The sequence below is a fragment of the Psammomys obesus genome, unplaced genomic scaffold (genome assembly GCF_907164565.1).
Source record: "Psammomys obesus unplaced genomic scaffold, mPsaObe1.curated_primary_1811, whole genome shotgun sequence".
Classification (NCBI taxonomy): domain Eukaryota; kingdom Metazoa; phylum Chordata; class Mammalia; order Rodentia; family Muridae; genus Psammomys; species Psammomys obesus.
In genome coordinates, this window is record NW_026591086.1 from 41,156,255 (window position 1) to 41,228,343 (window position 72,089).

The following is a 72,089-nucleotide window of genomic DNA, read 5'->3' on the forward strand; positions in this document are numbered from 1 at the left end:
CCAGTAATTTTTATTGGAGTTACTTTCAGGAATATGGGTGAGTGGTTAGTTACAGGAGCAGAAATGACTCAAAGATGGCTGCATCACCAAATCCTCCTTCAGTATGAGGGACAGCTAACACACCTGGGGGCCTGAAGTACGTACACTGACTGCATAGCCTACAATCAGCTCCTCTGATTAAAGCATGTCCCTTCCAAGTAACTCAGTTGGTCTAAACCTCTTTAGGGCAGATTGGCTGGTTTCTGATGTTTCCTTTTGCCTGATCTGCTCGCAGCGTCTTTGTTGCTCTTTTATTCTAGGCAGCTGTGGCCAGTGTATCTGGTCAGTTTCAGGGACTTCCTGAAACTACTTTGAGTTGTTTACCTCCTACCTGTAAAATTAAATGATCAGTCTTGGAGGAAACTGTTCCACAACGATTATTGATGTCTCTCATTCAAACTTCTTTAAGGCTAGTGAAGTACCATTCTGTCAAAGTCTTAAGAATAGTTCAAATTCTAAGTCTCAGTTATTCATTTGTTATTATCCTAACCACTTTCTTGACACTGTCTATCAAGGGAGCAAAATAACCTATTAAAGTAAGGATATTTGACATCTGTGTGTATATACATGTGTAGAATGCTTATGAAATTTCTCTCATTTGCCTTTCTGAATGAAGATTGAACATCTTACCCAGGGTCCTCCTTCTTGATTAGCTACCTGAGGTGTACAGATTTTAGTATGATTATCCTATATTATATGTCTAATTTCCACTTATAAGTGAGTACATGCCATGTGTGTTTCTGCTTCTGGGATATCTCACTCAGAATGATCTTTTCTAGGTTCCACCATTTGCCTGAAAATTTCATGATTTCCTTGTTTTTAATTGCTGAGTAGTATTCCATTGTGTAAATGTACCACAATTTCTGTATCCATTCCTCAACTGAGGGACATCTGGGTTGTTTCCAGCTTCTGGCTATTACAAATAAAGCTGCTACGAACATGGTTGAGCAAATGTCCTTGTTGTATACTTGAGCATCTTTTGGAGAGATGTCTAGGGGTGGTATAGCTGGGTCTTGAGATAGCACTATTCCTAATTGTCTGAGAAAGCACCAGATTGATTTTTAAAGTGGTTGTACAAGTTTATATTCCCACCAGCAATGGAGGAGGACTTCCCTTTCTCCACAACCTCTTCAGCATGTGTTGTCACTTGAGTTTTTTATCTTAGCCATTCAGAAAGGCAAATGATATGGACATTGGAAGAGGGAGAAATCAGGGAACAGGAGAGGAGCCTATCACAGAGGGCCTCTGAAAGACTCCACCCAGCATGGTATCAAAACATATGCTGAGATTCATAGCCAAACTTTGGGCAGAGTGCAGGGCATCTTGTGAAAGAAGGTGGAGATAGAAAGACCTAGAGGGGACAGGAGCTCCACAAGGAGAACAACAGACCCCCCCCCAAAATAATCTGTGTACAGGGGTCTTTTTTGAGACTGATACTCCAACAAAGGACCATGCATGGAGATAACTTAGTACCCCTGCACAGAAGTAGCTCATGGCAGCTCAGTGTCCAAGAGAGTTCCCCAATAACAGGGACTGCCTCTGACATGAACTCATGGGCTGGCTCTTTGATAACCTCCATATGAGGTAGGAGTGGCCTTACCAGTCTTCAGAGGAAGACAAAAAAGCCAGTCCTGATGAGACCTGATAGACTGGGATCAGATGGAAGGGGAAGAGGACCTAACCTATCATTGGACTGAGGGAGGGGCATAAGAGAAAAAGAGGGATGGAGGGAGCTACAGCTGGGATACAAAGTGAATAAACTGTAATTAATAAAAATTTTTAAAAAATTAAAAAAAATTCTAAGCACATTAACACTTAGCAGGCTGAATTCAATAAAATGTGAATTTGGAATGAATTGAACAATGTCTACTCTAGCAGAGGCATAGAGAGGATCCTTATGTAAGAGACGTCAATAGATTAGAAAAGGCAGGGAATTCCTGAAAGATCATTCTCCTCTGTTCTTTCCATTCCTTGCTTTGTTCATTCAACAAGCTAGGGTTTATTTGAGGTAATGGGTTATAAAAATGTATCAGTCCATACACGTGACAGTCTTAAGAGAGTCATGGAAGCATCTGCTCATCTTGTGATTCCACTAGAAACCTCTTCAAAAGCCACTTTATAGAGCTTTCCCTGTGTTGTATTGGAATTTGGGGATAACAAAAAATCTTTAGGGCAAATCCCCAAAATGGTAAAAATGAAGTTCTGCTGTGAAAAAGAAGGTATTTTTCTCTAATTAAGATGAATATTTCCATAAGAGAGAGACCTTTGGTCTCTAATCTAGCCTTCCAGTATACTTTGGGACACAAACCCCGAGAATCAAGCACAGGACCTTTGTATTTTGTGAAGCACTAGGAGAATAAGTAGGTGGGGCTAGAACTGCTACCCATAGAGACTCGGTGTCCCTAGGCTAAGGTAAGCCATCCATCTCACTACTGGGGACCTCAGGATTGCTGCTGTGCTGTCACCATGGCAACACATTGGTCAACACTGGCTGGTCCCATCGGTAGTGCTTTGTAGAGAATGACCCAGCACTAGCAACCAAGCAGGTGTTGAGCAACAACCTCCCTCTCGTTTCTCCTTCAACTTCCCCTCAGAACATCCCCACCCAGATGCCTGCAGATGTTAGTATGGGGATGGCCCTGTAGATGGCTGCAGTGGGGCAAATTCGTCAACTCATGAGTTTCTCCTTGTCTCTTCCTGCCTTCTCCTCAGCAACTCAAGGTACTGAGCAAAAAGGGAAGTGTCCCGACAGTAAGGGCAAAATAACAAACAAGTCATGATTTAGTCATCTTTTGGGGAATAACTGCCACATCATTCGTTGCCCTTCATTACGATAATAGTGTCATATGACACATTGACTTCTGGCATCAGAAACACAATCCTGGAAATGTTAATAATCGATGGCTGATGTTCAGAAGAGTAGGTGGTATCGACCTAAACAAAATCAGGATCTAAGTCAAGAAAGTTTATGACTCCGCTATAAAGAAAGCATTCAAGAAACAGTATATAGATTTGTGTGTGAATGTGTGGTGAGTGTTTGTATGTGTGTAATTAGAGAACATAATCTTATTTGTAACCTAATTTGAATGTACCATTTTCAATAATTCTTTAAACTTCCATCTCAAATTTTGTCTGAAATGTGTTGTATACATAAATGCGGCTCAAAATTGTTTACAAAAGACTCCTTGGAAATGGCCTAAGAACCATAATTGTACTATTAATTAAGAGAATTATAAAATATTTCTTGATATAAAGACAATCCTCAAACGCAGTTTAGATGAAAAAAAAAAGGCAAGAAACAAAAACTATATGTACAGCCAGTAAACCAACCAACACACACACACACACACACACACACACACACACTCATTAAAATGTAACAATCTGTAAAGTTTTTCTCTATTGTCATGGAAAACGCCACTCAATAGTGTGAGTAGTTATCACTTCTTATAGAATTAGAGGTTTGTTTTTCTTCCTCATATGATGTGTTCATGAATATGCACTGTTGGTGCCATGATAACAAAGTAATGTGAGAATATAGATTTCAGGATGAACATCAGACCAAACCTGGAGCACAGAACTTCAGGCACCCAGTAAGTAATAAAGTATTTACAAAAACTTTGTAAATAAGTAACAGAGTAAAACTCATTCAACAGCCAAGAAAGAGATGGCAGGCAGCCACATGTCACAGAGTTCAGAATATGTCAGTGGTGTCAAGACCACATCTGGCTTAATCTGAACTGCTGCGTGTCTTGTCTTCCTTGTCTTCCAGTAGCATTCGCTGGAGGGAACAGTTGCTATCAACATTTTCAGTGTTCTCGTTAAGATCTTTTCCCTTCATCTCCAGGTTAGGAGGCAGCAAGTAAGCTGAAGTTGCACAGAGGACAAGGTTATCCCGGAAGAATGAGCGAGGAACACTGTAGGGACATGAGCAAATCCATCGGAATGGAACAAAAAGCCTCTGGAGAGGCTTGAGATTTTTCCAGGGCTTCCTGACCAGTTTTGGAAAAATCCAAAACTTCAATGGATTCGTTTGTAGTGATGATCTCTTTTTCCAACGAGGTGAAATGACACAGAGCATTAATGAAAATCTCAAAGGGTGAAGCAGAGCTGGTGACCGCCTGTGTAGAGTTCCCTGCTCACCCAGTGCTCGCTACTGTCTTCATGATATAAATAAAACAAAGGACGCCACCACCAAAACAACAACGGAAAAAAACAAAAATCGGGTAGATGTTCTGTTTAAGGCTGAACCTCCACAGCGACCTTTTCTGCACTTTGACCAGTGGCACATAGCGGTATTATTGCCATCCGCTACAAACACAGGCTCCTTCAGTGAGGGTTACACATCCCCTAATCGACAGGTACAGGGATAAGCATTTGGAAGGGGTTCTGTTGCTACATTTATTTGGCAACGTAACAGTGGGTTCTCCCTTAGGGCCCACAAAGCCTGCCCCAACCCAGCCATGGTTTCCTAGTTCAAATTAGATTTGATACGTGTATAAAAATTTAAATGAATAAATTAAAAATAGTATATTTTATATATCTAATATCCACTTATGAGTGAGTATATACCCTGTGTGTCTTTCTGCTTCTGGGATACCTCACTTGGGATGATCTTTTCCAGTTTCCACCATTTGCCTGCAGATTTTATGATTTGATTTCCTTGTTTTTTATTGCTGAGTAATATTCCATTGTGTAGATGTACCACACTTTCTGTATCCATTCCTCAAATGAGGGGCATCTGGGTTGTTTCCAGATTCTGTCTGTTACAAATAAAGCTGCTACAAACATGGTTGAGCAAATGTCCTTGTTGTATATTTGAGCATATTTTGGACATAAACATACTAAAAATCTGATCACCTAAAGAAATGTATCAAGAAGGAGGACTTTGGTTAAGATGCTCAATCCCCATTCAGAAAGGCAAAGAACATAGACATCAGAAGAGGGAGAAGACAGGAAACAGGACAGGACTCTACCACAGAGGGCCTCTGAAAGGCTCTACCACGCAGGGTATCAGAGCAGATGCCGAGACTTATAGTCAAACTTTGGGCAGAGTGCAGGGAATCTTATGAAAGAAGGGGGAGATAGTAAGATCTGGAGAGGACAGGACCTCCACAAGGAGAGCAACAGAACTAAAAAATCTGAGCACAGGGGTCTTTTCTGAGACTGATACTCTAGCCAAGGATCATTTGTGGAGATACCTAGAACCCCTGCACAGATGTAGCTCATGGCAGTTCAGTGTCCAAGTGGGTTCCCTAGTAATGGGAACAGGGACTGTCTCTGACATGAACTCAGTGGCCTGCTCTTGGATCACCTCCCCCTGAACAGGGAACAGGGAACAGCCTTACCAGGCCATAGAGGAAGACAATGCAGCCACTCCTGATGACTAGGATCAGAAGGAAGGAGAAAAAGTCCTCCCCTATCAGTGGACTTGGGGAAGGACATGGGTGGAGAAGGAGAAGGGAGGATGGGATTGGAAGGGGAGAAGGGAGGGAGCTACAGGGGGGATACAAAGTGAATAAACTGTAATTAATAAAAATAAAATATGAAAAAATACTATATTTAATAAAGACACAAAAGAGGATGAAATAACTCATTTCAGCCTCCAAGGTGGCCAGGTGACTGAGACAGTTCTAAACTAAGTAGGGTTGGTATAAAAATGAACATGTATCCTAGATTGTGGTGTTTAAGTCTTTTTATTTTTTGTTAATTCTTTAAAAAATTTTTTCCCTTTTTATTTTTTATTAATTATAAGTTATTCACTTTGTATCCCAGCTGTAGCCCCCTCCCTCATCCTCTCCCAATCCCACCCTCCTTCCCTCATCTCCTCCCATGCCCCTCTCCAAGTCCACTGATAGGGGAGGTCCTCCTCCTTTTCCATATGACCCTAGACTGTCAGGTCCCATTAGGACTGGATGCATTGTCTTCCTCTGTAGCCTGGTAAGGCTGTTACCTCCTCAGGAGATGGTGATCAAAGAGCCAGGCACTGAGTTCATGTAAAAAAACAGTCTCTGTTCCCATTACTAGGGAACCCACTTGGACACTGAGCTCCCAGGGGTTACATCTGTACAGGGGTTCTAGGTTATCTCCATATATGGTCCTTGGTTGGGGTATCAGTTTCAGAAAAGACCCCTGTGCACAGATTTTTTGGTTCTGTTGCTCTCCTTGTGGAGCTTCTGTCCCCTCCAGGTCTTTCTATCTATTCCTTCTTTCATAAGATTCCCTGCACTCTGCCCAAAGTTTGGTTATGAATCTCAGCATCTGTTTCTATGCCCTGCTTTGACTCTTTCAGAGGCCCTTTGTGGTTAGGCTCCTGTCCTGTTCCCTTTTTTTTTTCCTCTTCCAATGTCTGTCCCATTGGCCTTTCTGAGTAAGGAATGATCATCTTGCCCAGGGTCCTTCTTCTTCCTTAGCTTCTTTAGGTGTACAGATTTTAGTATGTATATCCTATATTACATGTCTAATATCCACTTATAAGTGAGTATATACCGTGTGTGTCTTCCTGCTTCTGAGATACTTCACAAACAGCATAATATTTTCTACTTACCACCATTTGTTAGTTCTTTTAACTTATTTTGATCACTACCCTTAGTCTGACCTGGCCTTGCCTGCTAACCAACTTTGTGTTCTCTCTCTCTGTCTCTCTGATTCTCTCTCTCTCTCAACTCATTACTTAGGTTGGTTTTTCCCATATCCCTGGGCATATGGCCTGTCTCTGGAATGTATTCAAATGCACACAGCCCTAAAGACAACTGACTCACCCTTTCCCAGGTGCACCTTCGCAGCCACCTCTGCTCTTTGTGTTTGGATTTTGTCTGGTTTCAGCTTCTTCAGGTATTGTGCATGGTGTCTATGAATTCCTATGGACAACTGTCCTGCTGTGCCAAGAAAACACTCTTTCCTTGGCATTATCCACAAACTCCGGCTCTTATAATCTTTCTGTCCAACGACCCAGAAGCCTTAGGAAGAGGTGGTGTGATACAAATATTTCCCATTTAGGGCTAACCATTCTAGAGTCTCCTGTTTTCTGCTCCTTGTCCAGTTGTTGGTCTCCATGTGAACTGCCATCTACTGCAAAAGGATGCTTTTCTGATGAGGGTTGAGAGGTATACTAACGTATGGATATAGCAATATGTCATCAGGAATCGATTTCATACCATGTGGATTTAACGGAATAGCAATAGTTGGTTCTCTTCTGTGGCCTAAGACTGCCCAGCCACAGATGCTTAGCCTTAATGTCTGTGCCAGATGTGAGTTTCAGCTTGTGCAGTGAAGTCTTAAGTCCAATCAGAAAATGCCACCAAAATAGGATATTGGTGGCACCAGTGGGCATGTCTTGCCAGAGCAGGTACTAATTGTAGCTTGCATGGCAAACTGGTTAAGAATGGTTACCTTTGCCCTCTGGAAGGGCCACTTTTAGCACTATGACATCTAGACTGTAGAGATGAAGCTTCTGGGTTAGTAAGAGCTTGATAGCTCCATGATTTATGACTCAAGAATGTGGAATTTGGGGCAACAGAGTCCTACCTCAAGTTCAGGAGGAAAACCAAGAGCATTGTGAATATTTTGTAATTTTTGGCGCTCTCTGTGACTTCCCTGGCCAAACATTATAAAAGAGGTAATATATTACTAAAAAAATAATAAATTTTATTTATTAACCCTTAGTGTCTAGTATGGTAATTGATGCCTTATTGTTACTTTTAAAAATAAGTGAATATCGTGCTTGTCCTTCTGAATGAAGATTGAGCAAATTTCCTAGGGTCTTCCTTGTTGTTTAGCTTATTTGGAGTATAGATTTTAGTATATTTATCCTATATTATATGTCTAATATCCACTATTAAGTGAGTATATACCATGTATGTCTTTCGGCTTCTAGGTTACCTCACTCAAGATGATCTTTTCTAGATTCATCCATTTGCCTGAAAATTTCATGATTTCCTTGTTTTAATAGCTGAGTAGTATTCTATTGTGTAAATGTATCACAATTTCTGTATCCATTCCTCCCTGGAGGGACATCTAGGTTCTTTCCAGCTTATGGCTATTATGAATAGGGATGCTACAAACATGGTTGAGCAAATGTCAACCATGTATATTTGAGCATATTTATATATGCTGTTGTATAATTGAGCATATTTTGGATACATGCCTAGTAGTGGTATAGCTGGATCTTGAGGTACACTATTCTTAATTTTCTGGGAAAGCGCTAGATTGATTTCCATAGTGGTTGTACAAGTTACATTCCCACCAGCAATGGAGGAGGGTTCCCCTTTCTCCACATCCTCTCTAGCATGTGTTGTCATTTGAGTTTTTGATCGTAGCCATTCTGATGGGTGTAAGGTGAAATCTCAGGGTTGTTTTGATTTGCGTCTCCCTGATGACTAAGGATGTTGAGCATTTTAAGTGTTTCTCTGCCATTTGATATTCCTCTGTCGAGAATTCTCTGCTTAGCTCTGTACCCTATTTTTTAATTGGACTACTTGGTTTTTATTGTCTTTAACTTCTTGAGTTCTTTATATATTCTGAATATTAGCCCCCTGTCAGATACAGGGTTGGAGCAAGTGAAGACAGGGAACAGGGAGGAGCCTACCACAGAGGGCCTCTGAAAGACTCTATTGATCCGGGTATCGAAGGAGAGGCTGAGACTCATAGCCAAACTTTGGGCAGAGTGAAGGGAATCTTATGAAAGAAGGGGGAGATAGAAAGACCTGGAGGGGACAGGAACTCCACAAGGAGAGCAACAGAACCAAAACGTCTGGGCACAGGGTTTTTTCTGAGACTGGACCATGCATGGCGATAACCTAGAACCCTGCACAGATGTAGCTCATGGGAGCTCAGTGTCCAAGTGGGTTTAGTAGTAAGTGGAACAGGAGCTGTCTCTGGTATGAACTCAGTGGCTAGCTCTCTATCACCAACTCCTGACAGAGGAACAGCCTTCCCAGGCTACAGAGGAAGACAATGCAGCCAGTTCTGATGAGACCTGATAGTCTAGGGTCAGATGGAAGGGGTGGAGGACCTCCCCTATCAGTGGAAATGGAGAGGGGCAGGGAGGAGATGAAGGAGGGAGGGTAATATTGGGAGGGAATGAGGAGGGGAGCTACAGCTGGGATACAAAGTGAATAAACTGTAATTAATATAAAAATAAAAATTTAATAAAAAGAAAATAAAATAGAAAAAAAAGAATTTTCTTTGTAATTATTCTTCATCTCTTTGTCTCTCTATAACACCTTATACGTATTCCTCCACCATGTTTAACCAACACTCTTTTCTGAACACGTCTGGAATCTTTCTACTTCTCTTTATCTCAGTTGATCATATCTAAGTCCAAGAACATCACCTCTTCCCATGAGTACAATGCCACAATCTGTGTCCCCACCTATGCCCAATCTTCCTCTACAGTCTACTCTCAGCGCAGTAGCTAAGTAAACACAAAATAGAAAATGATTTCATTCTGTTGAATTAAGTGACTTCCTTTGTCACTCATAATGAAATCCAAGTCTGTACGAGGCTAAAGTTTTCCGTGTGTATTATCTGACTTGCCCACTGCTTAACTTACGTGTTTCTTCTGGACACACTAGTGTGTTTGCTGCTTCTAAGACATTCTGAGCAAACACCACCTTTGTTCCAGCTATCAGCTATTCCACCTGCCTGCAATGATCTTGATCACAATATACTCAGAGCTGTGTGTGAAATCACTGAATCAGAAAGGTTTTTGCTGGCTACTCGCAAGACCAAACTATTTTCCAACTCCATCTTTCCTCATTTCTTTTCAAGAATTACACCATGATTGCAGCAGAGCTACTGCAACCAACAACAGATAATAGCGTGCTTTTCTTCTCAGAGTGGTGGAAAGCAATTTAAAAAGTGGAAGGCTACCAGGGACAAAGGCCTTGAGGACAGTTTAGTGTCAGAAAGGAAAGATTTTACACAGCACTCCTTGAAAGGGCATAAACCTGCTCTGTGACAGAAATGCCCCTTTCAAAACATAAACATAGGGAATGCTTACAAAAATGTGGGAACCAGCATCTCCCGCCTTGGCTGGAAGCTAGCTGAGCCCTCATGGTATCAGGCACATGATAGCGCTTTGGTGGAGTGACAGAGACTAGGTAACAGTTTAGCCTCATTTAGAGTTGTCAATGTTTGCATCAAGCCCAGATGACTATGCTTATTCTGCCAGAGATCTTAGGCTACCAAAGTTCATTGCGTGAGGAGCATTGTGTCTTGGAGGGAAGGAGTGCCCACTCTGTTCTCCATGGCATTTGGAAAATCTCATTTCTTCCCGTGGTTCCTTATTAAAGAGAGAACCAAGTTTAGAGGAGGAAGCTGGATCTTCAAATACAAGCAGACAAAGAAAGATGGGTCCTACTTGTCAGGTCTTAGGCAGCCTATGAATCTAGAAATGAGCTCAGGTTGGCCATGGGATTTCTAGTGGATACAGATAAGAGCCAGCATTCCTCAGGAATTTGTGAAATGAGTTTTCAGTGCCTAAAGGGAACCACTTCCCTTCTGGCAAGAAAGGACATATGGACCCATGGCTTCTATCTGCATATCAAAGCCCACTTTGGACTCCATGTCCCATCAGTCCCTACTCACAAGTACTTTTTATACATTTTAAAGCACCCTGGCCCTTCTCACCACCCCAGGCTTCCTCTTCTCAGATACCTGTTTCTTCTTAATACAACAGCAAGGTTTTTCTTCTGACCCCACCATCTCTTGCTATTTTGTTATCTCTATTTTGGGTCTCTTGGGCTTTCTCACTTCTCTCACAGGTAGCCGCGGCCACATCCAGTCTCCCCCTTTCTGCTCTGAACTCTCCCAGGCGCCTCTGGGTATTTTCTCTCTTATTCACAGTGAAAACCTTCTCCCTAAAAATGGAGCTGTCTTGATTGAGTTTCTTCAGCGCACCCCCTCACATACACTACTCCCCGATAGCTCACAGATAGACAGGGAGCGCTGAGCTGTGTGTCATCTTAGGAAGCTACTCGCGCAAGTTATATTGCCGAGATGACATTTCGAGGCCACCAGCAGCAGGGGGATCAAACAATACCAGAGGTGCAGCTAGATCACTGATGATGCAGGTTCCAACAGAAACTTTATCTTTGCATTTTAAAAAGTATTTATGTGTGCTGCATCCACATTGAAGACACTGTTTGCATCTAAGGAGAGCTATTTAGGTCTTCAAGAGATGTTGACCCAAGGTTTCTTTTAAACCTCCACAGGCCTATCATTAGAGCTTATTCCTAGCGCAAAGTATTTGAAACAATTTAAAGACAACGAATCGTGAGAAACTTCAATAGAAATACATATATATATTTAAAAAGCACTAGTAAACATTTCAACTAAAAGTTATATTTAAAAAAAAGTAAAAATTATCTGGATAATATTTTCATCAAGTTATATTTGAGAAGACATAATTATTTTGTAAGCAAAATTTTTAACAGTTTTTAAATAAACTATGTGATAAATATTCTTATTGTCTATTTGATTTATTAACCAGATAATCCCATAGTTGGCTACTGGAATTCAAGCGTTTTCAGTACAAGATAAAAGTGGCACTTTCTGTATTCTCATCCAGAAGTGTAGAGCATGCCAATGGAAAGACGCCTGACTATAGTCACAGTTTTTATTTTGGAAGATGAAAACAAAGCAGAAATCTCTTTAGGGACATTTTAAACCAGAAAAGGTTAAATATATTTTTTGCTTTAATGGGTATAATATCCCAATGCTCTCCTAGAAACTCACTGTTCCTTCTTAAGAAACGTTGTTGGTTTTGTGAACGTGATTAATTTAATCTGCAACTTTTTCCATTCCGGTTCAGATTTTCTCAGCGCCTTGGTGGAGGGAGGAGCTTTAGAGTTCTTGCACCTCCCCCTGCTGGTAGGGAGCAGGATGTGCAGCTTTTGTATGTAAAGCTTTTGGCTTGTTTATCCTGAGAACAGCTAAATATAACATCAGCTTGTTATTGTAAAAACAAGATTCCTTTCGTCGTTTCCGATCTCTAAAAAAGTTCAACCCGTAAAGTAAAAACACGAACAGTAATAGAATCTTCTAGAGAAACTATTTTTCGAAGTCGGAGCAACAATGGATTTTAGAGTAAAGGGTTTGATACCACAGTACAGCTTAAAAATTTCTAAGTTTCTGAGCTCCAGCCCCAGAAATGACTTTAGGATCTTTGAGCTTTCATTTAGATTTCACCTCCTTGCTGCTAGTTTCTGTGCAGATCTTCTCTTTAACCTTCGGCAGAGGTGAGGGGTTACTGCTCCCTTAAGCAGCTACAACATAGTGACAAACTCCCCATTTTCCTTGGGTCGGGTGGCTGCCACGTGTCAGGCCTGGAACCACTCAAGACAGCTTCTGTGGTGTACAGCTCGTGGAGCATTGCCTGCCTGTGTACCTGGACATCAGGCTGAGCTGAGATACTTTGTGCATTTCCATTTATTGCTTGGCCAATAAAAATCTCTAGAGTTTCTCTTTTCTTCATCATTCAGGGTGTGAAGATACACCTGGCTGTATTTCATTTTAGCCATTCGGTACTTTTAACAGTTGCAAAGTTCTGTTTCTTTATATGGCCTCCCTTGACTCTCTTCGTATTGGAGGAGGAAATGAATTTTCTGGCCCCGTTCTCAACAGTGTCTCTTTTCGTAATTGTAAAACCTGCACAACTCCTTCATGGCTGTTCTTGAGCTCCCTGGTTTTGCTGTAGAAGAAGAAGAAGAAGAAGAAGAAGAAGAAGAAGAAGAAGAAGAAGGTTCAGAATCTGATCACTATTTCAGGATGTGAATATTTTTAAGGCTGGGAAAGTAACACAGTCTCTCCATAAATCCTAATCGAGTCTTTCTTTCATGTTTTGACAGGTATGTGTGAGAAGATTTGAAAATCAATGTTTGAGATGCTCTCCTTGCACCTCTCTTATTCTGTTTGTTGGACCACATTGTCCATTCAGGTCACTTTTATTTCTCTAGGCTTCTTTTGCCTTCACTTCTTAGCTCCAAGAAAATACTTTTAAAGTCAACTCAACCCCTTCTTAAAATGCTTTACTAATTATAAAACTCATGATAGCTTTCATTTGAGTTTCAGCTAGACAGTGGTTTTCAGAACCAGGATTCTGTTTGTCCTCTTCGGGTGTGTAATTGCCTTTCTTTTTAACCTGTGCCAGGCGTATTTGTTACTACTTCTTTTCTCCTGTTCTTCCATGCATCTTGATCTCCCTGAAAAAGTTGCATTCCTTCTGGAGTCTGTGTTCTGGGTGTTCTCTTTTCTCCTGTTGATGGTTCTCATGGTATTCAGGGCTGTCACAGAGGAGACAGTGCCTTCCTTGCAGGCACTGTTTTGCCTTGGGGCTCTCAGCTGACATTTGCGGTTGCCTGTGCAGCCCCAAGTAAGTGTTCAACTCCTTGCATATCGATAATGCATTTTGCCCTTCCTTGCTTTCGAGGAAAGGACACAAACTACATTTAGGTTTTCTTCTTTCACCTGAGGAAGCTGCAGAGCTAAGAGATCACCTTGCAAGAAAGGGTACAGAACCTATATACCATATTCCAGGGTATGGAAGGTTTTCTTTATGTTGGTTTGTTTGTTTTGTTTTTCAGTTGGTTTCTCTAGGTAGCCTTGGCTGTCCTGGACTTGCTTTGTAGGCCAGGCTGGCCTCAAACTCACAGACCTGTCTGCCTCTGCCTCAAGAGTGCTGGCATTACAGGAGTGTGCCTGTACGAGGTGTTCAATGGCTAGGGAAGTAACGGAACATCCCTTCCTTAGAGACAATGCTAACTGTGTGGGCACAGTGCTGAAAGTGGGCACACAGATGGAGACCAAATTCTGCAGAAATGACTTTCCTCTTTCAGCTTCATTTCTTTTTCTACCTTGCCAATCCTTTAGTTCTGAACTCAGAGATATTCTTCACATCTTGGCAAAAAGTTCTAGGCTCACTTTATTCACTGTTGTATTTCAAGGAGTGGTTCACTGTGGGTCATGACCCCCTCTGGGATCCAGTGATCCTTTCACAGGGATCACCACCAGAAAACACAGAAATTTACATTAGGATTCGTAACAGTAGCAAAATTACAGTTATGAAGTAGCATCGAGAGTAATTTTATGGTTGGGGGTTACCACAATACCAGGGACTGTATTAAAGGATCACAGCATTAGGAAGGCTGAGAATCACTGATTTAGAGATTCATTTGTATCATCTCTGGATTCCCCCCCAAAATGTTGCCAGTGTTTGTACATTGATAATCATCCCCCTCCCCTCCCAGGGCTTCACCAGTTTGGGAGCGTGGAATTTGTCACTTTATACCTACCACGGGCTCCTTGGGCTCCTTCTGCTCTCAGTGACGTGTCCCAGAAGATGAGAGGCAAATCGAGAGGTCAATCGTACTACGTTTTGAATTTCTCGGGACGTTGCATAGTCAAGGGTCTCTAAGGTACTTTGTGATTTGATAGTAGCGTAAACGTGCAGGGAAAATGGCAGCTGCTCTGAGATGGAGAGTGCGAAGAGGTGAATGCACGCTGGTATTAGGGTCTGGGTCACATTTCTGAGCTTCATGTGAGGAAGTGAACTGACTTCAGAGTCAAGAAAATGCCTTTGTGGCATTTCAGAAGATCCTATCCCAGTCCTTCCCGCATCTGCCTCCGTGTGAGCTCAGTTTCAAACCTGCTTTTCTGATTTAGGCTTTAAGACTCCAAGTCTTCGAGAACACCCCCTTCCACACTTCCCCAAATAATACCTCCACAAAAGAATTGAGCTAGCCTTTCTGGCTTATCTCCACCGTTATCATCCTAGTTATTATTACTGAAAGGACTACACTTCAGTGATCCCCATTTCAAACCTCAAAAAAAAAATCCCTTTAGATTTTTAATCTGCAATTCCCAGTGTTTGCCAATTTAGGACCATCTGCAAATTAGTTAATGTGCAGTTTAGCCTTTCTTTGAAATCAGTAATTAAGATGTAAAGTGAGACTGAGACCAGGACTAATTCCCTGGGCTTCCCAGTGGGACCTCTCCTGAGCTCTATAACTCTTTCATCAGCACCTCTGGCTTATCAACTTCCAGCCAAATCTCCAGCTACTTCACTCGATATGTAATTAAGCTGATGTATGAGGATCACCAGATTAATTTCTGTTTTGTAAAACGCTATCTGGAATACATATTTATTTAACTTGGTTTTGTATTTACATGTGTGGAAATCTTATAACCAATATGAAAATAATATTTTCAGTTAGACTAACCCTGGCTTTTCTGAGTAGCTAATCTCTTACACCAAAGACAGACACAGATAGCCTCTCAATATTTATTTTATTATCTAACTGCAGCCAAAGTTCAGAATCTAAAGTATAACTGCAACTAAGGGATATTTTCCCCTTTCTTTTTATTTTAAATTTGTTCCAGCATCCTAGTATATTTCTACTTACTTAAGATAACAAAACAAAAAAACTGCCTTTATTTTAGTAAGTTTATCCACTTATTTCCCCATTAGCTATAGAAGAATCTTTTGTTTTCTGGTCTTAGGCATTTTCTATTAGCTGCCAATTATCTGTGTCTCAGACTGACATTCAAATAATTAAATATTCAGGTGCACTGGTCTTGCCACCAAGGGTTTTATGAGCATTTGAGAAATTTGTTTAAGTTTAATTGGGAAATTAAGCCATGGGGCAACGTTACCGCAGAGATACACTGCTGTGCTCTCAGTAACCACACTAATCTAGGTCAGAAAAAGACAATAGGACCCGCAAACACCCAAAGAACACAAAACCGTGCTCTTAATGACTGCCAAATTCTGAGGTGTTTTAATCTGTCCCTTTCTGGGACTCTTTTTTTCTCCTCTGGTCTGCAGACCAGCTTCTGGCTTATAACCTAAATCTTTTTAATGATTTCTAGCCCCTGCCTCTTTCCTCTGGCTTTTCTCCCTTCAGAACTTACTCAAGTATTTTATTACTTGTGTGTCTACAAGAACATATTGCTGTTTTCTCTGTCGTATCAGATAACATTCCGATCACTCTGTCTGAGATGCTGGTTTCTCTATTGCTGGGAAGTGCATCCAGACAGGCAGTAAACATTTTTATTCCGCTATAAATACACAAGAGTTTATGATGTATGTGGAACTGTAGCATGATGGATTTCTGCCCAGCTGAGACTTCCCAACACAGAATGAAGGGACCTGGCTCGCTTTACATTTTCTTTAAGAACGTATCCTTTTTGTTCAATTAATGTAACTTCAAACTAATAGAAGGTGAGGGAAAGACAGTAAAGAAGATAAATGGAAAGGAAACAGGCCAAGGAAGGGTTGCCTTGGGAGAGGAGAGGGAAGTGTGCATCTAAGCGTATTCCCGAACAAACTGTCCTGACTGTTTCTGTTGTGTGACATTTACTGTGCTTTGATACCCTCTCCCTCCCCAAAGGGTCCCGAGTTTTCTTTGGGGGAAGCAAAGTAAAGTTGTACAACCGTATGTCACCATTTTGACTTCTTACTGAGCATATGTGTTAGCTGAAAATATGTTTGTTCTCTGAGGTGATTTTATATGTTTAAACCTCTTGGAGCCACAACCTCATAAGATAGATGCAGAAATACTAAGTTCATTTTTTTTAAAGGAGTTTTTCACATAGGAATTTGAGGAAAATTAATTAATTTTCTCCAGGTTGCTCTGAGGCGGGCTCCTTGTTGTGCATCAGGAAGATGCCTGTGCCATCTCATGTAGCTTCTATGATCTTGATTTTGGTCTGTCACTCTATTCTTGCTTCTGACTATATACTATTATTGCATTTTTCTTTCTATTTTAAACTGAGAGCATCTTAGGGCCAACGACCACTAAATCTAAAACAGAAGAGACAAGAATAAATGTCAGGCACCATTGTTTCTCCAATCAAACAGAGATGATGTCTTGGTGTTTTAAAGAAATGTGTCATCTCAAGTGATACACCATGTCCATTTTTATTCTTTTACTTCTTGGGTAAAGATTTGCTAAACAGCTTATTTTATCCGATATTATAACAGTAAATTAGAAACAGGAGAATAGCAGTGTTCTTAAAAGCTGGACAGAATTGGTTTACACACATATTGACATAAGAATAAATAAATAAGAAGCCACTGTTTTCTGCCTCCAGAGTTTTCAAATTTTTTTGAGAAACCGAATTCATGATATCAAATTTAACTATCATCCGACATGAATTGTATGGGTCTGCTATTAAAATGGCACTCATTGGAAGTACTATAGAAACTTAAAAACAATATTCTGCCTATTATGTATTCAAACTTTAGTGTCTCCCAAAAGCTCATGCCTCTGGGTGACACTACAACTAGGAGCTGGTGAAACTTTAGGAGGTGAGAAGGTAATTTTGTTCTCAAAAATGTGTCACAGTAACTGAAAGGTGTCTAGTACGCTACCGGTTAGGCAGCTCTAAGGTAGATATAACTCAGAGGAGTAAAGACCTCACCCACAGGGATACCAATCACCAGTGGAAGATGATAGTCAGCATGTTCTACCCGGGCCAACCACAGAATGGTGACTTTCTACAAGGAAGACTGAAGTGAGGAAGCAAGAAAAAAACTGCTTTTGGGGAGAAAATATCTACAGCTCTGATTTCAACTTCAGCAAATAGTCCCAAATGAATGAATAAGACTGTTTTCTATTTATGAATGATCAAAAACAACAGGAAAGATTGGCAATTAGTCAAAGTGTTTAGCTAAAGCCCACAGAAAAGTCATCGCAATAAGAGGCCACAAATAGCTTGGGTTTGTTGTTTGAGTCAACTACATAGGGTCAAACATTTTAATATGCAAGCAATTTAAAACACCGGGACTCTTTGCAGACATGTTTACCAATATGAAGGTCCTAAAATCTCTGAGTTATGCATTATTCCTCACTCTCTTCTTCAGTGACCTGTGGAGGAGACGGCGCATCACAGACGCCATTAGATGGCAGTATCACACAAAACTATGGTTCAGCTTAAGAAAAGATGATGTTTCAAGTTGCCCCAAAGTTGGTTTGTACATAGGTAGTAAGGATGCAGCAAGTGTTGCGTTGGTGGCACGTTTCGAAATGTAAGACGAGCAAACTCGGATTAGGGATTTGATGCCAGCAAAGGCACAGCTCGGGGAGGAAGAGAACAGAAAATCCAAGAAGGACGTTAAAGTCATGACAATGCCTGACAGTTGGAAAACAGGTCCCGGGCACCAGAGGACCCTTACAGCATGCAGGGCACATGTTGGTGCGGGTAGCATTTCAGGGTTTGGTAAAATCTTTTGAACACCATTATTTTACTAGGAAAAATTACTAAAAGAAAAGTAGTTTAATGATTCCGTGATATTTTCTCTACATTTAAATTTAAACAAAAATTATTTCATCCGTCGTTAGATGGCTAAAGATAATTTTGAGTTTTTAAAAGCAGGATCTTCTCTAGGCGTATTCTGTAGCATAATGAGTTTGAATGTGAAAATACCTCTTAACATGTGAAATTTAATAACTCCATTTTAAGAATTATTCAGCTCAGTTTTAGAAACAAGTGTTATTATATTAAAAAAACTCTAATTAATAAATAGAATTGAGTTTGTTCTAAACATTTGGCTTTTACAGAATTCTGTGTGAAAGTATTAATAAAAAGAAAACATTGAAAAATACAATCAAAATTTCTCTCAAAATCATTTTCATATGGTCTAGTAGGTAGCATGTCTGGCATTATTTTATATGTCACACAGAAGGGTGGCATGTCTATGCAGAGACATAAAAGTACCAAACTCAAGAACGCTGCTTGAAGTGTTTAACTGCCCAATGTCGGATTTAAGTTTTTCAGAACACCATGTAACTATGCACTTTAACGCTGCTCCTCCAAGCCTCCTGTGACCAGCCAGTGACACAGTGACAGAGAAGCAGCTGATGGGGACCAGATCCATGACAACTTTAACAACATGAGATATTATTTGTTCCAGGGATATTTTAGGTGGTAGGCACGTTCCCTCGGGAAACTGGCCTGTTCAGTACCCAGAGCTGCAGAACCGGTGTCTCCTTTCTCAAGTGAGTGCCCTTCCGGAGGGCACTAGTCTAGTTTGTTGTAGCGAACATCCAAGGATATTCTCGTATTAAGCCTTACTTGTCTACGTGATGATTTTTTGAGCAGTATTTTATTTATTTGTTTGTTTTGCGTGCATGTGCATGAACACATGGAGGTCAGAGCTGGTTCTTTCTTCCACTGCACGGGTCCCAGGGACTGAACTCTGGGTGTGAGCCTTGGTGACAAGCACCTTTGCCTTCTGCGTCATCTCACTGGTCCAGTCTTCACAAGATGATTTTTGGAGCTAAATTTTTCCCCACCCTTCCAGAAGAACCACACCAAGAGGCTGCCCTGCATTCGGAGACTGATTCTTTGATGCTCCAGGCCATATTGCTATCACCAGCTGCGGTCAGGGAAAAAGATAAATAAAACCCTCACCCCTGTGATGTAGTACTGTACAATTAGGCGCACAATGTAGATTTTATGCTTTTCTCTGAAACATCTGGCATGTTGTACTTTCTAAAAGCAAAGCTTGAATAGCCAGACCTCCTGTAGCATTTTAATATCAGTATTCCCTTATATATATTAGTTATCATGTTTGTGCCAGTTTCTGAAATACCACATTCTAACTATCACCTCTTGAGTGAGTGTAAATTCAGAATGCCTGCCAGGAGGTGATGTGTTTGTGTCGGGAGCTAATATCTACCCTAATCTAAATACCAAATGAATTTTAGATTGACATTCTAGCCCAGCATTAGTCCCGGCCCTTGGGAAAATCATTGTTTATGAATTCTGTTCTGGTACTCAGAATTAGGAATCAATCTATTTAAACTTTGTTGCTTACATTGCATTTGCATTTCTGAGATATTAGGAAAATGGGCGTAGTTATTTATTACATGTGTCCACAGGAAAAAAAAAGTGGACAATAAAAAGTTTTAAACAAATTTTCTGAAGATCTCAAGAATAAAAGAGGAGCCATCTAGGGAAAAGCAAACCACTCTCTAGAAATTCTTGGGAGTCAAAATCTTTTTCACTGACAGTTTCTCTCTCGTGTGCAAGCTAGAGTGCTGTTGCTTGTCGAGACAGCTCTCTAGGGTTGCATTCTCTTAAAAAAAGACACGTGGGACCAAACAGGTGATGATAAAGGAAAAGACAAATGACATAAAGTTAAAACAGAAGAAAACAAGGGAAAAAATTAAACATGGCTCTTATAGTGGGAAGCTTCGCATAAAATGGTAAAACTGCTTTAACAGACGTGTATGAAAAATCACCTGTTCACTTATAGGCTGGTGCTGGGTGTTAGTGTAATTCTACTGATTATGTTGAAAATTTAAAAAGCAATTATGGAGCCATTTTAACCAATTGCAAAGTAAGAGAAGACTAATGTATGACAAAGTTAAAAGAAACAGCGTCACCTTATGTAGGCAACTGTCCACAACAACTTCTTTAGCTGGTGAGGTCTTTTTCTGGCATAATTTTAGCTGGTGTCTGAGTCTAAACATTAGACTCAGTGACCTGCAGCCACTTTGAGAGAGATAGAGATAGAGATAGAGATAGAGATAGAGATAGAGATAGAGATAGAGATAGAGATAGATAGATAGATAGATAGATAGATAGAGAGAGAGAGAGAGAGAGAGAGAGAGTCATCTCAGGACTCAGAGACCTTGGCTAGAGTCTTCTTTCTGAACTTTTAGGTGCTCTTATTATGTGGTTGACTACAACAAAATGGGTCCTGAGGTGGTTTCCACAGCTAAATACTGAGTTCGTGGATTTTATTTTCAAATCCTACCACTGCACAGTCAATGGCTCTCTTCATCAGAACACTAAGTTTGTGATTCATATATTTTGGTGCTGTCATAGAATAATGGTTCTTGGGAGATACCCAACAGCGGTGGCCACAGCCCCGCAACATCAGACATGTTGGAAACAGATGGCAGTGAGCTCCTCCTTAAGTACAAGGGGAGACGGAGCAGGGCTCGGGGGCTAACCAAAATGCTTTGAAGTGTTTCAATGACAACGCAGGGCTTTCTTCTTCTTCTTCTCTGATTTGTAGCATCATTTGGTCAAAGAAAGAAAGGAAGTGTAGGTCAACCATTTGACAGGACCTAGTCAAATTCCAGCAACATGGCGCCTGAACACTGTGAGAAGCTTTCCTACTGAAACACAGGAGACAAAATATAACAGCATTATTCTGTGTAAAATGTAACAGTATTATTCTAGGAAAAACCAGAAAGACAAATCAGAAATGGGAAAATTCCTAGGTACAGAGTTAAGGGCTGTGACCACAGGCAGAGCATATGGGCATACAAACTGGAGCTTTGATTGCAGAGAGATTGACAACCAAACACAGGCTCCGGAAGAAAGGGAGAGAGAACCTCATACATAGTCTGCCGTACAGTACAGTTGGGAATCGAGAGGGTCTGCTTCTCTCTTAAAGAAAAGCCCTGGGAAAAGGTAAGAGACCTTATCTCTAGAAGAATCAATAACCCTTTCAGGAGAAATCAAGACTTCAAATCTAAATTTATGCTGCTGTATTGTGTATGATTCGCAAATAGAAATGAATGAATGAATATTCGAATCCAAGCCAGTAAAATCTCTAGAGGGTTCTGTGAAGACAAATATAGGAACTCTTCAATCATATAGCATGTAGCATGCAAAAGACCTCTCCTAGAGGGTAAGTGTAATAAATAAAATATGGTCCCAGACAGCTTACAAGAGGTTGGCATGGGACTGGGAAGAGGTAAATAAAAACAACCACAACAACAAAAGACCTCAAATGTTTGATAGGCAAGGAAGAGTTCAGAAGGCCTAGTTGGAAACTGTAACTAATAGCTAAGAATTTCATGCTTGAAAGTTGAGATTACAGATATTCTCACCAAAAGCAAATGATAAGGATGCGAGACAAGGCATATGTAAATGAACTTATTTAGTCATTGCTCAATGTACACATACTTTGAAACAGTATGTTTTGAACAAATTAAAAAGTAGTAAAGGCTATACTCACAATAAAATTGCAAGCTATTCTAGGGAATGATAAACAAGGAAATAAAGTACAAAACCCAAACTGACTCCATAATGAGACAATCGAAAGGTTACAACGATGTAAAGATGTGAGCATGGGCAGGTCAGCAGGGTGAGAATACAAGTGATTATTTTCTACCTGATACTTTCTTCCTCCAGCTCCTTAAATGTTAAGACATAACTTAGCTTATAGAAAGCTATGTGTGAAGAATGTCCTTATTTTTCTGTGTTTTATATACTGATTCCTGGGGAAACTTTCAAGTTGTTCTCAGTCGAAAAGCAAAGCAATTGTGTAGTTATTCTAGAGAATTCTGAGTTTACCTAGAATGTTGTAGACAATTCTAATGTTTTGTTTGTAATAAGTTTTATCTTTATTGCCAACTAAGTCTTCCATCCCTCTCGCTCTCCTTTTTCTTCTTCCTGATCAGTACTCTAGACATATTTCGGTAATCATGGAAAGAAACACACACACACACACACACACAACACACACACACACACACACACAAAAAAAAAAAAAAAAAAACGGAAATAATCAATTTCTTCACTCAGTATTCCACTTCCAAACCCTATGTATCGTTTCTCAGAAAAAAAAAAAGTAGCAATCTGAATTCTAAGTTTATATATTTCCTACTTTAATACATTATCTTGATGTTATGGGTAAACACTACGGTGATTTATTACTATCAGAGTTTTCAAAAAGAGTGAAGTTACCTTAGAAGTCGTAGGTCCTCCCTGTATGTCTGCAGGAGCACAAACAACCTTTCTTTTTCTTAAAAAAAAAAAAAAAAATCAGCTTAGAGCCTGGGGGGTGCACTCAGCTCTCAGAAAAGGGAGGGGCAGAGCTAGCAAGGGGCTGCCTTCAAAGATGATTGAAACCCAGGGGGATTTTCATCACAGGATTTTGGCTCTGGAAGGTCTTTGAAGATTTTTGGATTTTCACTTAACAGGTGGTCCTGCGCCTGCTGCTGTCTCTGCTGATCTGAAGCCGCGCAGCCCTGCACGGCTCCCACTGCTTGAGGTTCTGGAGGTAAGGCCCCAGGAACTGCTCCTTTCCAACATTTTTTTAAATTTATATCCAATAATTACTTTTCTTATGAGAGGGTTACAATCTCCCTTCTTCTTTTCCCCACCCACTACCAATCAGCACTCCAGGGTTTGAGCATCAATACCTGCCCCTCAATTATATGTAAGAGAAAACCTGAAAGGACGAATAGCGGGAGTGAAAAGTGTCCACTAGATGGCAGAATTGATTAAGCTGACTAGGGAGTCGTGCCCTGAGCCCTTGAACCCCAGGTACACAATCCAGATGGCGATGGGCAGATAGCCCTCTAAGAACTGGCTCCTCCAGGTCTTCTCTAGTGTGACTCCCGAGCTGCCCACGGGTGCTCTGGACTGCTCCCGGCCTCGCTGTTGTTACAGACCGTAGAGGTGACACTTCACGGAGTGACATTATGGTGCCTGACAGCCTGTTACATGTTGTGATGCTGTCACTGGAGGCTAGAGATGCCGCTAAAGATCCGAGTTTGGGAAATGATGGTCTCCAAAGTTCTGGTTGTCCACCCGTATAAAATCAGACACCTTCTTTATGATGCCCCGCAAGGAATAGCAACAGCATCCCTCATTTTGAAAAATAATGTTATTTACCAACTCTGCATTCCCTGTTGTTGCGAACTGGCCTGGTTCTGGTCCAAGTAATGAGTTTACATAGTCTTCGTGCCATTCTTATTGTGTATTATGGAGTACTTCATGGTTGAAACAAACACTATGAAAAAAGAATAAGAAAACTCAGCATTCCAGATTAATGTACATCTTATTGTCTCATTTGTTCATTGAACATTTATCTGATTTTTTTTTTCACACAGTAGTTCAACTTTTCAACATTCTTAAGCTGTTTAGAAAACATATAGATCTCTGCTTGAGTGATAGTCTTTGTATGATCAAGTGGGTGCCCTATGGCCACTCAGCTACTGAATGCTTACTATCAGAAACATGCCTTAATCACTTTATTTCAACTCGGAAAAAACCCAGCCGGTAATACCAATTCCACTCTTTAGCAAAGAAACCCAAGCCAAAAACAGTTAGTGGATTTACCCAGATCGCATAGCTCATCACTGTAAAGCTTAATAGAAAGTTGGCGTTATTCAGGACAACTTTAATCTTTCACTTGAAGTTTTCTTATTGAACAATATGTTTTTATTTTCTTACTTGAATTTGAACATTATAACTGTTGTGCCTATATTTAATGGATGCATTGAAGGCCACGTTTATATACTCTTCTTGTATTTTGTGAGTAAATAACCTACGTATGCATTAAGAATGATAAGGCCATATGCACTGACTGAGGCAGTGGTTACTAGTGATTAGTACACAGAACTCATCTTTTCCAGAGAAGCACAAAATGATGGATAGACTGTATACAAACTCAAGGATGGGGCTGGAATGAATGGATATGTTGTCTGTTACTTTTACAGTTGTATCAGTTGTTGCTATTACTGTTTTTGTCTGTGGTGACAGAACCTGTGCTACTGAGTCATAACATCATTTTGGATCTTATGCGTCCCTCATAGTGATGACCCAACAGGCAAAAAGCTATTCCTGCTCTTTCCCTTTAAGTTATTATAAACTTAGAGAACAGTGTCAAAGAGAGATGAATAAGTCCCATAAATCCTTCTTCTAGCTTTCTTTAAAACTTTATACGACACATCGGTCAAAGGCTATTAACTATACTTTATACCATTTCTCTCACTGCTCATTTGCCTTGGCACCAATCACTTTAAAACTCAGGGGTCTCATGAAGATGCCATAAAATGTTGAGCCAGACAGCAGCTCAGTGTGGGCAGACCTTGGTCTGAGAGAGCTCTTTGGCCTGTGACATTCTAGTGGGGTGAACTGCCCTCACAGTTAAACCTCAGAACTTTTGGGTAAACTTGAATATCCACACTGGCCATCAGCATTGCACAGCTAGGAGCTTCCTAACTTACCATCCAATGTATTTGCAATTTAGAATTTCTGCTCAGCCCATAAATTGCTTTGGAAACATTTATTGTGGAAATCCCTGATTTAAAAAGAAAAATCCTCTTCTGCCTTTCTCTACAGGGGCAAGGTCCAGAGTTGCTCCAGCAATGAACCCATATTCCCTTTCAACCTCATGTCAGCCTTTTTATTTTAGCTACCAATCCCTCTCACTCATCTCCAATGTCCCTGCATCCCATCTTGCATAGCTATTAAAAAAAAGAGACCATTTTGTTCATTAAAAAAAAGAAGAAAAAACAGACAAATAAAAAAAAGCAACAAAACAAACAAAAACAAAACAAAAAAAACACCTCTCCAAGAGCATTGAGTAGACTTAAGTGGGTTTTTAAAGCACCCTTTTGGATACTGATGCTTTTCATTCCTTAGTCTACCCCATAGGTAAGTCAGCACTTCATTTTGAAGACTACTAAAGAGGTCTCCCTGACACATTGTCACTGTTATGTAAAATTGCAGTGTTCTTGATTTCATTATTGTATTTCATTTTGTCACAAAAATTTTTGCCTTCAGAGTTAGTCAGGATCAACACAAAAGAGCAATGTAGCTCTCTATAGCTCAGACAAAATAAAGGTTGGCTTACATGGAGCAAGAATTTTAATGTAGATTTCTAAACAAGTATTTTATTGTAAGTGCCCAAAAGGGATCACAACAACAAATTCACCTTTAATTTCATGTTTAACATGAGGGATTCCTACATGCTGACAACCGCTTATAAACAATATCCTCAAAACCGTCGCTTGGGTGAAATGAAGGGGATGCACTTCTATTATTGTAATTTTTGGTATAACTAATGAGGTTCCCTATCCGTGATTGAAAAATAACTTCCTGGTTTCTTAGCTGTCAGCTCTGTGCTCGGGTTATGCCCATGACAGTCACGCAGATAGGAAGCTTATATTAAAGCCAGAATCAAAGGCAGCAGGAGAGGGAATCAGACTACATTAATGAACCATTGAAGCCTCTCTCCAGCACGGATGAACACTAAATCACTGGTTAGATCTCTGGTGATTTCCCACTTGAGAGATGTGAGGAAAACAGTCATTCAGAGCACCAGTGAAGTCGTGGCAACTTGGCAGCCAAACACAGTGGCTGAAAAGTTATTTTAAAAATAATCTTGATGTAACTACTGGAAATGTTCTCTCCAAGCCTTTGATTCTGCTCTGACCCTTGAAAGGGCCAGTCCATCAGATTTGCCATCAATGGCATTATCAGCTGCTTTGGTTAGAATTAACAGGAGTTCCGTTATGGCTCCAGGTAGAGAAGAGAGCAAAGTGACATAAAATTATTGGTCTTTTCTCAAATTGACAAGGGAGTCACAGTGAGTACTCTGTTACTCACTTAGGCTACACTGCAGTTGAGGCCTACATTACATGATCATGAACTAAACTAGATGGTACTAACCACTCGATAAAATCTGTCACAAATTAGGCTTCATAATACAGAAATACATTTTCACTTTTTGTCTGTTATAAGGGAGTTGTGTTTTATTTTAAACTAAGTCGTTAGTGCATATTATAAACCTATTTGCTACTCCTTTAGATACATATGTTGTCATTTGCAATATAATTAGCATGTTTTCTTGATTTCATTCCATGTTGGGTACCAGGGGAGTTAAAGATTAGTGAAGCTCATACTCTTTGCCACTTTTAGTGTTTAGTTGAAGAAACGAAGAAGTGATGAGAATGAGAAACACAAGCAAGAATGAAAAGACATTTATCTTTATTTTACTAGAATAAAATTTGGCTTATAAGACGTGTTTCTATATTCATAGCTTTTTTCTGGACCACAGAAGGCACACTCACAGGACTTGATAACACTTAGTTACATCAGATGATAACTAGCTTCCTACTGGCCATATTTTTCCAACGTGGGATCTCAATAATGGTTCAGTACTTTAGTTAAGATCACAGAAAATCATGAAATCCATGCGGGGTTTTGAATAATAGCTTAGTATTAGAAAGTCTGACAGAAGCAGAAGAGTAATTCTAAGAGATAAATGGTGAGAATAAAACTCCAGAGTTACACAACTATAAGGCATGTCTTGGGAATTATATTAGATCATTTTATATGGGAACGTGGAAATAAAATTTCAAAAATGAGCATGAGTGTTTAGTGTTTAGCTAAAACACGGGAGGATCTAAGTACAGGTCTTCAGTTTAGGGATGAATTGTTTAGTACACTATTTTAGGAGCTTAATTTCAAAATAAGTGTGATTAGGTAGATACCAGGATTAAATATAGAGTGACAAACTAGATTATTATTTTTTTTTACAACACTTCAGTTGTGTACATAAAGGGCTTGGAATAGAGTGGAGATGTAAGGGATGAAAAGGAGGCTAGAGGTGACTCACAGGTGAAGTTGCATAGAGGCAACTTAGTAGCTGATAATCAGGTACATAGTGGGGTTGAAAACAACACATCTGCTCTCAGGACTCAGTCACTAGTGATGCCGTTCATTTAAATGAAGACAAGAACGTTCCTAGTAGGATGTCATTAGAATTAAATGGATGAATCCAGAAACTGCTCTTAAAGTTCACACATAAAGATGTGACCTGACAAGCAGGAAAGGAAGGCTGAAAAGCATCCAACAGGTATTATTTAGCACTCTGATAAATGAATGAATTACGTACAAAGGATATTAGTTCATAGGTATCTAATGGGGGTGGCTCAAAGTGCCATAGTCAGTTAATCTGTTATGGTTTGGGCCTCACGTATTCTCAGAAAGCTCCCTTTCGGGATGCTGTTACCCATTCACAGCAGTGTTCAGAGGTGGGGCCTTCGGGGAGAGTTGGACCATGAAAGCTCTAACCTCCATGAGCAGACCAGTCTGCTTAACAGATTTCTAGCTTAATGGTTAGCTATGGGATGACAGAAACTTCAGGAAGTGGCACCCTAAATGGAGTCAGTGATTCACTGGAGGTGTGACTTTGAGAAGAGGATTTTGTTCCTGGCCACCATGAATAATTTCCTCCCCCCTACTCCACAGTTATGATGATGCAATTCTTAGACAAGGGCATAGATGCAGCATGACCACAGAGTCGGTCTAATGCCTCAGAAACCATGAGTCAGAGTAAAGCTTTCCTCTTTTGGAAAAGCTGACTAATACAACTCCTTTGGCAAAACAGGAAACGGCTTTCTTGAGTAAAGGAAACAGAGGCCTGCACAGAATTAGCTGTGATTATTAGAGAAATCTGGTCCCAAGGGGGAAGTGAATTTTGCTGTATGTAAGTAAGTAATGGCAGGCACCTGGAATCGCACAAAGAAGTTATAAAAAGCATGTTGATAAAGGACATACGCAACACTCAGTTTCTTTTCACAATATCATTTAACACAAACATGCCGGTTGAGTGAATTCTTACCTGAGAATTGAGAACTAGGGCAATTATTAAAGAGGAAAGTTGGTTTTCAGATTCTGAGGCTGGCATCTTTTAACTATAGTATCTGCTCCTTGGTCTTAGCATGGTTGCATACTAGGAAAGACAACTTTGTGTATTGTGTCCTTTCCAGATCTCGGTTCCTATGACAGGAATGTACAGATGGTAATATTTAACTTAGACACAAGCTGCAAGGATAGAATAACTGCACAAAGTGAATGACAGCTGTAATTAATGGGAGATTATCAACGCATTAATATAAATATGAGGTGGCATAATTCTACTGGGACGTGAAGGACCTGAAGTGGGGCTGACATTCCCTAAGTATCTGACTTAGAGCTTCCAAAATATGTCCCAAATATGCCTTTCATTTGATTTATTATTGTTGTTGTTGTTATGAAAAACAGTCTTCAGCAGTATTGCTGTATATTTTGCTTAGACAAAAAGCTTTATTTATAATATTTTTTATTTCTGGCAATTTCATATTTGTGTACCTTGTATGGTAACTACAGTCTCCTCTTATTCTCCCTCACACTCTGGGGAGCCTTTTCTTCTGCCCAAACTGCCCCTCTTCTGTTGTAGGTGACTATTAATATTTACTATTGATATATCTTCTAGTAAAGCTGCTGTTAGTCCTAAATAGCTGTATAACCAAATCACCACACAGAGACTATAATTTATTTAATTAACTTAGAACACAATGCTGGGCAATAGTTACTCCATCCTAAACCTCCAAGCCCTCATAGTTTCCTAACATTTACATTTCCCACATTATACTTGCTTTTAGTGATCTATTAGGTCTAGTCCATCTCTCCACGTCTTCTAAGATCTCTCTCCCGCCTCTGTTCTCCTCTCTCTCCTTACCATTTCTCCTCCCACTCATTTCCTGCCCTCTGACTCCTCCGCTCTTTCCTGTCCTCTGGTTCCTCCCATTGCTCAACATTGTAGCTAGTTGCTTTATTTTGGCCTGTTTACACAAAGTTGGGACAGGATGCTTAGAATAAGTATCACAATCCAATAAACGAATTGAAACCAGAGGGGGGGTTCAGCATTTGAATGAACAAGAACATTATACCAACACTCTTCTTCTTTCACATCATTTATTTTTTCTTGTGCAGGTCCATGCATATGGTCACAGCTGCTGTAAGGATTGTGCTTGCAATGACTACATTCACTCAGATCACACTCAGAAGATGTTTCGCGGCATGATTTCCCATGCTACAACTCTTACAGTCTTTCCACTTCATTTCTCACAATGCTCCCCGGGACTCAGAGGAAGTGAGATAGACACTCTGTTTGGGCAAAGCTCTCAATGTTCATTTATTTCCAGAACTTTGACCAGTTCTGGACTTCTGTCTTAACTATCGCCTACTTCTAAAAGAGGATTCCTTGGCCAAGGATGAGAACTGTACTAATCTGTGGGCAGAAACATAAAAGTTTAGAAGGCAGTTTAACTACATGCATAGTTTACCAAAGTGTCAGTAGTAGATTCTCCCCTAGATCTGTGATCTTTCCAGCCATAAGCTTTTGATCAGGTTGCCTAATACAATCTTAGGCAAGTATTCCTTTCAATGGAGTGGCCTCAAATCCAAGTGGCTGGTTACTCCCAGAAAAGTTATGCCAGTATTTTACTAGTGCCCCAAGCAGGTTGGCATTGCAACACTCATGGTTTGCAGGGTGACATCATTGATGATTTCTCTCCCACAGCAACCTCTGTTAACACCTTCCATCACTATGCATGCCAGCTTTGTTTCTCTGTATTCTGTATCTAAAGCACGTTATCTTTACCAATGAGATCTAACCATCTAGTTGTAGTGAGCAACCAAGAAGAGTGGAAATATTGTGTATGATTTAGGGAGCTTATGGGAGATCCTTGGCTAACAACTTAGTGGGAACTACCCTACATCTGACATTGGGACTTTGGTTTAAAACCTATGACTTCTGAGACCAACACTGCACTTATTAAGAGTACCTATGTTCAGGCTTTTTTTTTTTTAAATCATGTATTTCGAATTAGTTTTCAATTGTTGAACTTCTGTATCATTTTTTTCGTGTGTTTTTTCTTACTTTTGGTTGACCCTCTCCACCTTACCATCTTTACCCTATGAGCTGCCCTCATCATTACTTATGAGTCTTTTAAAGTTTACTACAAATCCCTTTACTTCTAAAGATATATCTTAAATTTCTAGAATACACTACAATAGCATAGCTGTTTTTCATAGGACACAGATTTAAAGTCCTTACAGGTATTTTCAGTCTTTCAAAATTAAGGTTATCTTATTCTGTAACATGACACTTATCTTATGTAAATCTACTGTATCCCACAGTCATCTGTATGTCCACAAAAGGATAATAATATTAATTCATAGAACAGAAATGCCATATGTATATAAATGGCTATCAAAGCCAAATCAAATAGAACCACACAGGGACAACATAGGTCAGATCTGAAGCTTCCTGATTCTTACTTAGTTTCATGATAATAAAACAAATATTAAGACAAGTGAAAAAGTTATATGATTAAGCAGATAAATGGTATATATAGTATTACATGTTTTTATGTATAGTATTACATGTTTTTATTATATGACTTCAAAAGTAGTCAACATCATCAATAACTATTGTATTTATTTGAAGGTAAAAGTTAATTGTATTACAGAGGGACACTAGAAAAAAAAAATCACTACATACTTATATTGTAACAAATATATCCAGGATCTAAGCAATAGATGTGTGTCCATCCTGAGGTAATAATTATCTCTTAAATGCTGAAAAAATTCCATTTTTTAAATATTACCAGTTTATTTCTACTTTTTATTTTTAAAGTGTTAAAATTTTACTATTATTATTTATTACACTTTATTCAATTTATATCCCAGCTATAGCCCCTCCCTCATCTCATCACAGTCCCACCCTCCCTGCCCTTTCCCCACCTATGCACCTGCCCTAATCCACTGATAGGGGAGTCCTCCCCCTATTATCCGATCCTAGCCTATCAGGTCTCATCAGGGCTGTCTGGATCCTCTTTCTCTGGAAGGAGGGTAGCTGCTCAAAGGGCAGGAAGTTCCTGCCAGGGACAGCCCCTGTGTCACTTACTAAGTAGGGACTCACATAGATACTGAGCTGCCATGGGCTACATCTGAGCAGGGTGGTCTAGGTCCTCTCTACCCATGGTCCTTGGTTGATTTATCAATCTTTGCAGGCCCCCTAAGGACCAGATTTTTTTTTTTTGGCTCTGTTGGTCTCCTTGTGGAGCTCCTGTCTCCTCCAGGTCTTTTTATCTGCCCCTACTTCCATAGGATTCCCTGAACATTTTCCAAAGTTTGGTTATGAACCTCAGCATCTGCTTCATTACCATGCAGGATAGAGTCTTTCAAAGACCCTCTAGGGTAGGCTCTTGTCCTGTTTCCTATCTTCTTCCACTTCTGATGTCTATCTGTTTGCCCTTCTGAATGAGGATTAAGCATCCTCCCTAGGGTCCCCCTTGTTGTTTAGCTTCTTTAGGACTATAGAATTTAGTATGTTCATCCTATATTATATGGCTAATATGCACCTATAAATGAGTATACACCATGTGTGTCTTTCTACTTCTGGGATGACTCATTCAGGATGATCTTTTCTGGACCCGTCCATTTGCCTGCAAATTTTGTGATTTCCTTGTTTTTAATTGCTGAGTAGTATTCCATTGAGTAAATGTACCACAATTTCTGTATACATTCCTCTGTTGAGGCACCTCTAGGTTGTTTCCAGATTCTGGCTATTATGAATAAAGCTGCTATGAACAAAGTTGAACAAATGTCCTTGTAAAATGGTGGAGCATTTTTAGGGTATATGTCCAGGAGTGGTATAGCTGGATCTTGAGGTAGCACTATTCCTAATTTTCTAAGAAAGTGCCAATTTGTTGCACAACTTGGTTGTACAAGTTTATATTCCCACCAGAAATAGAGGAAGGTTCCCCTTTCTCCAAACCTCTCCAGCATGTATTGTCACTTGAGTTTTTGATCTTAGCCATTCTGATGGGTGTAAGGTGGAATCTCAGGGCCATTTTGATTTGCATTTTCTTGATGACTAAGGATGTTGAGCATTTCTTTAAGTGTTTCTCTGCCATTTAATATTCCTCTGTTGAGAATTCTCTGTTTAGCTCTGTTCCCCATTTTTCAATTGGATGACTTGATTTGTTGGTTTTTAACTGCTTGAGTTCTTTATATATTCTGGATATTAGCCCTCTGTCAGATATAGGTTTGGTGAAAATCCTTTCCCAGTCTGTAGACTGTCATATTGTTTTGTTGACAGTGTCCTTTGCTTTACACAAGCTTTTCAATTTCAGGTGGTTCCATTTATTTATTGTTTATTGTTGGTGGGTTGGTAACATGGGGAGGGGTTCTCATTTTCTGAAAAGAAGGGGAGGAAGAAGTGGGGAGGGAGTGTGAGGGTGAGGCTTGGGAGGAGAGTAGGGAGTGGGCTGCAATCAGGCTATGAAGTGATTAAATAAATAAATTAATGCAAAAAAGCTAGGATGTCTTTATATTGTAATTTTGGGTAAGAACCCAAGAATTCACTTTTCTAACAAGTTCTCAGATGTTGCTGGTCAGTTAGTCCACAGACAGAGTCCATTTCTGTAGAAAGAAAGTCATAGGAATCAAAGGCAGGTTCTCATGTACAAATCTGACAATGTTTAGTCTGCCTTAAACAAAGAAGCCCATCCTTTCAGTAAACAGAGGTCCATGCAAAGAGTCATGGCTGCCCATGATGCTGAAAATAAAGATCAGCCACTTCCTCAAGGCTCAGAGAACATCAAAAAAGAAGAGGCAGAGAGAAAAAGTTAAAGAGAAAAACATCATGTAAGCATGGAACAGCCATGGGAATCATGAATTCATAACAGCTGTGCCTACTGATTGGCTCTTGGACCCCACAATTTGAGCCCACCCAACCATCAAATATGGATAGAGAAGGGGCTCACAGGACCCAAATGTTTACTGCTGATATCTTGGCAAAGAACATATTCTGGGAGAAGTGGCTGTATAGTATCTAATAACTTGCTCACTGGTAAGGCCACCAGAGTCAGATGAGTCAGTTCCAAACTCAAGTTCATGCAGACATTCCACATTAAAGTTTGGAGACACAGAACGAAAAACACTAGTAAAAATGGTAAAGAGATTTGTAAAGGAGAGGGGAGCTGGCAGGAAGAGGAGGAAAATGAGAAAGAGGTAAGAATCAACAACTAGAATAAATACAGGAATGTGAGCATTCGGGTCATGTAACTCTTCCATTGTCTATTGATTTTAGTTCATAAAAATGTGATCAGAAATTTTGCAGTATGGCTGATTTCAGACTGCAGTCCATGAGGCTAAGAACTGCTTCTAAGTGCACACATGAATTCATTAAGCTGACTAAAGCAGCTTTGTATCATTCTGAGTCCATATTCAGGCACCCGGTAGGCTGGCCTCTACCTAGTATCTCCATTCATCCACAAAGCTAGGAATATGAGAGGCAGGGCTAGCTGTGTTATGTTATGTGGATAGTATTTGCATGATTTGTTCCATATCTCCAGTGGCCTGAGTGGTCTAAACTTTCATTACACATAGAAGGACAGTAAACACATCAGTGACTCTATTGCGCTGTCAGCATGGGCTACAGACCTGCAGTCTCGCTCCTCTGAAGGCTGAGGTTATGTTCCAGTCTACTCTGGAGAAACCCTACACCAGCTAGAAGATCCCTAAATGTGATAGAGAGCTTGAACCTCTGAGAGAATTTCCATGTTGCAATGTGATCCGTGATGATACATATGGCAACTGTAAACTGAAAAATGAGATCAGGTAGTAGACTAAACTTTAGGAAGAACTGGAGACAGATACGGAAACTTGTAATCTGTTATCTTCTCCGCATCACTCAGCATTTTTTTTTCTTAGTTTAAGAGAAACATGAGATAAAGTTTTGGTCAAAACGTCAAATAGACAAGTGGGCCAATAAAGATAAAATAGAAGTTATTAAGTGACCTAGAATATGCAAGGAAACTTGGGTTGTAAGAAAAGGCTTTCAAGTCAGTGAAGTAAAGGTGTAATATTTAAGTAAATACAATTAGAGAAAATGGCAGCAAATTTCACTGAGGGAAAATTTGGATTTTTCACTGGACAGAAGATTATACATTAAGATTATACATTATAGAACTGATAGACTAAGATCAGAAAGGAGAGGAGAACCTCCCCTATCAGTGGACTTGGGGAGGGGCATGCATGCAGAAACAGGAGGGAGGGTGGGATCGGGAGGGGAGGAGGGAGGGGCTTATGGGGGGATACAAAATGAATAAAGTGTAATTAATAAAAAATTAAAAAAGATAAAAAAGATTATACATTATACAATACTCTCTCACTCGCCATAGATGGACTGCCTCGCTGCCTGGGCTGCCAAGAGCTCTCCGACCACCACCTCACAGAGAAGCTTCCACTACCTACAGTCCTTCGCCAGATGAGACCAGTGTCCTGGGCATGGGCACCTCATCTAACTTGGGCCTATGCCAAAGATGTGAAATTTGGTGTGGATGTTCAAATCTTTTTTTTTTAATTAAATTGGTATTTTTTACATTAATTACATTTTATTTACTTTGCATCCCAGCTGTAGCCCCCTCCCTCATTCACTCCCAATTTCACCCTCCCTCCTTCTTCTCCTCCCTCCCATGCCCCTCTCTAAGTCCACTAATAGGGGAGGACCTCCTCCCCTTCCATCTGACCCTAGCTTATCAGATCTCATCAGGACTGGCTGCAATGTCCTCCTATGTAGCCTAGCAAGGCTGCTCCTCCCTTGGGGGGAGGGGGTTTAAGATTCAGCCACTAAATTTATGCCAGAGACAGTACCTGTTCCACTTTACAAGGGTACCCACTTGGATGCTGAGCTACCATGGGCTACATCTGAGCAGGGGTTCTAGGTTATATCCATGCATGGTTCTGGGTTGGAGAATCAATCTCAAAAAAGACCCCAGTGCCCAGATATATTTGGACCTTGTGGAGCTCCTGCCCTCTCCAGGTCTTACTAACTCCCCCTTCTTTCATATGATTCCTGCACTCTGCCCAAAGTTTGGTTATGAGTCTCTGCATCTTCTTTGATACACTGCTAGATAAAGTCTTTCAGATGCCCTCAGTGGTAGTCTCCTGTCCTGTTTCTTGTTTTCTCCTTCTTCCAATGTCCATCCCATTTGTTTTTCTAAGTAAGGATTGATCATTTTACCCAGTGTCCTCCTTCTTGTTTAGTTTTTTAGGTGTACAGATTTTAGTATGTTTATCCTATCTTTTAAGTAAGGTCTACTATCCAATTATAAGTGAATATATACAATGTGTGTCTTTCTGCTTCTGGGATACCTCACTAACGATGATCTTTTCTAGATCCCACCATTTGCCTGCAAATTTCATTATTTCCTCCTTTTTGATTGCTGAGTAGTATTCCATTGTGGAAATGTACCACAATTTCTGTATCCATTCCTCCATAGAGGGACATGTGGGTTGTTTCCAGGTTCTGGCTATTACAAATAAAGCTGCTACAAATAAAGCTGCTAGATTGATTTTCAAAGTGGTTGTGCAAGTTTACATTCAGACCAGCATTAGAGGAAGGTTCTCCTTTCTCCACAACCATTCCAGCATGTGTTGTAACTTGAGTTTTTCATCTTAGCCATTCTGATGGGTATAAGGTGAAATCTCAGGGTTGTTTTGATTTGTATCTCCCTGATGGCTGAGGACATTGAGCATTTCTTTAAGTGTTTCTCTGCCATTCTATATTCCTCTGTTGAGAATTCTCTGTTTAGCTCTGTACCCTATTTTTTAATTGGATTATTTAATTTGTTGCTTTTTAACTTCTTTAGTTCTTTATATATTCTGGATATTAGCTCTCTGTCAGATATAGGGTTGGTGAAGATCTTTTGTCAGTTTGTAAGCTTTTTTTTGTTGTTGTTGTTGTTGTTGTTCTGTTGACAGTGTCCTTTGCTTACAGAAGCTTTTCAGTTTTATGAGGTCCCATTTGTTGATTGTTGATCTTAGAGCCTGTGCTGTTGGTGTTCTGTTCAGGAAGTTGTCTCCTGTGCCAATGAGTTCTAGGCTATTTCCCTATTTCCCACTTTTTTTTACTAACTGATTTAGTGTGTTTTGTTTTATGTTGAGGTCTTTGGATTTGTGTATGGTGCTAAATATGGATCTATTTTCATTTTTCTGCATGTAGACATCCAGTTGGACCAGCACCATCTGTTGAAGATGCTACCTTTTTCATTGAATGGTTTTGGCTTCTTTGTCAAAAATCAAGTATCCATAGGTATGTGGGTTTATTTCTGGCTCTTCTTTTCAGTTGCACTGATACACAACTCTGTTTCTATGCCAATACCATGCAGTTTTTATTACTATTGCTCTGTAGTACAGCTTGAGATCAGGGATGGAGATACCTTCAGACAATCTGTTGTTGTACAGGATCGTTTGGAAATTCTGGGTTTTTTGCTTTTCCATATGAAATTGAGAATTTGTCTTTCAAGGTCTGTAAAGAATTGTGTTGGCATTTTGATGGGAATTGCATTGAATCTGTAGATTGCTTTTGGCAGGATGGCCATTTTCACAACATTAATCCTACCAATCCATGAGCATGGGAGATCTTTCCATCTTCTGATATCTTCTTCAATTTCTTTCTTCAGAGACGTGAAGTTTTTTTCAAATAGGTCTTTCACTTGCTTGGTTAGAGTCACACCAAGGTACTTTATGTTATTATAGGCTATTGTGAAGGGTATTGTTTCCCTAATTTCATTCTCGCCCCTTTTGTCTTTGGTTTACAGGAGGGCTTCTGATTTTTTTGAGTTGATTTTGTGTCCAGCCACTTTGCTGAAGGTATTTATCAGCTGAAGGAGTTCTCTGGTTGAATTTTTGGGGTCGCTCCTGTATACTATCATATCATCTGCAAATAGTGATACTTTGACTTCTTCCTTTCCGATTTGTATCCCCTTGATCTCCTTTAGTTGTCTTATTGTTCTAGCTAGGATTTCAAGTACTATGTTGAAGAGATATGGAGAGTGGGCAGCCTTGCCTTGTCCCTGATTTCAGTGGATTGATTTAAGTTTCTCTCCGTTTAGTTTGATGTTGGCTGTAGGCTTGCTGTATATTGTCTTTACTATGTTTAGGTATATGCCTTGTATCCCTGATCTCTCCAAGACTTTAAACATGAATGGGTGTAGGATTTTGTCAAGTGATTTTTTGGCATCTAAGGAGATTATCATGTGATTTTTCTCCTTCAGTTTGTTTATATGATGGATTGCATTGATCGATTTCTTTATATTGAACCACCTTTGCATGCCTGGGATGAGGCCTACTTGGTCATGGTGGATGATATCTTTTATATCTTCTTGGATTTGGTTTGACAGTATTTTATTGAGTATTTTTGCATCAATGTTCATAAGAGAGATAGGTCTGAAGTTCTTTTTTGGGTGGGTCTTTGTGTGGTTTAGATATCAAGGTGACTGTGGCTTCATAGAATGAGTTTGGTAATGTTCCTTCTGTTTCTATTTTGTGGAATAATTTGAGGAGAATTGGAGTTAGCACTTCTTTGAAGGTCTGGTAGAATTTTACGCTGAAATCATCTGGCCCTGGGCTTTTTTTTTTTTGGAAGGGAGACTTTTGATGACTGCTTCTATTTCCTTGGGGGATATAGGACTATCTTTCTACCTGATCTTATTTAGTTTTGATAAATGGAATCTATCAAGAAAATTGTCCATTTCATTTAGATTTTCAAATTTTGTGGCATATAGGCTTTTGTAGTAAGACCTAATGATTGTTTGGATTTTCTCAGTGTCTGTTGTTATGTTCCCCTTTTCGTTTCTGATTTTGCTGATTTTGCTGCCTTATAGTTAGTTTGGCTAAGGGCTTATCTATCTTGTTGATTTTCTCAAAGAACCAGCTTTTGGTTTCATTGATTCTTTGAATTGTTTTATTTGTTTCAAATTTATTGATTTCTGTCCTGAGCTTGAATATTTCCAGCAATCTATTCCTCTTGGGTGTGTCTGCTTCTTTTTTTTTTTTTTCTAGTGCTTTCAGAAGAACTATTAAGTTGCTTGTATGTGATGTTTCAAATTTCTTCTTGAAGGCACTTAGTGCTATGAACTTTCCTCTTAGCACTGCTTTCATTGTGTCCTATAAGTATGGGTATGTTGTGCCTTCATTTTCGTTGAATTCTAGGAACTTTTAAATTTATTTTTGTTTCTTCCCTAACCTAGCTGTCATTGAGTAATGAGTTGTTCAGTTTCCATGTATGTGTAGGCTTTTTACTATTTCTGTTGTTGTTGAGGTCCAGCTTTAAACCAGGGTGCTCATACAGGATACAAGGGATTATTTCAGTCTTCTTGTATCTGCTGAGGCTGGCTTTGTGACCAACTATATGGTCTATTTTGGAGAAGGATCCATGAGGTGCTGAAAAGAAGTTACACTCTTTTGAATTTGGGTGAAAAGTTCTGTAGACATCTATTAGGTCCATTTGATTTAGGGCCTCTGTAAGTGCCCTTATTTTCTTATTTAGCTTCTGTCTGGATCATCTGTCCCTTGGTGAGAGTGGAGTGTTGAACTCTCCCACTATTAAGGTATTGGGATTGATGTGTGATTTCAGCTTTAATAATGTTTCATTTATAAATTTTGGTGGTCTTGTATTTGGGGCATAGATGTTCAAAATTGTTATGTCCTCCTGGTGGATTTTTCCTTTGATGAGAATGTAGTGTCCTTCCTTTTTTGATTGATTTTGGTTGAAAGTCTGTTTTACTAGATACTAGGAGAGCTATCCCAGCTTATTTTCTGGATCCATTTGCTTGAAAAACATTTTTCCAGCCCTTTACTCTGAGGTAGTGTTTATCTTTGTTGCACAGGTGTGTTTCTTGGATACAATAGAATTTTGGATGTTGTTTCCAAAACCATTCTGTTAGTCTGTGTCTTTTTATTGGAGAGTTGAGTCCATTGATGTTGATAGATAATAGTGACCAATGAACGTTAGTTCCTTTTATTGTGGATTTGATGGTCTTACTGTGATTCATTGCTTGTTTTCTTTTATTTTTTGTTGGGAAATTATCTGTATCCTATGTTTTCTTGAGTGTAGTTGCTTTCTTTGGATTGGAGTTTTCCTTCTAGTATCTTCTGTAGGATTGGGTTGCTGTGTAAATATTGCTTAAATTTAGTTTTGTCATGGAATATTTTTTTTCTCCATCTATGTTGATTGAAAGCTTTGCTGGGTATAGTAGTCTGGGTTGGCATCTGTGGTTCCTTAAAGTCTGCCATCTGTGGTCCCTTAAAGTCTGCATGACATCTGCCCAGGCCGTTCTGGCTTTCATAGTTTCTGATGAGATCGGAATCATAGTGTGATTCTGATAGGTGTACCTTTGAATGTTACTTGGCCTTTTTCCCTTGCTGCTTTTAATATCATTTCTTTGTTCTGTAGATTTAGTGTTTTGACTATGATGTGGCGTGAGGAGTTTCTTTTCTGGTCTAGTCTATTTGATGTTCTGTAGGCCTCTTGTATGTTTATGGACATCTCTTTCTTTAAGTTGGGAAAATTTTCTTCTTTGATTTTCTTGAAAATATTTTCTGGACCTTCGAGCCTGGAATCTTCTTTTTCATCAATTCCTATTATTCTTAGATTTTACCTTTTCATGGCATCCTTGATTTCTTGGGTGTTTTTTTTTTTTTTGGGACTTTTCCGATTTTACTTTTTCTTTGAGAGAAGTATCAGTTTCTGCAAGTATATCTTCAGCACCAGAGATTTTCTTTTCCATCTCTTGCATTCTATTGGTGATGCTTACCTTTGTGGTTCCTGCTCTTTTCTCTAAGTTCTCCAGCTCCAGGGTTTTTCCATTTTGTGTTTTCTTTATTGATTCTAATTCTGTTTTCATGCCTTGCACTATTTCCTTCAGGATTCCTGTCTCTTGATGATGGTCTCTTTTTTTGTTGTTCATTTCCTCTCTATATGCCACTAATTGTGCCTCTACTTGTGCCTCTATTTGTTTGGTTATATTTGCCTCTATATGTTTGGTTATAAATATATTAAACATATATTTATATGTTTCTTTGAGAGCTTTGTTTATTTTCTCTTTATTTGTCACCATTTGTGTGGCTATTTCTTTTTTTATTAATGCATTTTTTATTATTATTAATTATACTTTATTCATTTTGTATCCCCCCATAAGCCCCTCCTTCCTCCCCTCCCGATCACACCCTTTCTCCCCTTTCTGCATGCATGCCCCTCCCCAAGTCCACTGATAGGGGAGGTCCTCCTCTCCTTCCTTCTGATCTTAGTCTATCAGATCACATCAGGAATGGCTGCATTGTCTTCTTCTGTGGCCTGGTAAGGCTGCTCCCCCCTCAGAAGGAGGTGATCAAAGAGAGAGCTTTGTTTATTTTCTCTTTATTTGTCACCATTTGTGTGGCTATTTCTTTGAGAGATTTGTTTGTTTACTCTTTATGTGTCTCTAATAACTGGATAAGCATAGCTTTAAAATCATTTCCCTGTGCTTTTAATGAATTGTAGTATCCGTTGATTTTGGGGACTGCTGGTGAAGCCATGATGTCCTGATTTTTGTTGGATGTGTTCCTTTGCTGACCTCTGGCCATTTGCTTATCTGTAACCTTCAATGTTTGTTCTTGGATTCTGCAGTTCAGACTGCTACCATCTTTCTCGGGTGTCTGGAGAATTCTTCAGAAAGATGAGAGAGGTCCAGTGGTTTCAGCATGTGCATTGGTGTTTCAGCTGTCCCTAAGGCACAGAAGGACAAATGTAGGCAAGCATGTGCGTGTGTGTGGAAGTGTGCCTTGAGGGACAGGGTGCTAGAGAAAGTAGAAGCCTGGTGTGAGGCAGGGCCGCCGTGCAGGCACCGAAAGGGTTGCAGGTGCTGAAGGTGTTTACAGGTGCTGGTGGTGGTCACGGGCGCAATTTGCTTGTGCAGAAACCCTGCATATCTCAGTGGCCTACAGGCTACTTGTATTTGGCTCTGACTGAGCTCCAGGGATTATTTGCCTGAACTTCACAGGTAGACCAGCAAAACAGAGGCTTCAATATTGAGAACACTGTCCCAAGAATCCTTCTGTTTCCCACAGTGGGTGTGTGGTAGAAGGGATCTGATGTCTGGCTGCTATCTTAGATGGACCCTGGATCTGGGGCTCTGCAGGCTCTTGAAGGCACACTCCCTCTCTAGCTGGTCAAATCAGGAAGTACAGGGGTTCCCCCTTTTCTCTACTTTCAGGTTGGGCCTGCTGGCACAGATGCGGTTGTACAAGCTCTGTCAGCTCAGTGGTGCTGCAGTCGCCAAACTTGGGAGTCCAGATGCAGCAGTGGAACTGGGAAACCTGTACAGGTGCCTGCTGGAAAGTCCTGGGGAGCCACAACATTGGTCCACACACCTAGGTGGCCCAGTGGGCCTGGTGTACATGCGTGGTTTGTGGGTCTGGTGAACTTTTGTGCTGTACAGCTGGGTGTCCGCCACTGAGGGATTGGGTGGCCCATACAGTCACTGGCTGGGAGGCCCTGAAGAGTCATTAAGGCCACTCCCAGACCCAGGACCTGGAAGAGTTGTACTGTGGACCCTGGAACAGGAAGGTTGGTACCGAGGATCTGGGACCAGATGGCTGGTACAGCTGGCAGCAGAGACTGAGGAGCTAGGAGTCCCCCCTCTGCTGTCTCAGTCCCCAGGCAGTAGCTTCTGTGCTAAGAGTCTCTGGAACCATGGGCTGGCTCTACCGAGGAGGAGGGAGACCCAAAAATGGGAAGTGCAAGGGATTCGAATGTTCACCATTCTCCGTCCCCAGAGAAATCGGCAGGTGACCTGAATCTACATGGTCTCGGCTCATGTGATGTCCCCTCTTGTTCATGAAGTCTCAGTGTCTATCTTCTGGCTTCAGCTGCCCCTCCACTCACCAATTTCAGAGTTTCAGATCCTCTGCCTCTCAGATATGGTTCAGGTTGGTTGCCACCATCTTGGATCCCCAGATGTTCAAACCTTAATGCTTCAAGGTGTGGACCTTTTATCTGACACTGTGGCTGTTAAATGGAGCCAAAGGGAAGAACAGTGATTATTGAATAGAATTGGGGAAGTCCCAAAGGAACAAAAGATGGGGTCACAGCTGCAAAGTCGATTGATTTAAAAGAAAGATAAATAAAAAAAATATCGAAACTAAACTTTTTCAGGATGTTGCCAATAAACACAATTGAAGAGGCCAGCGACTGCACTGCCACTGCTATTGTTCTGGCACGTTCTATTGTCAAGGAGGGCTTTGAGAAGATCAGCAAAGGGCCTAATCCAGTGAAATCCAGAGAGGTGTGATGTTGGCTGTTGATGCTGTAATTGCTGAACTTAAAAAGCATTCTAAACCTGTGACAACCCCTGAAGAACTTGCTCAGGTTGCTACAATTTCTGCAAATGGAGACAAAGACATTGGAAACATTATTTCTGATGTAATGAAAAAAGGATGGAAGAAAGGGTGTCATCACAGTGAAGGATGGGAGAACCCTGAATGATGAATTAGAAATTATTGAAGGCATGAGGTTTGATAGAGAATATATTTCCCCATATTTTATTAACATATCAAAAGGTAAAAAAAATGTGAATTCCAAGATGCCTATGTTCTATTGAGTGAAAAGAAGATTTCTAGTGTCTGGTCCATTGTACCTGCTCTTGAAATGGCCAATGCCAATTGGCAGCCCTTGGTTATAATTGCTGAAGATGTTGATGGAGAAGTTCTAAGCACACTGGTTTTGAACAGGCTAAAAGTTGGTGTTCACATTGTAGCAGTTAAAGCTCCAGGATGTGGGGTCAATAGAAAGAACCATCTTAAAGATATAGCTATTGTTACTGGTGGTACGGTATTTGGAGAAGAGGGGTTGAATCTAAATCTTGCAGGTGTTGAAGCTCATGACTTAGGAAAGAGGTCATTGTCACCAAAGGTAACAATGCTCTTGAAAGGAAAAGGTGACAAAGCTGAAATTGAAAAATGTATTAAAGAAATCACTGAGTAACTAGATATCCCAACTAGTGAATTTGAAAAGGAGAAGCTGAATGAGTGACTTGCTAAACTTTCAGGTGGAGCAGCTGTGCTGAAGGTTGGAGGGCACGTGACGTTGAAGTGAATGAGAAGAAAGACAGGGTCACGGATGCTCTCAGTGCTACAAGCACAGTGTTGAAGAAGGCTTTGTCCCAGGAGGGGGCTGTGCTCTGCGTCAGTGCATTTTAGCCTTGGATAAGCCTGCTAATGAAGATCAGAAAACAGGCATGGAAATTATTAAAAGAGCACTCAAAAGTCCTGCAATGACTATCGCTAAGAATGTGGGTGCTGAAGGATCTTTGATAGTTGAGAAGATTTTGCAGAGTTCCTCAGAAGTTGGTTATGATGTTGTGCTTGAAGATTTTGTGAACATGGTGGAGAAGGGAATCATTGATCCAACAAAATGTTGTAAGGACTGCTTTACTGGATACTGGGGTGGCCTCCTTGCTAACTATAGCTGAAGCTGTAGTGACAGAAATCCCTAAAGAAGAGAAGGACCCTGGAATGGGCACAGTGGGTGGAATGGAAAGGGGTATGGGAAGGGGCATGTTCTAATTCCTAGAATAGTGCTTTGCCCTTATCAAAAAACTGTGACAGGAAGCAGGTTCCTCACAGATAACCTCAGAGAAGTCACCTGAAGAAAATGACTGAGAGAAGGCTGGCTGATCACTGTAACCATCAGATACTGCTTTCCATTGACAATATATCATGGTTTACTGTTATCATTGTCCATACCTACAGATAATTTATTTTGTATTTTTGAATAAAGACATTTGTACATTCCTGACACTGGATCCAAGAGGCATAACCAGTGTCCTGATTTCAGTTTAAATCACTGAGACATTTCTACTGTTCTGTTCAGCATTGTAGCACCGTGTCACCACATGAGAAGTTCAAAGCAGCCTTTTTCTGTGGTGAGAATAATTGTGTACAAAGTAGAGAAGTATCCAATTATGTGACAACCTTTATGTAATAAAATTTTGTTTAAAGTTCAAAAAAAGGTTAATCAATACAAATTCATTTATGAAGAGAGAAAGAGTGAGAAAGCGCTAGAAGAAAGTGGAAGCTGACTTTTTTAAAGTCTTTGAATGAAAACAAAAAAGGATTAACTGTGACCTACAATCCAAAACCACAGAAGAATGTATTGAAAACTTTATTACATAAAATAAAAAAATATTCCAAAGATAAAAACAAAATTCAAAAGAAAAACTTCATGTGCAAAGTTAAAAGAAAAATGTCAAATTAAGAAAACATATCAATATCACATATCAGACAAAGAATTAGTCTTTATAAGGCATAAATAGCACTGATACATTAAGCTGAAATAGGCCATTAATCCAACAGAATAAATGAGCAGTTCACAGAAAAAGAATTATGACTGGCATTTAAAATGTGTAAAGAAACTGCAATCTAGGAAGAGAAATGTGAATTGAAACTAGTTACCTTTTCACACATCTCACATTGACAAAGAGTAAGAAATTATTATCATGCTGTGTTGACTGGACAATTGAGAAATGGACACTGTTAGCCATTACTGGACAGACAGCAGGGTGCTACTACTCTTGAGAAGGAACAAGATAACAGCCCTTAAAACCATACACATATTTCCTTTTAAATGAAGCAGTCCTGCTTCTGGGTATCTAGAATACAGATACAGCATCAATCAAGAGTCAATTACAAGGCTAATCACTGTCAAGTTGCTTATAATAACACACACAAATAAGACAGGGACTTGACTGTAAGGACCATGGTGTAGCCACAAATTGGAATAAGATGCCTCTTAACTTACAACGGATTTACATTCTGAAAAACTCAATGTAAATTGAAAATGTGTAAGTCAAAATGTATTTATGCCCTTTACCCACTGAATATCAGATCTGCCAACAGATGACACTAAAGTATCGATTTTCCGTTTTTCATTGTTACTGAGAACATCCTGCCACCGCCCAGCATCTTGAGACAATAATACACAGCAAATAGCACTCATGCTAGAAACTATGAGAATTAAAATTCGGAAGAATATATTATATTGAATAAGTTTGGCTTTTGCACAATTCTATAGTTGAAAACGTGTAAGTTGAACAATTGTTTGGAATAGTATTTGTTTTAAAACCATAAAGCGAAGACAAGGTTTCTATGGATACATAATAGAAGTAATATCCAGATATAGTGTTAGGCGAAAGCAAGGTCAGACAAACACCATGCTATCTTTATTACACAAACAAAGAGGGGTGAACACATATCACATTAACATAGGCAGAAAAGGCCACCTGGGTCTGCCAAAAATTCATTTCCTAGGGACTAACAGTGATGATGTAGAAATATCAGGCTTAGCACCTATTAAAAATAAAATGATCTGTTGGGGTGAATATTATCAGTATGTTGCATGAAATTATAAAAATTAGAATGTTTATTAAAATGAAACAATCTGAAAATAAAAAGAAAGTGGACCTAAAAAAATGATTGGGATTAAGTCCTTTAGAGATGCACATTAACCTGACTATATTTAAAGTGAAGAAATCTTGAAGATAACCTGGTACAATGTGCTAATGCTTTGATTATGATATAATGGACTAACCTAGTGAATTATTAGCCTAAAGATGTAAACATTATTTTGCACAATGGAAAGGTTTTTTGTATGGTTATTTTTAGACAGATCACTTTGTTTTGGAATACAGATTTGAGCTTCATCCAAAGCCCAAGAGGAAGCTGAGAGCTATGAAGATCAAGGAGCCCTTCAGATTAAAGCCATGGTTTCATGTATTGATTTGTCTGAATACACTGTGAACTTACTGTAAGATAGCCAATGCTAGATGCACCAAAAAGACATAATTGCCGAAGCTTAAAGGATTCCATGATGTACATATCCAAATATGTAAATAACTCACTGAATATACCATCCTACACTTGAAACATTGTTAGAAATCTGAGATGACAAGGCAATGTCGTCCATACCTGTAAATAATCTGTTTTTAAAACATTCGGGGCTGGAGAGATGGCTCAGAAGTTAAGAGTACTGGTTGACTCCTGATGAAACCTGACAGACTAGGATCAGAGGGAAGGGGAGGAGGACCTCCTTTTTCAGTGGACTGGGAAGACACGGGTGGGGATGAGGGAGGGTGGGATTAGGAGAAGAGGATGGAGGGAGGTACAGGGGGGATACAAAGTGAATAAACCATAACTAATAAAAATAATAATAATAAAAAGAGTACTGGTTGCTCTTCCAGAGGTCCCAAGTTCAATTCTCAATGACCACATGGTAGCTCATAAAAGATGCCCTCTTCTGTACGCAGGCATACATACAAATAGGACATGCATATGTATAAATAAATAAATTTAAAAAAATTAAAAGTGAAACATTCTACAGATTCTTTATGTTTATTCTTGCCTGCTCTGGGCCTCTTTATGCTGAGTGAGTAGGGCTGCTAAATACAGGTGTCACTGGAAGGGCACAGTGGCTACATGGGTTCAAGTCAAGACTCTACCACTTACTACAGGATGAGACTGAGCACGGATTTCAGAGAAGAGTGTTAGGCTGCAGGAGCTGATAACTCCTGCATAAGCCAGGTCTGCCCTCCTTTCCCCGACCCTGCCTGTCTTGTGAAGTCTCTGAGCAAAGAAAGGAGCCAAGAGCCAAGCTCTGCATTCTTGGACCCTCTAGCAACCTCTTCCCCTGATGCCACCAGACACCCTAATCCCCGCTAGGTGCTCAGCTCTTGACCGTACTTGGGCACAAAGCCAGTTTGTGGGTGACACATCATCAGTCCTTGCCCACAGTCTATAAAAATTCCCTGCCCTTGCCCAGGTTCAACTTCCTCAGCTCTGTTCTTTGGGACTGATGAACCCACCCTGGGTTCAGCCTAACAAACCTGCATTTATCTGTTTTTAATCTGCCCTATATCTATGTCACCGGGGGAGAGAAAAATAAAAAGTCTATTAAAGGGAATATCTGAAAACAGTACAGTCCATCCATTAATGGAGAGATATTTCACTTTAACGTAAAAGGAGGGAAGCTGTCAGGACAAAAACAAAGCAAACAAACAAAACAGAGCCAAACCCACCTAAAAGCAGTGACATTTCTCAGATGGCAGTAATGCCTAGTGGTAAAGGACAAGAGGGTAATCATGAAAGTATCTTTCCAGAGCTAGGCATATCTGTTGAGAACCAGCCTCCTGGCAGAAAAGTAGAGGAAATACAGGCTTTCCACCACTCTGTAAGCATCAGCATCCTTTTCCTGTTGCATTGGAACCATACCTTAGTAGCTGCTGCACAGTACAAAAAAACATATATATATATATATATATATATATATATATATATATATATAGAGAGAGAGAGAGAGAGAGAGAGAGAGAGGAATCTGAAAACAGAAGGAAGAGCATAAAAGCATTGAAGAGGCCAGATGAGTTTAAATTGAAATGATAAAAACAAACATTAGGGGTTTAGAATACTCGTTCTTACAGAAGACATTGGCTCCAGGTCCCAGCACACACATGGCAGCTCACAACCATCTGTAACTTCAGCCCCAGGGGACCTGATGCCCTTTCCTGTCCTCCACAGGCGCCAGGCATGAATGCGGCACACATACACACGTGCCGGGAAAAAATTCAGACACACACATACAAAATTAATCTATCTAAAAAGGTAGAAAACTGAAGACTCACATCCCATAAACCTGCTATGTGTATTCGTAATACAAAGGGAAGGAAGATCCTGTCCTGGGGGCACTGGACACATAAGAGGCTTTGATTAGCGAAATGACTGAATTTGCCACACTCTTCATGGGAACTTATAAAAATGATTTTTCTAAAGTTGAATTTAGTTAAATTCAAGCCAAGAAATTCTTATTAAATACACAATCCTGTCACCAGAAACAAAGAGTCCCCTTTGCAGGTTTTTATTTCTCTGATTTTGAGAGTACACAGAAGCATGTAATGAAATAGGATGCTAGGTACTTACTGTCCCCCATCCAACTGCCTCCGTACCTGCCTCCAGTGTGCTCCCTTTCAACTTCATCTCTCTCTCTCTCAATAACCTTCTATGTCTAGTTAATGCTGTCATATGTTCACAGAGATTGGGGTATCTCCAGGAGCAAACTATCAGTGACCATATTCTCAATGAAGAATGGTTTCCTCTCCCTCAGCAACTATCTGTTTCCAATAGTTTGTGCATATGAGGTAGGACATGGAGTCGTCTATCATTTCCAAGCTGAGATTCTGCCTGGCATGATCAATGTAGGTGTTCAGGTGACCACAGCTGTTGTGAGATCATGACTGTAGCAGACACATTGCAAGTGTCAGCATGGCACTTCCGTAGCTTGCACTTGATTACAGTGTAGGTATCTTTAAGACAATACTAAATTTTAGAAAGGGCCGAAAATTTTAGTAAGTATAGGGTTTTGCTTTAGGTCAGATCTGAGTAATCTGTATCTCCTAATGATACTGAATGAATGACAGCATGTTTATTTTCTATTCATATGTTTGTTTTGGTGATATTTTATTTTATGTGTCTATTTTGGTTTTTTCTAGGTTTTTTTTGCCTATATTTAAATTCATTTCTATTGTTGAATTTTTTGGAGATTTTTATATAATTTAGTTATAAGTTCTTTATCAAATATGCTTTAAATAACCATTTCCACTAAGTCTTTGGTTTGTCTTTTCATTTTCCTGGCAATATCTCAAACTATTATGTTTTTAAATGCTATCACTACTTGTATTATGACTCATTTCCTCTGTCCTGAAGCTCTTAAAAAGAAAAACAGTTAATGAGAAAAATAAAACCTTTTATTTGATGGACATTTAAAAATGGTATCCATGAATATTATAGAAAATAGCAAATTTTGTCATGTCACAGTTTTATCTTCAATTTGAACCATAGTCATTACAATAAGTCTAGACTCACAGATATTCTCTACCATATATTTAATTTGGAAGAACTTTAAATCTTTGAGAAATGACAAAGGAAACCGACACATCTGTGAAATTGGACATCAATCTGCCTGCCTGGGCTCTCGAAGCACAGTAAAATAGCATTTTCAAATAGTAACCTGTCTCTTTTATTTATTGATCTACAGCTAGAAATAAGGCCATAGTAAAATGCTCTCTCTGTATCTTTTTCACTGTATGAAAACAGGGTTACAGATCAATTGATTTACCATCGCCATTGATTAGATACCTTTCCTACTATCTCTATTGTGACACAAGACATGCAGTCATATAGATCTTTCATTAGGAAAGTCATTGAAAAGCTAAGGTTCATTGAATGCCTAAATGCTTTGTAGCTCACTCATTAAGCCATTAACCAACCGTTAATATTGCTTAACCTCAAACCCTACAGATAAAATAAGTTATTGCCACTTTATCTTCTGAGCACACCTTTAAAAGTGAACAATTACATGATTTTGCTACAATCCAAATTAAATGTTCACAGACGTTGGAACGATTTCAGGCAGCTAAGCTATTTGTACTAATAAAACATATGTGTATCAATAAAGGGTGGAAGATAGCACAGACCAACACAAAGAATTTATTATCTGACACAACTTAAAATCACTTCTGAACCTATGCGATTTGCTTTAATATATTCTGCATGTTATCAGTATGATCAATAACACTCATTTCAACAAGATATTTTCTCTCTGATATGCTGAACCAATAACAATAAAAACAAAGAAGTGACTGCTCTCCAAAGAGAAGTTAATTATATTAAAACTTGAATTCCTCTGCACTTAGCTTTAAATCCAAATGTTTGAATACCCATATATAATACCTAATGATCCCCTGATTTTCTTGAAATAAGACCAGAGAAATTTGAATGTTTCTTAGTTATTATCAATATCAATTATGAAGCATAACAAGTAATGACTCCATCCAATTATTTACGTTCTCATATTATTTATATCCCCTTGAACCAACTATAATACACACATGAGTGCTTGCGTACAACTCTTTATAAGACATTTTCCAAGGAGCATTCTTCCCCAGAAAATTCTAGTGTAAAAGCAGACGATGATCAGAACCACAGGGGACGCTACGTAGAAAGCGAGTAAACGTAAGTGACCTTTACTGATGAATTTACAAAGGAGAAAACTGATACATAACCAGTGACTGTATAAACTCTTGTCTGCCAGCATTGGTTTGGTCAAAGCAGAGCTGACTGTCCTTCTGGCTTTCATTTTCTCCCTTAAATCTTTAGATTTTTAGGCCTATAACAATTAAGCACTTCCTTACATGACATCACACTGGTGAATGGAAGTTAGGTATGTATAATATTGTCTTTGTAAGGGTTTACAAAAATAACATATTTACTCATATCAAGCTATGGGGTCAGCCCTACAAGACCTGAAACATCCAATTATAATTTGCATTTATTAAAAGAATTTATAATGGCTTGGTCTTTCTCCATGGGCAGTCAGAGGAACCTTATAAGCAGGTAAATGTGATAAACAGGGAGCCAGTGCCTTGGGCCATAACTTTTGGAGGCATTTTAATTATTTTCAGTGTGCAATAAGGACAATGACATATGTCCAAAGAACCATGCACATACCCCTTTGTTGAAAATATGTCCTATATCCAGGGGCTTTGAAGAGGGTGAAATGAACTTTGGAAGAGTTAAATATCTATGCACTGAAATATGAAAGGACACGAGGCTTTCAAGAGTCACTAGCCTGCATGCTCTTTGCCCACGTATCTACCCATGTCTCCCACACTTTATGCAGAAGTGAGAGGTCTAGGAGTTGTATTTAAATAAAGACAAGAAAAGGCAAGAGGCTGTCTCATTTTTTGTTCAGTTAAGCTGACATACAAAACTAGATTTACCCAGAAAACAAGGATAGGCATCTGAAGGCAGTTCTGCCTTTTTGTCATCTTTTCTCAATACTGACTCAGAAGAATTGTGACTCATATAGATATGTGGAAGTCTTGGGTAGGCTGGTGAGGAGAAAAGCGAACCCACTGAAAGGACATTAGTCTCAGCGTTGGCTCTTAACCAAATCAGGGCATCTGCGTTGCTCAGAGAATGCCATGGGCTGAAAAGCTCTGCTTCAGATCTTCTCTAGCATAGAAGCACAAGATTCACGATACTTTTTTGGGATTGTGCTGGCAACCTGGGAAAGTCCAAAGACTGGATCTGGGGATGTGGCAAATGCCATAGGGAGGAAATGTCAGAATACAATCAATATCTATCTGCCTCTTTCTGTGTCTCATCTCCATCTCTGTATCTCCCCCTGTGTCTATGTCTGCCTGTCTGTCTCTCTCTCTCTCTGTCTCCCTCTCTTAACCCTTCTCTGCACACTCATGTGTGACTTATGTTTTCCATTTTTTGTTGTTGTTTTGCTTGGTTTTTCAGAAGAATGGGTTGAAGTGTAGCCTAACTATAGCTCCAATCTTCATGTAGCCCACTCTGTTCTCAAACTGGTATTTCTTCTGCCCCAGTCTCCTGAGTGTCAGGATTATAAGCCTGTGCCACTCAGGCCAGCTGGCATGTTATTTATTATGTTATCTTTTTATTGAACCTTTTTCCTAGAAGGTAAGCCAAGGTGTCAATGCAACTCACATTTCGGTAACCCAAGCCACATTTGGACCATCATCTTGCAAAACACTGCGGTTAGGGATGGATTTTACAACAAGAGATAACCACTGGTGCAGAGAGTTTATTTTGGAATTTTCCATAACCAAGTGAGTTATTTAGCTTGATTCCTTCACATGCTAAATACAATCAAGAAAGGTACCTAGCATTCTGTCTGCCTGCCTCTGTGGTTTGTCTCCTTTTCTCTCACACATCATTCATTCGTATCATCCATGTCTTTGCTACTGTCTATTCTCCATTGTTTGTTATCCATTGCTCTGTCTGTCTGTCTCATCATTCTTCTTTCTTTACCTTCACCCTTAAATGACCTTTAGTGATCATGGTGATTTAAGTCATCCTAATAAAACACAAATAACTCAGAAAATAATAGCAGAAGCTTATTTTTATTTATGCAGCTACAGAAACAATTATTAGTTGAAATAGTAAATACTTTTATTTGAAAAATTAAATATAGAGTAAGGGGATTTTTAAAAAGAAGAGATTGTTTTTCTATTCCAGAAAATGATTGTCACCTCTTTTATAATTTTCTTTAGCATAATATCTTCTAAACAGTGTCTACAAATAGAAGACTACATAGTTTACTGTGTGCTATAATGTTTTCAGTATTCAATGAAGAATATTTTCCTGAGAATACAGTTATTATAAAACCATGTGGTATAAAACAGAATCTCCTCATGCTAAAATTGTATAAATAATTAATTGCAAGAAAGGTATTTCATCATGATAAATGAGAGACTATATGGAAGGAATGGTGCCATTCTGTGGCTGAAATAATATAGTAACATGCTGTTAAATACAGGATATCATATTAAATTTTATAGCTAAAGTACAGTAACATTAAAATATATTAAAACTCAAATTGACTATATTTCTGAAAACTACGGTGCTAGAGATAATAATTAAAGTTTTGCCATACAATTATTAAAATGGGGAGAAACAAGGAAAATTCTCTAGAGATAAAACTGCTCCCAGTGAAGGAGCGTCATATGACGCTAGCACCGATGACAAATTGCACTGGGCAAATAAAAGTTACATTTATACCGTAGCCCTATTTTATCATGAAGTTTCTTGAAGACTCAAGCTCGTGTATGAATATAAAAAGTTTTATTCTATATTTTTGTTGTTTTATTTGTACACACTTGAAATCACATCCATATCCATTTTTCAGGCAGTCTTTCATTTTATGTTATTACAGAAGGCCAATGTATGATGTTCACAAAATAATCCCTGATGAAGGCATGCAATAATTTACTAACATTTTATTTCATGTTCTATATTAGTTTCCAACTCTTTAATCTGATGATCAATATCACAAATTAAAGAAGTCTCCCTAGAGAAGGCTGGGTGTTAAAGAATCTGCCTTTTCAGTAAAATCTAATCCAGCAAATTCTTAGGGAACATGGTGCTCTGACTTATGCCCTGCATTCAGTATTGAAAGCTCTGTGTTAAAGGAGCACAATTTGTCATCACTTTCTATGACATTGTGGGCATGAGAAATGGACTGTGAGGAGAGGAGAGTGGGGGCTGGCATCAGGATGTAGAGTGATTAGAGAAACTTTTAGAAAACGAATCTACACAGAGACTCTTACATGTCTTTCCAAGCTACAGTGGCTAAGTACAAGATTTTAAAGTAGGTAATAATGCCAATTGTCTCAGCTTCCCCCCCCCCCCCGTATTTTCGTGTGGATTGCTCCTACTCGTCTCTTCCTGCTTGTTCTTTTTGACTTGGTTGCTGGTCTTGAGTTCCTTCCCCACCCTGGTACTGAGTCACTGAGACAAAACGTGTGTACCACTCCATCGGGCTGTGCCTACTGTTAGAAACAGATTTTTTTTAAGATGGATTCTAAATGAATTCAATGCTTCAGTGACTTAAATATTTTTAATCACGTAGCTGATATCCTACGAATGCTGGAGAATTTGTCCACCTCTTTTTTGTTACACCATGGCTTTGCTATACTGGGAAAATGTGTGGAATCTGGTTTATTTGCTGAAAGGATAATATAAATTATATATTTTTCCATACACAAAACTATTGGGGCAATTAATGACTCATATCACTTAGAACTGTTAAGAATTTACTTTCTACCAATCATTTAGGTATCAATCAATCAATCAATCAAGCATGTTAGAGGCATAGCAGGGTTTAAAGTGAAGTGGATGAAGATTCTTTTGAAAAATGAAAATGTGGTATTTGCTGAAACTAATTACAAGGTATTTGTGAGCTCCTTTGTTATGATTGTGTACTTTTAGAATAATAAAAAAAAAAAGCCTCCAGGAAGATCGGCAGTCTGCACATACAAACACACTAATATAGTACTCAGAATTCTGGGTTACTATCAACTGCCTGACTTCAAGCTCTACCCTACAGCGTGAGATGCCAGATTATCTCTCTCGGTTGTGCCGTGGCACAGGGCTTGCAGCGTGCAGCTCTTTAGCGTCAGCTTAGGCAATCAAATTGAGTGCAGCAGTTTTCTGTCATACTGAGCAGCATCGCTTTGAGAGCAGCGTCCTCTGCTTCCTTTATCTTTCTTAGCTGCTTCTTGTCCCTCCTCTTCAGTTATTACATATTGTTCTTAAACCCAGTTCTGTATCTTATCTGTTACTTCAATAGCTTCCTCCGGGAAGCTAACTCCTCTCTGTTCTCCTCTCTCTTTCTCTTTCATTTGAGTTTTTAAGACAGTGCCATTCCACAGCGCAAGCTAGCCTCAAACTCACTGCAATCACCCTACCTCAGCGTCTTAAGGGACAGGATCACAGTTGTGCCCAGTTCATGTTTCTTTCTTTTCAGTCACCCACTCACGCATCTAACTTCTCTTTGCAGAGATTTCATTTCTTCTCCAAGTAGATTTTATTTATTTATTTTTGGCTTCTTTTCTTTACTGCCATCTTCGGTGTATTTGAGGAAAATAAAAATTGAAACAAAACCCCAAATCATCAAAACGAACATTGATAAACGATTCAATTGATTCCAGCCCCATCTCTTGCAAAAGAGCACAGGAAATTTCCTGCATGGCCCCACAGTCAGGTTGTACCGCATGACCAATTCTGGCCAATAAGTCAAGGGCAAACATGACAGAGATGCTCTGTAACTCTGTAGGGGAACTTCTACACCTCCTCCTATCTGCTGGAGCCCTCCTCACAGGGGCTTCCCAGGAGATGGTGTGTTCCAAAAAGACTGCAGAGATTCAGAAAGCGAGAGTCCTTAAGTAACTGGAGTAAATCTTTGAAGACTATGTCATGAGGGTGAGACCCTAGTTTTGACAAGACAGCGAGTACTCTGGGTTACTTTGTTACTACAGCATAGGCATGAGGAGGCTGACTGATTCTCAAAATCAAATGAAAATGTAAACGCACCATCCGATGGGTCAGTGTATCTATAGTGTTGGCGCGTTGTTTGTGACGGTAGTATTTCTAAGTCTCCGCAGGAAGTACTTCGTACCTCTACCTGGAATTCTTGGTACCCGCTAATGTAACTAAGAGGCTTAGATCATGATGGACGCCATACCCATGTATTTTTACTGAGTCAAGCTAAATAGGCCAGGACTTTTACATTATAAAGTTCAGACCCCCTTCATAAACCTTACAATTTCACCATTTATTTATTTCTTTTTATTTAAAATTTTGATTGTAATACCATTTCTGAGAAAAAAAGAATCATGTCTTATCTTTGTTCTGTCTTAATTCACCTGAGTTAGTTTGATTCAGTTCAGTAGAATCCAGTTCAGATACTGTTCTCAATAGGAACAACAACAACAAACTTTAAATTTTCTGTGACTCAACACATACGTTTTCCTGCCTGCCTTTCAATAAGAAATACAATTGATCTTTGAAATTTTCTATAATATGAGAATATAATGTCATTTTTGTGTTGGGCTTTTATTCATTTCATTGGGTTTTCTCTTTATAACTACTAAAAATTCCTCTGGGTCAATTAACATTGTCTTAATTCATGTTTAAAGAGTTTGTAATAATCTTTGAGTTTTATGGACCTGAAATTTTTACATAATTTCCCTATTGATGGACATTCACTTTATTGCCAGCTTGTTTTTATTGTAAATACTAATCATTTTGGTTCTAATCTGAATTGCAAATGTTTGTTCATTTTAGTTATTTAATTAACTCAAAATTTGGTCTTGAATGACATGAAAGACAAAATTATACAAAATTGTTATATTCTTTCAAATTAAATATTCAGTGGTTTCATTGTAATTTCCTCAAGAAAATAAACTTCCTTCTTTGGCATATATTAAAATTTTATGTATTTAGTTTACTTGTGGAATTACTGGATTCTTCTTTAGACGGTCCTCTGTTTTCTACCAATTCTATATTTAGTTAAGAGTAAATTCATAGAATATTTTGATATAATGCTTCCAATAATTTCCCCCCAGTTTGAAGGGATTATTTCATGGTCTTTGACTCCAGTTATGTTTGTTCATTTTAGTTATTTAATGAACTCAAAATTTGGTTTTGAAAGACATGAAAGACAAAATTATACAAAAATTATTATATTCTTTCAGATTAAATAATCAGTGGTTTCATTGTAATTTCCTCAGGAAAATAAACTTCCTTCTTTGGAATATATTAAAATTTTATGTAAACAGGCAAGTTGGCTCTTGTCAAAGTACTAATAGGAAATGAATCCAAGGGTCTAGTTCTCAATCGTCTGGCCTCAGAAGTTACTTAGGCAACTCCCTCTCATAGGCAGGAGCAGGAAATACTTCTATAAGAATGTAGCCCATGGCAGCTCAGTGTCCAAGTGGGTTCCCTAGTAATGGGAACAGGGGCTGTCTCTGGCATGAACTCAGTGGCAGGCTCTTTGATCACCTCCCCCTGATGGGGGAGCAACTTTACCAGGCCACAGAGGAAGACAATGCAGCCAGTCCTGATGAGACCTGATAGGCTAGGGTCAAATGGAAGGGGAAGAGGTCCTCCCCTATCAGTGGACTAGGAGAGGGGCATAGGAGAAGAAGAGGGAGGGAAGGTGGAATTGGGAGGGAATGAGGGCTGGGGCTACAGCTGGGATGCAAAGAGAATACATTGTAATAAACTAAAAAAAGAATAAAAAATAGAATATCTGGGTTGTAGTCTGGGGCGGCTTGTGTGTGCAGCAGCAGCTCCTGAGTTGTTCTCCTACATGCTTTGTGTGTGGAAAGTGGATGGGGCACTGTACTGTGAGGAGATCAAAACTGGTGCTTTCTGACTCCACTCTCGGCTTCCATAGGTTACCTTGTCAATTGATTACACATACCTTTGTGTAGTCACGATGGGTTTGAATATGTTTCAGGCTTTCTGCCTTAATGGAGACTTACTAGAAGGATCTTTCAGGGCAAGAGCTACTCTATGTAGATCGAACTCAAAGGACACATGCAGCGCTTTGCATTAGTAATCAATGCTAGTGATTGAGCGAAGAATATTTACTATGACTCAGTAAGAGATGGTCTTTTGTTTCCTCTTAAATCATTAAAATTTTAAATTCAGCTTATGAACATATTTCGGCTTCTCAGTGATAGTCATTGTATGTTCTTTTTCAAAAACATTTACAGCCATCGAAAAATATAAGAAAGTTTAACGTAGATATTTTCTCTCTACTTTATAAATAACAAAAGGGGGATTAATCTTTCGATGACAAAACAGTAACTGCTATATTTATTTTCTTAAAAAGGTACTATTTTCACAGCTCAGATTAATTTTAAAGCTCTGGAGGCCAATTATTCTTAAAGTTTTGTTTAAAAATAAACTCTAGGTGCACAAATCTGAGGACACTACACCTCTAATTAATGTTCGTAATTTTTTTTTTCTCACTAATTCCTGCATGAAGAGAGGAGTCTTCCCATGGGTAACCAAAGGCTCATATTCTTAAGAAAAGAAGAAATTTGTGTTGCTGCCCATCTTCCTATGGCCAGGGTACCTCATGGACAAGCCATGTGTCTATGGCAGAAACAGACAGAGCAGTTCTGCACCACTGCCCAGGGATCTCGGCCCAGATATCTGCGGTAGAGCAAGCTATTCGAAGTGCTGGTCACACTCACGGCTCCTGTGGCTTTTCTGATTGATATTCTAGACTTTAAGTTTTAGCAGTTGATCTGTTAAATTTCTTTCCTCCCTACATTCAGGTAGAGGATGATTCACGCGACTGTTTACACACAAGCAATCTTACAAGAGGTGGAGTCAGTCAAAGAGGAACGGCTTTTTAAAAGGTGCTCCACAAAGAAGTAAAACGTTTCATACTTTAAAAACATAGTCATTTCTTTATTGTTGGGATCAGTAAGCAGGGCCAGCCCCAAGGGCCCTGAAAAACGATACATCAGGCATCTAGGAGGCCATCTATGACCCCCTGCAGACCACCTCAAACCCCCTGTAAGTGCTCTGGACCACCTTATGTAAGAGAGTAAAAAAAAGATTGAACTCCTACCCCCTCCTCTCATGCTCTCTCTTTCTCTCTCTCCTTGTGACCCCCTCCCCCTTCCCTTAATAAAACCTCCCGTGTGGAACCAGTCACATGGCGTGATTTATGAACCCGCAGTGTAACTTCGCTGCTCAATCCTAACATTTATGTCAGATTTTTTTTCTTTATCGCTGTTACAATACAAAATGACAGGTGGCATTTTCTTACGTAGTTGGTTTCATTTCATTTTTGCACAACCCAGCTCCCCCATGTCTCTTCCCTTCCCTATCTCCTTTTATACTCTCTCCCTCCTAGAATTCCCCCTTTTTTTTAAAATCTTTTATTATTATTATTATTTTTATTAATTACACTTTATTCATTTTGTATCCCCCCATAAGCCCCTCCCTCCTCCCCTGCCGATCCCACCCTCCCTCCCCTTTCTGCATGCATGCCACTCCCCAAGTCCACTGATAGGGGAGGTTCTCCTCTTCTTTCTGATCTTAGTCTAGCAGTTCTCATCAAAAGTGGCTGCATTGTCCTCTACTGTGGCCTGGTAAGGCTGCTCCCCTCTCAGGGGGTAGTGATCAACGAGCAGGCCAATCAGATTATGTCAGAGGCAGTCCCTCTTCCCATTACTATGGAACCCACTTGGACACTGAACTGCCATGGGCTACACCTGTGCAGGGGTTCCAGGTCATCTCCACGAATAGTCCTTGGTCGGAGTATGAGTCTCTGGGAAGTTCCCTGTGTTCAAATTATCTTGTTCTGTTGCTCTGCTTGTGGAGTTCCCATTCCCTCCAGCTCTTACTATTTCCCACTTCTTACATAAAATTCCATTCATAGAATTCCCCCTTTTAATTTCACATCATATGTGTTCTGTCGTTTTCCGTTAAGAAGGGGCCTGGATTTCAGCGAGGTGGTGGGGGCTGGAGCTTGGCCACTTCCTTACTGAGAATGGTGGTTCCCTTTCTCTCAGAGCACTCTCTAGAGTGCTTTTAGGTAGAGGCCCAAGAGAGCAAGGCTGGGGTATCGAAAAGCTTTTCCACGGAGTGTTACAGTTTGGCTCTTTTAGAATGAGCTTACCAGTGGCTGTGGCAGTGGAAACTTGGGCCTTCCAAAGCCTATGGTGATGCCACAGTATCACAGCTCTTGGTTAAGCTGCTGTGCTGAGCATGACAGAGTTGGGGGCGGAAGTCCATGGCTTCCAGCGGAGAGGCAGGCCTGGTGAGGCCTGCGGATAAATGATGAATCTCAGGTGGCCATGGTGGAGGGCTGATGGTATCACAAAGCATGCAACCCTAGCAACACCTTTATTTGAAATCAGGCACTTAGAAACCTTTGGGCAGTGGGTAAATATTTTGGATTACATGGGATCAAGGGATCAGGGACACTTGATTTGCATGTAGTGGTACAGTGCCTCATTTTTCATGTGGTGGCAGGGTCCTATCACAAGAAGGAGAATACAGTACTTAATTATCTCCAGATACAACTGAAAGTCACTGCTTAAGATTAAGATTTCCTTAGCAGGATGGGGCATTTCTAGGAATTCCCATATGCTTGTTGGACTGATTTCCTTATCAGGAAAGGGTCTGTAATCTGCCCTGAGGGCTATGTGACACTCTTTACAAAAGCTGGAGTCACCCAGATGGGGTGGAGGAGCTTTCTCTGTGAGAAAAGGGAGTTTACCATCTTAGACCAAACACACATAAATGGCTATCTGGAGATGGTCGACTTCAGTGTAATCCAGAAAAGACCCACAGTGTTCTGTGCCCCTAACCATCTTCCTGCCTTACAGCCTCTTTCCCCTTCTTCTCAGACCCTTTCTAGTTTCTTGGCCTTTTCTTACACTCATTTAACACACACACACGAATATAAAATTTAAACGCTAGCATTTACATATGAGAGAGAACATACAGCATTTGTCTTTCTGGGCCTGACTTACCCCATCTAATTTAACATTTTCCAGTTCCATTCATTTTCTTGCAAAGTTCAAGATTTCTTTTTTCTTAATATGTGGATAAAAATTCTGTAACGTATGTAAGCCATGTACTTATTATCTGTCCTTGTGTTAATGGACATCTAGAATGGTTTCTTTTTCTTTCTTTCTTTCTTCCTTTCTTTCTTCCTTTCTTTCTTTCTTTCTTTCTTTCTTTCTTTCTTTCTTTCTGTTTACATTGTGGTATTCTTTGGGATCTGATGCTGGAAATTATGTCTGTAGGAAAGTACTCCATCACTCAACTACATCCCAGGCCTATCACATAGTTACCATAAGTTCTTGTTCACAAGTGATGCTAAAGTGGCCCATGGACCACTAGTCTCATCTCTAGCATGCTCTGTGTGTAATTTCAGAAGAACAGGAAATTAAAGTAGTTTTCTATGATAACAACTAGCATTTTCACAAAAAGTTCTGTAGTAGGTCTCCAATAAGGTCTATGATGTTTCCAGTCACAGGTAGCTTGCTAGGTTTACAGTATCAAGCATGAACATGCCTTAAATTCAATCAGCTGTTGATTGTCTATAAGATAATAGTGTCACAACTGAACATATCATGCCATAATGGTCATTACTTTGGTTCTGAGAGTACTGTTGATTGCTTCTCTCTCTTGGCAGCATGCACAGCACCTTCAGATACAATGAGAGACAGCCCTTGTGGGAGCGAGCTTCCAGGCCAGTACCAGCTCAGTCCCTCCAAATACTATGTCAGGCCAATGTGGTTTCTACAGCAATGGGTCTTACCTTCAAGTTCTGGAAAACAAATCAAGGGCAGTGGCAATAGCTTAGGTTGTTTTGGAAGTTTCATAGACTCCTGTGACCAACAACTTGAAGAGATGACTCCCACTCTTAGTACTGAGGTTTTGTTAGGTGGTCTATGACTCTTAGATGAGGCAATGTGATGTTATGTGGCATAAATCCATCTGTGTGTGTGTGTGTGTGTGTGTGTGTGTGTGTGTGTAAAGCTTATAAAACAACAGTTTCCCAATGACTTTACAAGTACCTTTGAATTATTTATTTCTTCTTCCTCCCACTCCGTAATATCATCCTCGCCCTCAGTCCCTGCTGCCCAGTTAGAGCTTACCTCCTCCTGCCCCATTTCCCCCCATTCCACCTTAATTTCCCCTCTACCTATCCTGATCTCTAGAGTTTTTTCTCTTCCTGATTCCCATGATCCATTCTACTTTCCTGGTTACTGCAGGTTATATACTTGTCTTAGTTTACGTGTCTATGGATGTGATAAACACCATGATGAAAAGCAACATACATAGAAAAGGGTTTATTTAGTCTTACACTTCTAGATAATAGCCCATAACTAGTGGAAGTAACAGTGAAAACTCAAGCCGGAACCCGAAGGCTAGCACTGAATCAGAAACCATAAAAGAATGAGACTTATTGGCTTGCTCCCCGTTGCTCTCTGAACCTATTTTCTTTTTGCTGTTATTTTTCTTAATTTTATAAGGATATTTATCAAGCTTATAAGTGTGAAAAGGATACATTTATAACAATAACCACTTAAAGACAGCTTTTTTTTTTTCTCTCAACTAGTGATTTCTGTTCTGCTACCCATAGTTCAGCTCACCCTTTGGTCTACAGCAGTCACAATTCATTTCACAGAATCTGAACTATACAATTGTGTATTGCACACAGAATATCTTCATGTTTGTTTTAAAATGACACAAGGAAAGAGTAGATCAAGGTTTCATAGAGAACTATACTGCAATGATTGACCAATATAAGTAGTTTTTAATACTTGTTTATTATGTTTTATTCAGATAATAATGTGAATATTATAAGGATGTTCCCTTATACTTTCCTTATGTTAGTTGTTAGTTCTCTGGTCATTAAGAAAAAAAAAATCTCAAACTCATCAATCAGTTTATAGCCACTGTTCCTATCAAATGGTGACACACCAAAGTCCAAAGTCTCATGACTTGCTTTCCTAATATACTCCAAGACCTCCTGCTCAGCGGCAGCACCATCTGCAGCGAGCTGAACCCATATCAATCATTCATTAGGAAATGCCATCAGGGTATCAAAGCAGATGCTGAGACTCATAGCCAAACTATGGTTAGAGTGCAGGGAATCTTATGGAAGAAGGGAGAGATAGAAAGACCTGGAGGGGACAGGAGTTCCACAAGGAGAGCAACGGAGCCAAAAATTCTGGGCTCAGATGATCCTGCAGAGACTGATGAATCAACCAAAGACCATGCATGAAGAGGAACTAGACCCCCAGGCTCAGATGCAGCCAATGGGCAGTTCAGTGTTCAAGTGGGTATCCTAGTAAGGGGAACAGGGACTGTCTCTGACATGGACTCAGTGGTTGGCTCTTAGATCACCTCTACCTGGTGGGTTGGCCAAAGGACAGCCAAGGCTACACAGAAAAAAACCCTGTCTTCAAAACCATAAATAAATAAATAAATAAATAAATAAATAAATAAATAAAAACATACATACAAAGTGTATCATTTATATCAAGATTTTTTTTCTTCTTGTTTGTTCTAGAGATTAAACACAGCATCTCATGCTAGCAAAATATGAGTGCTACCAATGTGTTGCACTTTATGCTTTAACTCTTTAAAGGTGTGGCCAAGGGCCAGGGAAGAGCTTAGCAGGTAAAAGTGCTTTGTAAGCCTGACAAGCTGAATTTGCTTGCTGGACTAGCAGACAGAGAGAGCCAATGCTTTTCTTTCCAAATTTTGTCACTCCTTCCTCATTAATTTTGGCATTTTAAAGTTTTAGCCGTTATCACTTGCATTCCCGAAATGACATAGTGCTCTTCACACCATATTTATTTTTCAGTTTTTAAAGTTACATATGTACAGCATCTGCCTCTGGCCTTGAATAAAGTCATTTTCTCTCTATAGAAAGGATTCCGGAATAGAGAGAGCATTTATAATACTTCCTATCACACATTTCTTACTAGAGGAAATGAAAAATTCGAACCAAATAATAATGCTGGAAAATCATTCTGTTGACCAGTGATCAGTGTTCTGGAAAGTTATTGAATGACTTTAGGTTGGCTAAAATAGTAGTATTGTAACAGGAACCATGTGTGTGTGTATGTGTGTGTGTGTAGCACACACATAGGTGACATTTGAATATATAAATTGTATAAGTACACACACACACACATATAACAAGTTATCTCTCTTTTGGCTTCATTATTTTTCACCTGGAGTCTATAAAGAGAAATAAGGAAATGCCATAAGGTTAAAACACTTCCTTATCACAAACAATTACCCCACTGCATGGGTTCCAGGAAAAAAATCCTAAGCACCAGTCTGCACTTGCTACTACCATCCATGATTCCTTAGTGTAAGACAGCTTGTTTTGAGAACACTACAAGGGTGAACTAAATAAACAAGACAAAATGAGAGAGATATGTGGTCATATACGTGCTCAAGTGAGTTCTTTGTTGGAAGACAACTGAGAACAACAACAACAAAATACTCCGTGTTAGGCAGGTAGCAGATTTGCTTTGGCTTTAGCACACACAGACTCACCAGTACCTGCATTCCACTGACGTACTTCCTTGCTTCCAAATGTACTCCTGGCTAACGCTGCTACCACACAAAGTGCTCCTCTCTATGAGCTGTTCAATTTTACATGTCTGAGCCTCCAGAGCTGGGCAGTAAACAGCCTCACTTAATATCAAACAGAATTCAAAGATGTCTGTCTTGATAATATGTGTGCTCGCTCCTGGGAGAAAAGGAGAAAAGCAGGAAGAGTTTAGATGGACAGAGCTCTCTCCATCCTCCTTGCCACATAGGACAGCATAGGAGAAATCATGGAATGGTCGATAAGTAAACAGAATTAGTAATGACAGAGACGAAGGACATTTTCTGAAGCTGTGATGCAAAGAGAGTTAAAAGGAAGTAGTCTCAGAGTCTCAAGGGCTGGTCTTCAAGGGAAATACAGGTTTACTCATAAAATGCCAGTAGAAGAGGCCATCTCTTAGGACTGCAAACATGCAAAGGATTATCTTTTTAATGCTACAGAAAAATATTGACCAAATATATGGAAAAATGGGTGCACATTGGACAGAAACTTCATGCTGGAGTCTTTACTGACACTGCGAAAGGGGCTAGAAGGGGAACAAATGTTATCAGAACTTTGGCTAAAAATGAACATGTTACAAAATGAGTCTACTCTCCCTCAAAGTCTGGGGCCCTTTATATGATGATACTCTGAAATCACATACATACAGTTTGTTACAGAGAATCACATACATACAGTTTGCTACTTGTTACAGAGAACTTTGTTTCACGTGTTCAGGTCCTGCTTGAATCTTACCTATTTTCAGAGAGTTATTTTTCTTCTTCTCTAAAGTATGGACTTCTCTTACTTAGGTCTACAGTCTATATTCCAGATTACAGGTAACTAAAACAGCTTCAGGATATTAATTTCTTCAGAGGTGGTTTGCCCTGTCCCCTATTGTCTTCTTGTGGCCATCCAGTTTGTCTTAGAGACCTACTCATGCAAAGCAGAGCATGGGAGAAAAATATGAAGAGACTGGGGTCACGGTTTTCTGTTGAATTATCAATTGCAATTCTAAGAGTATTCCAAGAAAGCCGCTGCTGAGACACATAGCTTGAATATTAGAACTAGAGGATGTGAAGGAAGGAAGAATGAAGAAAGAACAGGCACACTTACAAGAAAGCTGGGGTCAGGTAGAGTGCGCATTTTGATGGAGGATACCTGTACCACAGGCAAACTGGAGCCTCTGTGTGTTAATTAAGCACAATGCAGTGGAGAGGAGCTAGCTGGTCTCTAGCAGCCTCCGGCTATAAGGATCAGGAGGAAGCTGCAGTTAGTTCCTGTACTTGGACCAGAAGAAGGAGGCTTTGCCAACTTTAAGCCTGGGGGAAATGGCTTTGCCAATTTCTTTTGGGTCCAAGGTCTTGGTCTTTGCCATGACTGTGCTCATGTCAACAATCCACATCCATTCAGGATTTCACAAACTCAGGGCTTCCTCTGCTTACTACAGTTCTCCACCATGTAAACAGTGGCCTGCTGCATCTCTTGATTGCTCCTCTAAGGAAAAAATGTAGAAGATAATCACGTCTGAGCCAGCGACTACAAGATAATTACATAGGAATGAAAAACAGCATTACCAACTGAGTCCAGAGCACATAAGGCAGAAAGGTGTAAAATGGCTCAATCTGAAGGAACCTAAAGAAGTTTGGTATCTTCAGAGTTTACACCACAAGACAATAAAGTTGAAAGAGGTGATTGTAGAGTCATGATTGAAACAATGGGTTTAACCTTCGTACTCTGAAGTGGGAGAGCCTGCTATGTGATCTCAGAAGGCAGATTACATTCCGCTCATATATGAAAAGCTATGACCACAGCAAAGCTGTGTAAGGTAGAGGAAAGGTAGCAGAAGACAGAGGATACACTGAGCTGTGGGTTTTATTGGCTATCATACTGTGACTGCTCCCTCAGTCTCCCAGGGTGTCTTCTGAGAACCCTCAAGAAGAACCAAGACTACCTACAGCCTGCTCAGGAACAGACAGGAAAAGAAAATTTTGCCTGCCACCTTTCCATTGCCGTTAGTTGAAAGTGTGACCTATTTGCCTGGGAAATTTTATTATTTCCTTAACATCTCAGTGAGGATTACTCTGCTTTGGAAAATATAATGGCCCAGAAACTGTGCTGTTTATATTTGACTTTCATATTGGAACTTACTATAGACTCCACACAGCAAGGACCTTATCTCAAAAACATTCTTACCACCATTAAATTTGCAGGCCATGCCATCTGAGGGCCGTGGAAGATTATGCAGTAGTTTTGACTTATTGAGAAACCTGTTTTGCTAGCTAATCTCTGGGTTGGACTAGCATTAACAATAGTGCCATGCACCACACCAAGGAATTGAACAAATGTTCTTTTCTCTAGTAGAAGAAAAGTTATTTCAGAGATTATTAGTGACAAGAGAAAATGTATTAGTTGCCTTCTCATGAACCACTCAATACAGCATTTCTGACATTAGCTGAGTGGGCATTATTTACACATCTATCAAGCAGGCCTCTTCTAATTCAGTGAGAACAACACCCACCTGAAAATAATTCCAGGGCTCAAGCTTAGTGCTCTGTCTCCCAAGATTCCCCTCCCTCTCCAGATACCAATCAGACATTCCAGATCCTGTTCCTTCTTGTAATCCATAGGTGTTAGCTCCTTTCTGATTATCTTGCTAGAGTGGCTTTCAGATTTCAGTTTACTCACGTTCATTATGAACAATAATGCTAAGGAGACACAGATGAACAACTGACAGATGGCGGTGGTCTGCAGGGCGTACCACGTGGACAGGGGTGAAGAGCCGCCATGCCGCTTCTGCTACCACTCTTCACCTATTAGCTCTTGCATGCTCACCTGAACCACGGTTCTTCACGTTTTATGGGGACTCCATTACACAGCCATGGCAAGGTGAATCGTAGGCCATTTGAGATCAGCTCTATTTGGAGCCTCTTTCCTTTCTCTAGATGTTGAGGCTTGGGACTGCTTGTCCTAACCTTCTGATCATGTTTTGATCTGTTTGATGACTGGGTCTGATTCTGTTGTTATACAGAGGAGACTAGTCATTTCATTATCATAAAAAAAAATAACTATCATGTCGGTGATTCCAAGGACTTTAGGACCCGTGTGCCAGGAACTGTGGAAAATTCAAATGTGTACCCCACAGTATCGGAGAGATGATATACTGGCTCTTTTCGGATCACTGGAGCACGGAGAATTCCAGTAGTGTGTTCAGGTCCTGTACCTTTGTCTGGCTTCTCTTCAGTTTATGTCATATGTGTGGCATGTGATGCTACACTGTTCATCACTTTCGCTTGCTAGGTTTAAGTTATGCTATATCACCAGCATAGTGGGTCTATATGGTATTCTGTTGAAGCCAAGATGTCTAGCATCTGTGAAGAATGCATTTGGTCAGAAGTTTGGAGTTAGCAATGGATCGGGATCAAAAAAACAACCGTGTCTTACTGTTCTTGTCCTGACTTCTTACTGGGGATCAAGAGAAGGCATTTGTCAATTAAACACCTGCCAACCAGTTATAGAAATATTGTTATTGCATACTGTATAAATATTTAAATGTTGATTTCTGAGCTCCCCCCCCCCCCCGCTTGCAATCATTGCTCTAAGAATTTTCTGACTACACTTTGTTCCCCAATTGTCCTCTGATATGTCAATAAAGCAGCTTAACAGCCAATCACTGCGAAGGGGAGAGAATAGGGCTGGACTTCCTGCCTTGCTTGAGTTATAATTCATTCTATTTCATTAAATTATCTCCTACCCATTCATATCTATTGTTCTTCCACTATAAATTCTTCATGTAAATTCTAGTTTATATTCCTCACTGCTCACAATGCATATTGGCAGGTTATTGTAAAACAGATATATACCCTAGCACATACTTTTGTATTCTTGTATTAGTTACTTTTCTAATGTTGTGATAAGTTACTGTGACAAAGGCAACTTATAGGAAGAATTTGTGTTGGCTTATGAGTCCAAATAGATACTATGCCATTGTAGAGGGCAAGGCATGGCAGCAGCAGCAGGCATGGCAGGTGGGAGAGCAGGAAGCTGAAAAGCCACATCTCAACCTCAAGAGAGAGTCAACTGGAAGAAGGGGGAGGTTATATCACCTAAAAGCCCACTCCCTGTAGTGATAAGTTCTCCAAAAGTGACACCTTCAAAACCTCCCTAAACAGCATCACTGCCTGGCTACAAAGTGTTCAAATGTGTAAGCCTAATGGGGTAATTTAACGTTTAAACCATCTCATTCCATTCTCTCACCACCATAGTCTCATAGGCATATCATAATACAAAATGACATCTAGCCCAACTTCACAAGTCTTCGTAGTGTCTTACAGTCCCACACCGTTGAAAAGTTCAAATTCTCTCCTGAGTCTCAATGCAATCCTTTGTAATTTCCTGTAAAACCAAAACATAGATTACATACTTCGAACCTAAACAGCACCAAGACTACATTACCATTCCTGAAGAAAGAAATGGACAGGTGGAGAGTGTTTGAATGAGAATGACCCTCATAAACTGATATATTTGAATACTTGGTGTCCATTTGGTGGAATCTTTTTTTTTTTTTTTGGGGGGGGGGAGAGGATTAGAATGTGTGGCTTTGTTGGAGAAGGTCTGCCTTGGAGAAGGGTAGGTTCGAGGTTTCAAAACCTCACACCGTTCCCAGCTAGCTTTCTCTACCCCATGGTCATGTCTCAGGATGTGAATTCTCAGCTATTGTTCTAGCACCATGCCTGCCTCCTATCACCATGTTCACTGCCATACTGAACATGAACTCTGATCTGCAACTGTAAGCCCCAAATAAATTCTTTCCTTTATAAGTTGCTTCATGCATGGTGTCTTGTTATAACAATAAAAAAATAACTAAGACAGTGAAAGAATACTGGACCAATGCAAGAATAAAGCCCAGCAGAGAAAAAAAAATCCAATCCTTCAGTTTGGTGTCTAAAACTTAAATGGCTTTATGCTTCAAGCTTTTCTGCCTGCAACATAATTTTCTCACTTGAGATGGCTCCACTCTCTTTAAGCAGCTCATTAAATTCTGAGTACTCAAGGGCTACAATTGTTAAAGAGAATAGTGCCATTAATGAAGGGCCTTCTCCACACTGGGATAAATAAAAACATACCCTCAGATCAAGATACCAGTCCAGGCACCAATGTCTCTGTGCATTTACTTTCTATTGCTGTGATAAACACCCAGGATCAAAAGCAACCCAGGGAGAAAGCATTTATTCGGATTATATATCCCATTCACAGGTGATAATTGACAGAAGTTAGGACATCAACTCAAGCAGGAGCAGAAAGAAGACATGAATAAATGACACTTGTTGGCGTCCTTCCCTTGGCTTATTCATCTGCATTTCTGTGTATCCTGGTACTGCCTGCCCAGGGGTAGTACCACTCATAGTGGGCTGGGCCAATCACATTAATCATTCATCAAGAAAATTCCTGTGCCTATTAGGATTTTGTGTGTGTGTGTGTGTGTGTGTGTGTGTGTGTGTGTGTGTGTTTGTGTGAACTTGACAGAAGATAGAGTTATCTGGGGAGAAGAAACCTCAATAGAGAAAATGCCTCCTTCAGACTAGCCTGATGGTCCCCACAGCAAGTCTGTGGGGACATTTTCTTGAGAATAATTACAACTGTAAAACCTTGAGCAATTTTCTTAGCTCTTAGTACATCACATATAGGCAGTGTGCTAAAACATTACCTTAGACGAATTTTAAGAGAATTAATTGAAGAGACAGGCTGTTACTCTTAAAAATCCAAAATCGTCACTGAAATGGTACAAAGCCAAATATAAATGAACATCCTGCCACTCACCACTGCATTAATCCAGAACTTCTAACTGTCTGATGATAATCTGAAATTTGAAAAGTTTTTAAGTATCGTCCTAGTTTTAACTCAGCATGGCTCCTCTAGAATTTGATAAATGAATAGAGATCTCAGTGCTGTCTAAAGGCAGGTGAGGCAACCGTCTCAGGGAGAGTTTTACACTGCAATTAAGAGCTACAAGTGCGCACGGAGTAGGGGAAGCTTACCATCACATTTAATGATTGGTGTTAAACTATTCTTGTCTTTCACCAACTCAGACCCCTGCTGGGGCATCATCTGTATTAAAATTAAACAAGGTTTCCTGGTTGAAACCTGTGTGTTTAATATAAGTAATAGAGAGCAATTGATAAGAGAGACACAGAGATCAGATTCTGGAGTCTTTCAGCAGTGGGGAAAAACAGTTGGAGAGATTTCTAATTCATGTCCATTCACAGTAAAAGTGCATTACCTTTCTTTAACATCGTGTGTATACCTCTGCTTAATGTAAATAACTGGGTCATCTGGCAGCTGTTAATAAACTCACCAGGCAACAGTGTCCCTTTTCTTAGTGCTGCTGTGGGTGAGCAATTTTTAAAAGCTGGCCTTTTATCAGTATGTTTCCAGGGTTGTGGCAGGGAATGCCCACTGAAGAAGGGGATTTGAGTGTAGGAAGAAGGCTACTGGTCAACTCCATCCCTGTTGTGATCTCAGTAGTACTACAAAATGAAATAAGACAGGTGTACATAAGCAACATATGATTTATAGTGTATCAGTATAAACACTATTTTACTTTGCAGGTTAGTCTTTAATCCTCTAATTTTTTCTATTCTAATTTTTTTCCTTTTTAAATTTTTTTTTTTAATTACAGTTTATTCACTTTGCATCCCACCTATGGCCCACTCCCTCATCCCCTCCCAATCCCACCCTCCTTCTCTCCCCATCTCCTCCCATGCCCCTCCCCAAGTCCACTGATAGAGGAGGTCCTTCTCCGCCTTCCATCTGACCTGAGCCTCTCAGGTCTCATCACCACTGGCTGCATTGTATTCTTCTGTGGCTTGGCAAGACTGCTCCCCCATCAGGGGGAGGTGATCAAAGACCCAGCCACTGAGTTCATGTCAGAGATAGTCCCTGTTCCCTTTACTAGGGTACCCACTTGGACACTGAACTGCCACGGGCTACATCTGGGCAGGGGGTCCAGGTTATCTCCATGCATGGTCCTTGGTTGGCGTATCAGTCTCAGAAACAACTCCTTTGCCCAGATTTTTTGGTTCTGTTGCTCTCTTTGTGGAGCTCCTGTCCCCTCCAGGTCTTTCTAGCTCCCCCTTCTTTCATAGGATTCCCTGCACTCTGCCCAAAGTTTGGCTATGAGTCTCAGCATCTGTTTTGATACCCTGCTGGGTAGAGTCTTTCAGAGGCCTTCTGTGGTAGGCTCCTGTCCTGTTCCCTGTTTTCTCCCTTTTCAGATATCCATCCTGTTATCAGATATCCATCTGAGTGAGGGCTTATCACCATACCCAGGGACCACCTTCTTGCTTAGATTCTTTAGGTGTACAGATTTTAGTATATTTATCCTATCCACTTATTAGTTTATAATATACACTTATAAGTGAGTATATACCATGTGTGTCTTTTAAGAGAAAAAAAATTGTAGTTATTAGAGAAAATACCCACTGAATCATACTCTTGCAAAAAAAGATATTGCCATGATCTTTATTATGACTTTACCATGTGCATTGGTGAATTTGGACTTTTAAATATAAAAATATGAGGATAATTGAATATATATATATAAATAATTGAATATATATATATAAATTCTGATTTAGGAAACTGAAACAGGAGGTTTGAATACAACTCAAAGCTACTTAGACTATATTGGTCTTAAATGACATGGTAATTTTATTATTGAGGGCTAAAAGAGTCTCTTTCTAGTTATTGAATTATCTTAAAGTAATTAAATTAATGTACTTAGAAATTGTTAATATAAGATGAATATTATAACCTCTAACATGTTTTTGAAGTAAGTTTTAAAGCATAGCAAACTAAAAATCATTCATTTTAAATTATGCATAGTTTGGCATCTTGTTATCAGCTCGTCTACAGCTTTAGTATAATAATCTACAGCTTTATTCACTACAATTTTCCCTTCACATGGGCTTACTTTAGTGTGTCATTTTACTTGAGTTTCATTATAGCACTATGGAATACACACTAGTATTTGTCTTATAAGTGAATATTTTGAGTCTGAGTGAGTGTAATTAGCATCAGCCTCACTATTAATATTTAGTTTATATAAAAAAAATTT

General features: G+C 39.7%; 1 pseudogene; it reads left to right on the top strand.

Annotated features, from left to right (window-relative positions):
- Nucleotides 1-21,141: 21,141 nt before the first annotated feature.
- LOC129678700 (60 kDa heat shock protein, mitochondrial-like) lies at nucleotides 21,142-44,025 on the top strand (annotated as a pseudogene).
- The last annotated feature ends 28,064 nt before the right edge of the window (nucleotides 44,026-72,089 follow it).